The following is a 67,962-nucleotide window of genomic DNA, read 5'->3' as shown; positions in this document are numbered from 1 at the left end:
CATGCTTTTTCACCCTTCTTTCTGTCTCCTTCTATATACATAAAGCACTGTAGCACTGTTGTCTCGTTCATCGATTTGCTCGAGCAGGCACCAGTAACGTCTCCACTGTGAGACTTGTTGTTACTGTTTTTGGCTTATCGAATAGCCACGGGTAGCTTGCCAGGCTCTGCCGTGCAGGCGCGATACTCTCAGTAGCTTGCTGGGCTCTCTGAGAGGGATGGAGGAATCAAACCTGGGTCAGCCATGTGCAAGGCAAACGCCCTCCCCGCTGGACTCTTGCTCCACCCCGCTCTGTCTCTTTGCTTAGTCCTCAAGGTATCCCTGCTTAAGGCACGTCCACCCGGGGCTGGTCCCGGGCATTGGCCTGGGAGTTCGCAGCTTCGAGATCAGGGGCTTGAGAGACAGTGCAGGGGGTAATGTGCACACCCCCAATTTGATTCCCAGCACCACATGCATTCCTGGGCGTCGCTGGGGTTACCTTGATGAAGCAGCACCCCATCTTTTAGGCTCTAGCTCCAAACCTCTGGGCTGGTCACTGCCAGTGGCCCCTGGGTTTCCTGAACCCTGCTCGGGTGCCCACCCAATCAAGAGAAATAAAAGTTGCGGGTCATGAGGTCGAGGAGGGGGCTGGGGTGATAGTGCAGTGGGGAGGGTGCTTGCCTTGCATATGGCCAATTCGGGTTCAATCTCTGGCACCCTACAGGGTCCCCCTGAGCCCCACCAGGAGTGATTCCTGAGCACAGAGCTGGGAGCAAACCCTGAGCACCATCTGGTAGGGGCCAAGAAATAAAAAAGCGGCCGGGAAGATGGTTCAGAGGGCTGGAATTTATTCTTTTTTTTTTTCTTTTTTTGATCACACCGGACAATGTTCAGGGGTTACTCCTGGCTCATGCACTCAGGAATCACTCCTGGGGGTGCTTGGAGGACCCTATGGGATGCTGGGAATCGAACCCGGGTCGGCCGCGTGCAAGGCAAAAGCCCTACCCGCTGTGCTATTGCTCCAGCCCCTGGAATTCATTCTTGGTGGTCACAAGGTTCTGGGTTCAATGCTCGGCACCTCACTGGCCTCCCAACAATTGCTGAGCAGGGGCTGGAGTGATAGCACAGCGGGGAGGGCGTTTGCCTTGCACGGGGTTGACCCGGGTTCAATTCCCAGCATTTCATAGGGTCCCCCAAGCACCCCCAGGACTGATTCCTGAGTGCATGAGCCAGGAGTAACCCCTGTGCATTGCCAGGTGTGACTGAAAAAGAAGAAGGAAAAAAAAATAATTGCTGAGCACTGCAGAGCCTGGATAGCCCCCACCACCACAGTGGGGGGTGGGGAAGCCCCCCTCTAAAAAGAGACTAGAATAATAGTACAACAGGGAAGGCGTTTGCCTTGCATTCCTGTGTTCAGTCCCTGCACTCACATATGGCCCCAAAACAAACAACAACGACAACAACAACAAAAAAGATATGGAGTTCAGCCCCCGCTCAAGCCAGGAACTAGTTTCATGTCGATGAGTCTTTCCATCCTTTGTGCCTCGGTTTCTCATTCTGTGAAAGGGAGCAGGGAGCTGTCATTCTCGCCCAAACTGCTGGCCCAGCCCTGGGCTTAAGATGTGCAGAGAAGGGGCTGGTGGGGGGGGGAGTAGAGGAGGGTCTTAAGAGGGGGGTCCAGGGAGACGGGCCAGAGGGATAGGACAGTGGATAAGGCACTTGCCTGGCAGGCAGCCGACCCGGGTTTGATCCTTGAATGATTCCTAGAGCCCCGCCAGGAGTAATTCCTGACTACAGGGATTAGAGAGAGATAGACGTGAGCCCTGAGCACCATCAGGCCAAACCCCCGTGCAAAAAAAGAAGGCAGGTCAGAGAGACAGGACAAGCAGGTAACCCTGGTTTGATCTCCGGCATCCCAAACGGTTCTCCACCAGGAGTGACTCCTGAGCACTGCTGAATGTGGCCTAATTTCCCTTTCCCTCCAAAAAGAAAAGGATCCTACCTGGACTTGTTGCAGGTTCTGCCAGACCTGCCCGGCTTTGAAGGGACCCTGTAGGCCTCTCTTCACCCCCATCTCCCCCCTTGAGCCCTCTCCTTCCTTCTTCGAGCTCTGCTGGGGTATTCCCAGCCCACTTCCTGGATGAAAACACAACACCGAGACCTCCCGGCCGGGACAGCAGGAAGCTGGGTCTCTCTGAGTCTATCTAGCTGGATCTATCCCACACCTGCTGCGTCTATCCGGGCTGGGGCGATCATACAGCAGGTAGGGCATCTGCCTTGCACAGGGCCGACCTGGCTCAATCCCAGCACCCCCCTAGGGTCCCCCGAGCCCCTGAGCACAGAGGCAGGAGCAAGCCCTGAGCACTACCAGGTGTGGCCCCCAAACCCAAACAAAACAAAGCATCTTCCCTGCAGACATGGATGCTTGGTCCAGGACCCAGGAGAGAAATCAAAGGCTCCCTCCCACCCCCTGCTCCCCCGCCCCCCACAGACATGCACACAGCCACTTGTGGAAACAGACACAGCACGGGCCCAGACCTACGGAGAAACGCCGTTCAGATCCTGGGGTGCAAGGACCGCCAGGGTCCAGCTGTATATCAGCCCTGGCCACTTGGTGGTTTTTGCTCAGTAAGAATCTGGTATACTGGAGCCGGAGTGATAGCCCAGTGGGGAGGGCACTGGCCTTGCACGCAGTTGGCTCTGGGTTCGATCCCTGGCACCCCCGCGGGTCCCCTGAACCCCTTCAGGAGCGATCCCTGAACGCAAAGCCAGGACAAAGCATTGTCGGGTGCACCTCCCCCCCCAAAAAAAAAATCCAATCTGGTGGGCAGGCTGTGAGCTACGCAGATAGGACGAAATGTCTGAGTGACATGGGCCATCCCAAAGGGAAGCCACATCCTGGGGCTGCGCGGGGGTCCAGCCCCTTCTGCCCTCACAGGCCTGACAGCTGCCCCATGACCCATTGCAGGATTGCTGCCCAGCGTGTACCAATGCTCCTGGTGACAATAATCCACCCAAACATCAGGACTTCGACAGGTGTGTACACCTGTGAGTGTTCGTGTGTGTGTGTGTGCATGTGTGTGTGTCTGTCTGTGTGTGTGTATGTGTACGACGATTCCCATTTGCTGCCCCTCCCATCTCTGAGCATCTGTAGGCGTCGCGTCCAGCGAAGGGTCATCAGCTGGGAGCTTCTTTCAAAGGTAAACCCCCACCCCTCACCCACTCGGCCAGGGCCAGAGTGACCAGACTGAGCTTTTGGGGCCAGGGGCGTGGAGAGTGTGGGCAGTGGGTGCGGTTGGCCAGGCTACCGGAGGGACGGTGTTAGCTGGGCGGGTGTGTGACAGTCAACACAGTGGTGTGGGAGGTATCCACGAGGACCCCCCCCCAGATGGGTGTGATGGCGATCAGAGGGCCCCAGCCGGTTGGCGGGGAGTGGGGTTGGGGGGGGCAATTGCTGAGCTGAGTGCGTACCCAAGGCTCCCCGCTCCGTCGTCTGAGTGGGTGCACAGGTGGCCGTGTGGCTGGCTCTGCTGGAATGACCACGGGCCGGTGTGCGGGCAGAAAGAATCGTGGCCTGGTACGGGGAAGGTGTGCGACCCTCCCCCCCGAGTATGGCCCCCACGGCGTGGATGCGATGGCCGGTGAATGAGAGGGTGGGGTGGGCGGGGAAAGAAATCAGCGCGGGTGGACCCCTCTACCCGGCTCTGGCGGGAAGCGCCCCCTCCCTCACGGCCGCGCGGAACAAAGCGAGCGCCAGCGGCGAGGCGGGGCGCGGGGCGCGGGGCTTCCAGCGCGGGCGGCCGGCCCGCACAGCCCCCTCCGGGGGCTCTCGGGACCCGCCCCCGGCCCGCTCCAGTAAGGAGCCTGGACAGGGACCCCCGATCCCCTCCAGGGCCGCGCGCGCACACACACACAGCGCGGGCGCACGCGAGGCGCCCCCCGCGCGCAGCGCCCGAGCTCGGCCAGCCGCGCGGTTCAGGACCCTGGACAGCGAGCGGCTCGTGCGGGCAGCAAAAGGGGGTGGACACCGTCGGTCCCCGGGGTCGGGGGCGGGGATGGCGGGCGCGACGCTTACCTCGCGCGGCCGCCGCTCCGGCTCCTCCTGGGCGCGTTGCGCTCTGGCTCCGGCCGTCGCCGCCACCCGAGCGGCCTCGGCTGCCTCCGGCCGGGCTGGCGAGCGCACCCGCGACTCGGCGCCGCCGTCCCCCGCGCCGGCTCCGCGCTCCCGCCCCGCGCCCCGCCCCGGGCATGCGCGCTGGCGCGATCCCGGGTTCCCAGCGAGGAGGGGGCGGGGTCTAACAAAGACCACGCCCTCTCCTGACTCCGCCCTTTTATGGCTCCGCCCCCAAAGCCCGCCCAACCCTTCAGTCCCGGATTGCTGGACCCTCAATCCGCCTCCACCGCATTTCCTTTATTAATTATTATTATTATTACTATTATCATCATCATCATCATCATCAACAACAACAATAATAATAATAATAATTTTTGTTTGCTTTTGGATAGCACCCAGCGATGCTCAGGGCTTACTCTTGCCCCACGCTCAGGGATCACTCCTGGCGGGGTTCGAGTGACCCTATGGGGTGCCGCGTACCAAACCAGAGTCGACGGTGTATCCGTTGTACTATAGTTTTGGCCCTTCCTCTCCTTCTCCCAGGGAGGAATCTGTGGCTCCAGGACAGAAGCAACCTGTGTGAGCACAGAGGGCACAGGCTGGACACCCAGCAGGGGACGTGGACTCTGAGCTCTGTCCCCCCTGGCGACAGCCCCAAAAGGGAAACTTCTGGCCTCCAGTCTGCAGTCTCCCGCAGGCCCTCCCTCACCTCGCTGGCCTCGCCCCCGCAACCCCCCCCCCCCGCCAACAGGCCCCGCCCCATCTTTTCTATAGGTCCCGCCTTTCCCTCAGGCCCCGCCCCACGCCTGCAGATCCCGCCCCCCCTGAACAGTGCCACCCCTCCATTCGACCCTGCCCCCCTCTGCAGGCCCCAGCCCCCATCCCTGCCTTGTCTCCTCCTCACTGTCGGTGCTCTATCCCCTCCCCAGACGGATCTTCTTTCTGATCCTCATTTTGGTATCTGTAAAATGGGACTAACAGGGCCTAGGGCGGTAGTATAGCGTGAAGGGCGTTAGCTTTGCAGGCTGCCAGGCCAGATCTGATTCCTGACACCGCATATGGTCCCTGGAGCCCCTCCAGGAGAGATTCCCTGAGTCCAGAGGCAGGGGAAAACCCTGAGTACCGCCGGATGTGGCTCCCAATGCAACAAACACATAAATAAAATTGGATTAATATGAATCATACACATACCAACACCGCCCCCACTGTGGTCTTAGAGGGTAAACGTGGGAGGTGTCCAGGGGCCCCCAATGGTACTGGAATTGCCCAGACTAAAAGACTCGCTGTTTTTGCCCCACAGCAGACCTAGAGTTCCCTTCCCAGGGTGGAGCTATCAGCGGGTAGGATTCTTGTCTTGAGTGTACTTGTCCCGGTTTCAATTCCCACCATCCCATATGCTTCCCCAAGCATTTCCAGGGGTAATTCCTGAACGCAGAGCCTGAAATAATCCTGAGCATCATTGGATGTGACCCAAAAACTAAAAGGAAAAAATGGAGTCCCCTCCCCTTTGAATTTCCAGAATAGAAAATAAAAACTCACCTTGTGAGAGGGTTTAAAATCTCACCTGTACTTGTGAAAGCACAGACTAAAACTGGGAACGGATCGTATATTTTGGGGAGAACATCATGCTCAGTGTGTGCTCACAGGTGTCATCTGATTTCTCATTTCCAATCACTCAGGAGCAAATTAACAGCATTATATTGTATTTTCATTGTTCAGATAAGGAAGTTGAGCTACAGAAATCACATCTACCGGATCTGTAGTCATGGTTAATGGTGGAGCTAGGTCCTGAAAGTCTAGGCTTTAATGCTTACCGCTGTGAAATTATTTGTTTGTTTGTTTGGAGTTAAAACCCCCAGTGGTGCTGGTGGCTAGCCCCGGTGCAGAGCTCAGAGGTCACTCCAGGCAAATGCAAAACTTGAACCTCAGATGGAACATTCCAGCCCTCTGAACTATCTCCTAGACCTCAGCCCTTCTTAACTCTTTAAAGTTAAAGCAGTAGTATGGAGAGATAGTACAGTGAGTAAGGCTCTTGTCTTGCACAGGGCTGACCCAGGTTTGATGCCTGATGCTTCTGTGGTCCCCTGAGCATCTCCAGTAGTGATTCCTGAGAGAAGTCAGGAGTAAGCCCCAAGCACAGCTGAGTGGGACCCAAAACATTAAATAAAACAAGCGACGGAAAATCCAAGATAATTCAGAGGCAGAGCACAGGTCCTGAGGTGGATCCTCATCACGGCCCCACATACCATGGCATTGCCAATTTGTGACCTGCTGTAACATAACCAGTACGGTGCACAAGTATCAAAGTGGTTGAAATCTACAATAATCACAACGACAATAACAAGGTCTGGAGGAAGGGGGGAATAAAAACCGAGATGACAAGTGAAATTCAATCACACAGGGGTCTTCAATGTCCCAAGAAAAGAGAAGCCAGGCAGGGCACCGGACCTATTTTCAGCACCGCGGACAGCACACCCGCGCTTCCGGCTTCCGGGACTGAGAATTATTCCTTCACCACCCACCAGGGTGCTTCAGCGCCCGGTTCACAAACACTTCTCTACATCTGCCTTTTCTTTTGCTTGTCTTGGTTTTGCGTGGGGGATACATCTGGAGATGCTTGGGGACTACTCCAGGCTCGGTGCTCAGGGTAGTGCTCGTCGAATCACAGTACCAGGAATCAAGTCCAAGGCTCTTGAATGCAAAGCCTGTGCTCCAGCCCACTGAGTTATCTTTTTTGGGGACGGGGGTATTTTTTATTTTTTTATTTTTTTTGCTTTTTGGGTCACACCTGGCGATGCACAGGGGTTACTCCTGGCTCTGCACTCAGGAATTACCCCTGGCCATGCTCAGGGAACCATATGGGATGCTGGGATTTGAACCCGGGTCGGCCGCGTGCAAGGCAAACGCCCTACCCGCTGTGCTATCTCTCCAGCCCCCGGGGGGTATTTTTTAGGCCATGCCCTGTGGTGCTCAGACTAACTCCTGGCTCTGAGTTCAGAGATCACTCCTGGAGGGCTTGGGAAACCATTCAGGGTGCCAGAGATTGAATCCAGGTTGGCTGCGTGCATGGCAAGCACCTTACCGGCTGTACTATCGCTTCAGTCCTACTGGCTTTCTCATTTTATGGGACTTCCCCCTACAGTTCTTCAAGGATAACATGGAGAGCTTCGATAATACAGACGAAGAGAGCAAAGTCCAAGAGCTGAAGAGGTAGTGCAGTAGGTAGGGTGCTTGCCTTACTCGTAACTGACCCAGGTTCAATCCCTGACACCCCATACAGACACTCCAAGACACTCCACACAGGAGTGATCTGGAGCTCTGGGGACTGCTGGGTCTTCTTCCCACCCAAGAGAGATAGAGAAAGAGGGAGACAAGAAAATGGAAGGAGAGGAGGGAGGAGGGTAAAAAAGGCATTGAGGGGCTGGAGCTATAATACAGCAGGTAGGGCACTTGTCTTGTATGCAGCTAAACTGAGTTCAATCCGCAGCTCCCATATGAACCCCAAAGCTCTTTAGAAGCAATTTCTGAGTCAGGAATAACCCCTGAGCTCCTCCAGGTGTGGCTCAAAAACCTTAACAAAAACAGGAAGGTTGGAGTATTAGCACAGTAGGTGTGGCACTTGCCTTGCACACAGCCAACCTAGGTTTGATCCTTGGCATCCTATATTGTTCTCCAAATTGCATCAGGAGTAATTTATGAACTCAGAGCCAGGAGTATTGCCTGAGAAATGCTGGGTGTGCCTCCCCCCCCAAAAAAGGTCTTGACCATGGGGTGAATGTAGATTTGGAGCAAAGACTCAATTTCCTCCCTGGAGTTCTTTCCTGGGGTGCCTGTTGGGTGAATTAAGGACAGACACCTGATATGCTAGGGACAGACGGGGCCTGAAATCTCTGAGTTCAAAACTGAGTTCAAAACCCCTGAGTGGACCAGGCTGAGGACAGACCAGGGCTGGGTATCAGATAAGGGGTATCTGCATCTGGAGGCAGGTAAAGACTGAATATGGTGAGACAGGGGTCCCAGGTTCACCTTGGGGAACTGGAGGAAAGGAGGAACCAGAAGGAACCAAGGAGAATGTGGTTTTTCAGAAGGCCCAGTGAGAGAATGTTCCAGAAGAAGGGCAAAGTGCAATGGGAAGAACAGATACATAGGGTCTGACTTAGAGGTGTCCTCTGGACTTATAAAGGAGGTGATGGAGGAGGCTGGAGTGATAGCACAGCGGGTAGGGTGTTTGTCTTGCACGAGGCCAACCCGGGTTCGATTCCCAGCATCCCATATGGTCCCCTGAGCACCGCCAGGGGTAACTCCTGAGTGCAGAGCCAGGAGAAATCCCTGTGCATCGCCGGGTGTGACCCAAAAAGAAAAGAAAAGGAGGTGATGGAGAGTTGATGAAAGTGTGATTAATGGAGAAAGTGAAAGTTGAATGTGGGGATGAAAGAGTCCATCAGAGTGAGGACGCAGGAAGCTGTTCGTTAGACAACTCTACCAGTTGGAACTCGGGGGAAGAAAGGTCTGATTGTGTCTTCCTCACGTAGAAGATTCAGGTGTCTCTGGGGACTCTACCATTGACTAGAAAGACCTTCTTTTGGGGCCACAGTGATTGTACAACAGGTACATATGGTACAGCTTTTGTCTTGCATGTGGCTCACCTGAGTTCAATCCCCGGCATTTTCATAAGATCCCCCTGAGACCCCCGCCAGGAGTGATCCATGAGTGCAGAGCCAAGAGTAACCCCTGAGCATCATTGGGTATGGCCTAAAAATAACCAAAAAAAGAGACCAAAGCGATAGTACAGCGGGTAGGGCATTTGCCTTGCATGCCGCTGACCCAGGTTCGATCCCAACATCCCTTAGGGTCCCCCACACACCGCCAGGAGTAATCCCTGACTGCAGAGCCAGGAGTAACCCCTGAGCATTGTGGGTGTGACCCAAAAAGCAAAAGAAAAAAATAACAAGAAAGAAAGAAAGAAAAAGAAAGAAAGAAAGAAAGAAAGAAAGAAAGAAAGAAAGAAAGAAAGAGAGAGAAAGGAAGAAAGAAAGAAAGAAAGAAAGAAAGAAAGAAAGAAAGAAAGAAAGAAAGAAAGAAAGAAAGAAAGAAAGAAAGAAAGAAAGAAAGAAAGAGAGAAAAGAAAGAAAGAAAAGAAAGAGAGAAAGAAAGAAAGAAAGAAAGAAAGAAAGAAAGAAAGAAAGAAAGAAAGAAAGAAAGAAAGAAAGAAAGAAAGAAAGAAAGAAAGGAAAGAAAGAAGGAAAGAAAGAAAAGAAACACCTTCTTCTGGGGGGGGTCTCTGCTATCTGGGACTAGTGTCTAAGTTTCCGGGAGTATGAGCAACTGCAGCTAAAGTGTTGGACCCCACATCAAGCACCACAGCGAAGCTTGTGCAGAACATCAGCAAAATGGAGCGAGGGAATTTTAGAAAAGGGAGTATTCCAGGAGGTTGCTCAAAGGGCTAGAGTTTGTATATTGAGTTTGTATCTTGGAAGCCTGGGTACCATCCCCATCACTGCAGGCCCCTCTAAATACATGCAACACACACACACACACACACACACACACCATCAAAACAGAAGCACCAAACCAGAAGTAGTACCTAGCTCCTACCTCTGGTGATGGGAGGGGCTGTGACAGGGGAAGGTGGAAGACTCCATGGAGAAAGGTCTTGGGGCGTGACAGACCCTGAGATGAAGATGGGGTGCTTTCAGGAGGTCTGGGGGTCTTCCAGTGAGTGGGAGGTGATCCAGGCAACCAAAACGATATTTATTCAAACTTATTTATTGCTTGGTTTCTCTTGGCTCTATGCTCAGGAATCATTCTTGGTGGTGCTTGGGGGACCCCCTGGGTTGCAGGGGGTAGAATCTGGGGTGACTGTGTGCAAAGAAAGTGCCTTTATTGCTGTCTTCTCTCTCAAGCCCTTCCGAAAGGTATGCTTTATTTTATTCCATTTTCAGTGAATTTTATTGTTTGATTTCGGGGTCATGTTCAGCAGTGCGCAGGCCCCCAGCTTTGGGCTCAGGAATCACTCCTGGTGGGCTTGAGGGACCCCTATGGGATGCAAAGCGAACATCCTACCCGCTGTATTATTGACCCCACCCCCAATAAAACACTCTTAAACATGAAAAGGACCAGACAAGGAAGCTAAGACCCTTGTTGGGGGAGAGTCAGGGTACAGGGTCAGGGCTGGTCATTGTGGATTCTGATCCTGGTTGTGTCGGTTCATAGCTGTGGGGCCTGGACAGGGGACCCCTTGAGTTTCGTCAGATGTCACTCAGCAGGCAGGGCCAGAAAGAAAGGGTGTGTGAATTTTAGGGGGCCCGGAAACCCACAGCAATCACTCGCCATAGTGCCACAATGCATGGGAGACACAATAAGGACCTGCCAGCCCAGTTTCTGTACACATACTTTATAAAAATTATATATTTGGTTCAGGGGCTGCACCCGGAAGTGCTCAGGGTTTACTCCTGACTCTGCACTTAGGAATCACTCCTGGAAGTGCTCAGGGGACCAGATGGGGTGCCACAGATTGATCCAAACTGGACACGAACAAGGCAAGGGCCCTCCCTGCTGTATTATTGCTCCAGCCCCTGTACACCCCTATTTAGGGTCATATCCTGGGCGCGGTGCACCCAGGACCTCGCTCCCAGCGGCAATCTGGTAACACAATCAGCGCTGCCAGGGATCAAATGTAGGTCCGCTGTGTGACCCTGTCCTGTCCCTCAGGCTCTACACACCCCTCACTGACCGCAGCACCTCTGTTTGCCTCCGGGAATAACACCCTCTCTCCATTCCAGGGGATAGGACGCCCTGAGCCCCACTGCTGGCTTTAGGGGTGAGCAGTATCCTTCAAAGGGCCCATCACAGGGGCTGGAGCAATAGCACAGTGGGTAGGACGTTTGTCTTGCACGCGGCCAACCCAGGTTCAATTCCCAGCATCCCATATGGTCACCACCCTGAGCACCACCAGGTGTAATTCCTGAGCACAGAGTCAGCAGTAATCCCTGTGCATCGCCGGGTGTGACCCCAAAAGCAAAAAAATTAAAAAAAAAAAAAAAAAAAAAAAAGGGCCCATCACAGCACAGGGATGAGTTTCTGGAGGTCAAGTCAGGAGCTTTCCCGGAGAGTTTTTTTCTTTTTTCCCTGGAGTGGAGCGGTTGGCTGAATTTGTGACCCTCTTTTCCACCACCTCCGCAGCTGCTGGGGCTTCATCTCAGAAGGAAGGGTCTGTCTGGGCTAGGGGTTGGGGGCTCGCCCTGGGGTTGAGGCGGCTCTGGTGGCCGGCAGGGCCACTTGCATCAGTCTGCGCGCGCGCGGGTCCAGCCTTACACACTCGTACGCACCAGAAGATAAACAAGCGCCTGCGTTTCCTTGGCTGACGCCCAGGCCGGGGGTGGAATAAACAAGCCCAGTGACTTTCGGTTAAGCAAGCGTGTGTGGCAACTGGCACCATGGAGACAAGCTGACGGTACCCGGGCTGGAGCGGTGACAGCGGCCACCCCGGGCCGACGCCTGCGCACACCGGTTGCGCACTCCGGCTCACGCATGCGCACCGGCGCCTCCCGGGCGCGCTCTGATTGATTTCATGCTCCTGTCGGCTCCAACCAACAGAAATCCGCTTGCACGTCCGGGCCCAGGGACCCTTGGGGTCAAGCCGATGACCCACATTCTAGCTTTGCTGGAGGGCCACGCCTTTTGAAAAGGGCTGATTGCCAGCCTCTTTTGTCTCGAACGTATTTTTTTCTGCAAATCTCAGCCTCTGGAGATGGTGCTGTGTGTGTGTGTCTGTCTGTGTGAGAAGGAAAGGGAGAAAGGAGAGTGGGACCATTTGGCAGGCAGTACCATATACACCTCACTTTCTGGAGAATTCTTTTGTTTGCTCCAGAGGTGCGCATAAATGCCTGCGTCTGCAAGGAACATCTGAGCCAAGGAAGGTACTTCAAAGGGCTTGGGGCACATGATTTGCCTGGCAGGACCCCGTAGTTCCATCCCTGGCACCATGTGGTTCCTGGAATTAGACCCTGATCTCCACCAGGTATGACCCCCAGATTAAAACACACGCACACACGCACACACACACACACAATCGAGTAATAGGCTTGAGCGATAGCAATAGTACAGCTGGGAGGGCATTTGCCTTGCACGTGGCTGACGCGGTTTGATCCCATATGGTCCCCTGAGCACTGTCAGGAGTCATTCCTGAGTGCAGAGCCAGGAGTAACCCCTGAGTATCGATGGGTGTGACCCAAAAAAGCAAGAAAAAAAAAGGAAAAAAAAAGATGCCTCTCTCATGAAGTGTCGTGTTCGATCCCTGGCATCCCAAGACACAAACATACAAGCCTCTAAAACCAACCTAATGAAAGCTGGGAGGCAACTCTAGCCCTTCTTCACTTCTCAGATGGATGCTTTTTACGCACACACAAAGAGAGACACACACAGGCACACACAGTCTTGCTTCTGTATCTGATATTTAGAGGGCCGCCTTCTGGAGCCAAAGTGTCAGTAGCGCCGAGAGGGCAGTTGCCTGGCCCACACTCAGTCCACGTTCAATCCCAGGCACTCCACAGGGTTCCCTGGGGCCCTCTAGGAGTGGTCCCTGAGCACAGAGCACAGAGTCAGGAGTAAGCACTTAGCACTGCCGTGTGTGGAGCCCAAACCAAACAAATCAATAAATCAGTAATCCCCCGGGGCTGGAACAATAGCACAGCGCATAGGGCGTTTGCCTTGCACGCGCCCGACCTGGGTTCGATTCCCAGCATCCCATAGGGTCCCCTGAGCACCTCCAGGAGTAATTCCTGAATGCAGAGCCAGGAGTAACCCCTGTGCATTGCTGGGTATGACCCAAAAAGAAAAAAAAAATCAGTAATCCCCTTCTCCATCCCTCACTCCTGAAGTCCCGCCTTACTCACTGGCTCCAGGGCCCTCATGGGGCAGCCCTGAGATTCACAAGAGCCCCTGACCCGGGTGTTCAGGCACAGAGCCTGCAGCCCTCACAAGCCCCCGCTGCCCCCCCTCCCCAGATCTCCCCAGCATCTGCAGGCCCCCCAGCCCAGCTGGGGGCGGTCTGGGAGTTAGATGGGTGAGTCAGGCTGAATCAGCGCCCAGCTGCTCCTTAGTCCGCACCCCCTCTCTTCCCAGAGAGCCTATTTTGGAGGCAGAGGTGGACCCTGGGGTGGGGGAGGGGGAGCCCCAAGGTTGGAGGGGGTGTGCTTCAGAAGGAGGAGTCAGAATAGGTTGGGACTTCCGTTCTGTCGGGGAAGGGGGTGCTAGTGACCAGATGGGGGGTTTTCTAGTCCCATGGCCCATTGGCGTGCCCTGGGACCTCAGGAATTGTTAAAAAAAAAAGAACCACAGGGGGCCGGAGCGATAGCACAGCAGGTAGGGCGTTTGCCTTGCACGCGGCCAACCCAGGTTCGATCCCGGGCATCCCATATGGTCCCCCAAGCACCGCCAGGAGTAATTCCTGAGTGCAAAGCCAGGAGTAACCCCTGAGCATCGCTGGGTGTGACCCAAAAAGCAAAAAAAAAAAAAAAAGAACCACATAAAAAAGGGGGAGGGCTGCAGTGATAGTACAGCGGGTAGGGTATTTGCCTTGCCCGTGGCCAACCCAGTTCGATCCCCGGCATCCTATATGGTCCCCCAGCACTGCCAGGAGTAATTCCTGAGTTCAGAGCCAGGAGTAACCCCTGAGCATCGCTGGGTGTGACCCAAAAAGAAAAAAAAAACAGATCAACTCTTTTTCCTCTATTTGTGTTTTGACCACATCCAGCTGCATTCAGGGCTTATGCCTGGCTCTGAGCTCAGGGATCACTCCTGGCAGTACTGTGGGACTCTACACAGAGCCAGGCTCAAACCCACATCAGCTACTTGCAAGGCAAGTGCCTTTCTCGCTGTACTTCAGAGCAGCTGTTTTGAGGGTTTCCCGGCCTGGCTTTCCAAGCCCTTTCTGGGGACAGTAAAAGGGAGCTTTGCCTGGGAGGCCCTGGATCCCATCCCAGCCACTAGACAAAAACACTCGAATCATTTTCTTGAATACCATCTTTCGTTCTCTTTCCTTTTTTTTTTGCTATCTGTTTGTTTGGGGAGACATACCAGGTGGTGCTCAGGGCTTACTCCTAAGCTCTTGGTTCCGGGATCATTCAGTGATGTTCACAGGATCCTGGGGAGTACTGGCCATTGAACCCAGGTTGGTTGCGTGCAAGACAAACACCCTACCAGCTGTCTTTTTGCTTTGGCACCTGATTTTTTTTCCAGGGGGTGGGGCGCGGGGAGGGTCAGGCCATTCCTAGCAGTGCTCAGGGCTCTACCTGACTCTATGCTCGGGAGTAATAGAGTAATAGGCTCTCAGGTGACCATGGTTTTTTTTATTTTTATTTTATTTTATTTTGCTTTTTGGGTCACACCTGGCAATGCACAGAGGTTACTCCTGGCTCTGCACTCAGGAATCACCCCTGGCGGTGCTCAGGGGACCCTATGGGATGCTGAGAATCGAACCTGGGTCGGCCGTGTGCAAGGCAAACGTCCTGCCCACTGTACTATTGCTCCAGCCCTCAGGTGACCATGTTTTGCCAGGGATCAGACAGGGATCAGTCACATGGAAGGCAAGCACCTTATGTCCTGTACTATCTTTCTGCTCCCTCTCTCCAGTCTCGTTCTAGTCTTGGGAGGGTTGGGTGAAAATTAACATCCCCATTTCTGGCCAGAGGAAACTGGGGCCCAGAAGGGGAATGAGCTAAAGTCCCAGAGTTGACAAAAATGACAGAACCAGGAAGCAACTTCAGAGTTTTGGGTCCAATCTGAGAAGATAAGGCCGGGGGAGGAGGGGCGCAGAGTTGAACCACCTTTGGGCATGGAGGAGCAGAGAGCATGAGTATGGCACAGGGTGGGTGTGACTCAGAGGCTGATTGCAGCTTTTTTTTTTTTTTTTTTTACTTTTTGGGTCACACCAGGCAATGCAGAGGTCACTCCTGGCTCTGTACTCAGGAATCACTCCCGGCGGTGCTCAGGGGACAATATGGGATGCTGGGAATCAAACCTGAGTCGGCCGTGTGCAAGGCAAATGCCCTACCCGCTGTGCTATCGCTCCAGCCCCTGATTGCAGCTTTGTGGGGTGCCATGATGGTTTGTTTTTGGTTTTTTGGGGGGGGGCGTTTCTTTGTGTGGCACCAATCTCAGGAGTTACTCCTGGCTCTGCACTCAGGAATCATTCCTGGAGGTGCACGAGGGACCATATGGGATGCTGGGAACTGAACACATACAAGGCAAACTGTTTTCCCTGCCATTCTAACTCTTCCACCCTCGTGGGGCCATGAATGGACTATCAAAACCCTTTCGCAGAGGGTGTAGGAGAAGCATGACCTGGGGGTGTGTTGCTAGAAGGATCTTGCAGAGACATTTCTCTTTCCCCTAGGTACAGGGGCTTGCGAGAGCCCCTTTAAATGAGCTTTTCAGGGCTCAGGGAGATAGCCCAGGGGATAAGGAGCTTGCCTTGCACACAGCCAATCCCAGTTTGATTCTCAGCACCACACAGGGTCCTCAGACCCCAACGGGAGTGCTTCCCTGAGCACAGAGCCAGGAGCAAGCCCTGAGTACTGCCAGGTGTATCCCCCTACCAATCAATTCATAAATAGATAAATGAGCTTTTCAGGGCCCAGGCATGTCAGGGGCCAGGGATATGGCTGGAGCAGGGGGTGGCGAGATAGCATAGGGTGAAAGCACTTGTCCTCCAGGTGACAAAACCCCAGCACCCCCTACGGGGTGTTTCCATAAGCCCCACCAGGAGTGATCCCTTGAGCACTGCTGGGTGCACCCTCCCAAAACCAAAACAAGAAACAAACGAGGTGGGGGAGAAAAAGGTTAAAGGAGCTTTTCAGGCTGTGACCCTAGCTTCCGGAAATGCCAGTTTCCTCCTCTGAGTAACTAGGGGTCTAGTCTGGTTTGGGGGTTCAGGGAGACTGGGCTTTTAAAGGGATCTGGCAGGAGTGAGACAAGGTCCTTTTAGTTATTTTTCTTTGTTTAGGGGCCACATCCAGCGATGCTCAGGGGTTACTCCTGGCTCTACATTCAGGGATCACTCCTGGTGGTGCTTGGACGACCCCATGGGACGGCTGGGCATCGAACCCGGGCCAGGCGTGCCGCAAAGCAAGCGCCTTCCCTGCTGTACTATTGCTACGGGGCCCCAAACCAGGTCGTTTTCCAGGCTGAGGGGGACAGATTTCAGCCAGGCTGTTGTTTTGTCTTGTAAAGATCCCCAGTGAGCACTGGGCACAGGCTGGCGGTGGGCGTCTGGGAGCGGGGGAGGGGGCGACAGCTGTTTCTCTCCCAGCCACGGCTGGGCCTGGCCTTCATCCATCCTCAGCCCGGAGCTGGTTTCTAGGCAACGGGATGGATGCAGGGATGGTTCGGAGGGAAGAGAGCTATAAATAGGGGAGGAAGAAAACAAAAATAAAGTTCCCGAGAGATCAGTAGAACCACAGTACCAGGGGCTGGGTGCAGGGAGGCCAGGAGGGAGGCGGGCAGAAAGTGGGGGCACGGGGAGAGCCCTGGGGGGCTTTCATGAGGGTGAGAAGCCAGTGTCCAGCCTGAAGAACCTCAGCGTGGAGATCCGGTGGAGAGAGAAGACAGCGCTCACCTCGCATTAGGCCAGCCCCGTTTTGAATCTCCCGCACCGCACAGGGGCCCCGGGAGGACCACCAGGGGTCGCTCACGAGCACAGAGTCGGCGTTCTGGGTCCTCCGCTTTCCTCCCACTGATAGTCAATGTGGAGCTGGAGCAATAGCGCAGCGGGTAGGGTGTTTGCCTTGCACGCAGCCGACCTGGGGTTCGATTCCCAGCATCCCATATGGTCCCCCAAGCACCGCCAGGAGTAATTCCCCCGAGTACCGCCAGGAGTAATTCCTGAGTGCAGAGCCAGGAGGAACCCCCGAGCATCGCCGGGTGTGACCCCAAAAAGTTTAAAAAAAAAAAAACAATGTACTGGGGCCAGAAGTACTGGACAGCAGGTAAGACACTTCCCTTGCTGTGGCTGGCCTGGGTTCAGTCCCGGGCATTCCATAGGGTCCCCTGAGCCTCATTAGGACTGATCCCTGCATCCAGCGCCAGGAGGAACCCCTGAGTAATGTGGATGGGGCCAGGAGGAGAAATCTGGGGACGACCTTTAGGGCTCAGACTCGCTCACACCCAAGTGATGCTCAGGGGCTACTCCTGACTCCGCACCCAGGAATTACTCCTGGTGGTGCTCCGGTACAATAGACTGAGCCTAGATCAGCCAATCGCAAGGCAAACACCCTCCCCACTGTACTATCCCTCTGGCCCCCAAGACTTCTTCTTTTTCTTCTTCTTTTCAAAAAAATGTTTGGGTCAGACCCAGCAGTGCCCTGGAGTTACTCCTGGCTCTGCACTCAGAGATAAGTGGCTGATGGGCCCAGGGGACTATATGGAATGCCAGGGATTAAACCCGGACAAGTTCCTTCCCCGCTGTACTATCATTCCTCATTGTGTATCCTTGCCACTGCACCTTCCTGCCAGTTCCAGCGGGAGGCTGACCAGTGATGGCCTTGCTTCTAAGAACAGAGAATGATCAAACAACACACAGCAGGGACACCAGGTCCAGGCCTGAAATGAACCCTGTGACACCCCCCCCATCACACACACATAGCTCCCCCCCCCCCGCCCAATGATACACCCACTCTCTCTTGCCCCCTGTGAACTTGGGCCACCAGCTCTTGTGGTTTCTGCTCCACAACCTCAGCAGTGGAGAATTCCGAAAGTTTGTTCAGAAAAATTCTGTGGGTTGGGGAGGGAGTGAGGAGGGTAAAGGGGCCACGGGTATGTCCCAGCAACATAACTGAGTGCAGATAAATGGGGACCACCCCCCAAATAACCGTGGAGGGTGGCTGCTTGTGAAATTGATGGAGCTTGTGATGGAAGGATGCAGGCAAAACTAGTACGGCTATGTTGGAGGATAGAAGAGGGCTGGAGTGATAGCACAGGGGGGAGGGCATTTGCCTTGCACACCGCCGATCTGGGTTCGATCCCTAGCATCCCCGATGGTCCCCCAGCACCCCAGAAATAATTCCTGTGTGCATGAGCCAGTAACCTCTGTGTTTCGCTGGATGTGACCCAAACAAACAAACAAACAAAAAATACCCAGATCACCCCCAAACCTTGTAGGTGGACCAGAAACATCTTTCTAAGTCAAATTCAACTGGAGACCAACAGTTTGAAAACGCCTGTGGGTTGTAAATAATGTCTTCTTTTTTAGAGGAGGGGGGGCACACCTGGTGATGCTCCTGGTGGGGTTTCAGGGAACCTTATGGGGTATCGGGGATCTAACCCAGGTCGGCGGAGTGTAAGGCAAGCCCTCCCCGCTGTACTCTCTCTCCAGCCCCTGTAAACAGTGTTTTATTTTTAGCCCGCAAGGACTTGAAGCTCCTAGTACTTGGAGTCAGAGAGATTCAAGTCCACCAGCTTGCTCTCCCTACGCCAGACGTTGGCCAGTTGCCTCTTATTTTCGAAAAGAAAGCCCCCCCTCCTCCCCCCCCCGACACTATATTGCAAGCCAAGATGACCGGAGCAGACCGATGACCGCAGCGTTCAAGGTCTCCGGGGTTGGGGGGGGGGATCTGGCACCCCCTTCCTCCCTCTCGCCTGGCCCAAGGCTCAGGAAAGGCGGGAAGACGAGACCCGACTGCAGTTGGAACGGAGGTCCGGCGCAGGAGGGGAAACGGAGCCGGAGTTTGCGCAGGCGAAATTAGGTGGGGAGCGCCCGCACCCCCCACCCACCCAGTCCCGTACCCCCACCTCACGCCTGCGGCAAAGGGTTTACGCAAGGCGAGGGGCGGGGTCACTGCGGCAAAAGGCCGCAGCGGGAACCGGGCGGGGGCCTAGCGGGTGGGGGCGTGGCCTCAGGGCGCCACTCTAGAAACCAATCAGAGCAGCGCTTTCGCCGGACGGAGGCGGGGCCTCTGTGTAGAGCCGCGCTGACTCCGCCCCCTCCTTCCCCGCTGCGTGGCGGTGTTGGGGGCCCTCTAGTGCCAATCCAGACCCGCTGAGCGCTCCTGGCAGGCGCCTGAAGAGCGTCCTCGTCTAGCCCGTAAACTTGTGATCTAAGGTGCGTCTTGGAGAAAGGCAGAGCATCGGTGACCAGACACTGCCCCCTCCCGCTGCCCATTTCCTTGGGTGGGTTTCTCTACCTTGGGCAGGTGTGCAAACGTCCCGGAGTGGAAGAGTTCAGTGCCCGGCTGCCCGCGCCTTTCGGTTGCTTCCCGCACCTGGTCTTGGAGGGGGTTTCTCCGCGGTGCACAAAACTGTGCGCACGCGCGCGGGTCTTGCGGGTTGGACACCCCGCGTACACGCTCTCGCCCGAACGCGCCGCCGTGCCAGCAGGGGCGCGCATGCAAGACCCCCCGTGTGCCTGGTCTGCTAGCCCCTCATTCCCCGGCCACCCACTTTCCAATTTCACCCTGCACCCCCGGCAGGCATCTTATTATCCAGTAGGTGGCGCCACCTTACTGCCTCCAAGCCAACTGGGTGTCATAGCATAGCGGAGGGGCGAGATGGGGCAGAGGGTGGGGACCACTTACCCCTACCCCCGTGTCATCGGATCGGGAGGAGAGGATGTGGAGACGAGACCCAAGCTAGTCTTTTTGGGGGGCTGAGTGTGCTAGGTCCCAAAGAGGAGATAGAGACTGCTGGGCTCACCCGCCCCCACCCGGCCCCCACCCCAGCTCTGCCCGTGCAGCGCCAGCTACAGACAGATTGGCTTTATTCATGGACACGCGGGGGGCGGCCGGGCCCGCCCACCCGGGACACGCTCACACAACGGGATGGGGGGGGACTCTCCATGCCACAATCACGACACACAACGCCCGCGCTTGGACCCGGCCGGCTGGGGGAGGGGGCGTGGCACAGCCTGTCTCCGGGTTTTGGTGGTAAAGGGGCGGGGGAGGGTGGGGGGAGGAAAGAGGGTTCTTGGGGTCGAAGTGGTGGGACTGGAATGGGGGGTGGGTGGGAGAGGAGCTCTGGGGCTGCTCCGGGAGCCCCTCGGAGTCTCCGTCGAGGGTGGGCCATGGGAAGCTGTCGCTTATCCGATCTTGGTTTAAAAACACAGAGAACATGCTACATCCGCGCAGACGCTGGACGCGAGGGGCGGGCGGGGGCTACGTCGAGATTGAGGGGGATGCCGCGGCTACAGCCCCGGCCCTGGCCGCGCCCCACGGCTGGACACGGGCTTGGGAGGACAGACGGATGTACAGACACAAACACAGGCTCCGAGGGGGCCGCCCCGGAGCAAAGGAAGATCTCGAGAGTGAGTGAGAGAGAGTGTATGTATAGTGTATGTGTGCGTGTGTGCGCGCGCATGTGTGCGTGTGCGTGTGTGCGCGCGCATGTGTGCGTGTGCGTGTGCGTGTGTGTGTGTGTGTGGTTGAAGGACAGCCCTGGCTTTTGGGTTTTGGGGGGCGGGGTAGGGGACCGGGGAAGGATTGTGCTGCTGGTGGGGGCGCCGTCCTGGGCCCTTACGCCTCTGGCTCATACTCCTGATACTCCTCCTGCATCAGAGGGATGGGGAGGTAGGGAGGTGGGGAAGAGCAAAAAAAAAAGGGGGGAGGGATTGTAGACCAATCAGGATAGCTTCTGGCCCTGAGACCCCGCCCCTTCCCTCCGGGGACCGCACAAGCTCCCAATTGGACGGCGTCTGACGCCGAGACCCTTTCCCCCGAAGAAGCACCCAATCGCACAGCTTCTGGTCCTGAGACCCCACCCCTTCCCCCCACCCGATGCTCCCGGACAGGGATGCCAAGCCAGTCTATCTTCTCTCCCAGATGCCAGCTCTTGGGGCCTGGATTCTAGATAAGGGGGGAGTGGGGTGTAAAGCTCCCAGGGCCAGCTATTCTGCCAGGGGAGAGGTGCCAGCCTCCCACCAGCGGGAGAGGCTCTTTATGCTGGGGGGGGGGATGCCCCAAGCCCCACCCAGCCCTAAAGTCTCTCACCTGGGGCGCCTCGTCATAGCTCTCCCCTTCTGGCTCCATCATGGGCTCAATCAGAGGCTCCTCGCCAGCTTCCTGGGCCACCTCCTCAGGCTGTGGGCAGAGAAGGGCCAGGGACAGTTAGGACAGTGGGGGAGAAACACCCTCCTCCCCACCCTAGGAGCCCTCCTCCCTGTCGCCTGACCCTGGAAAGATTTGGGCTGACTCCGGGGATGACTCAGATCTGTCGGCAATCTGTCGACCAGAATCTTAAATTACAGGCCGGCACCATAGAGGTGCAGCAGGTGGGACCCTTGCCTTGCAGGCGGCCCACCAGGATTCAATCCCACAGGGTTTCCCCCGCACCCCGCCGGAAGTGATCTCTGAGTGCAGAGCCAGGGAGAAGCCCTGATTATCACTGAATGTGACCCCAAAAATAGGGAAAAAGGGGGGCTGGAGGGATAGCACAGCGGGTAGGGTGTTTGCCTTGCACGCGGCCAACCCGGGTTCGATTCCCAGCATCCCATAGGGTCCCCTGGGCACCGCCAGGAGTAATTCCTGAGTGCATGAGCCAGGAGTGACCCCTGTGCATCGCCGGGTGTGACCCAAAAACAAACAAACAAACAAAAACCCAAAAAATAGGGGAAAATTTTTTTTTTCAATTTGAAGTGCTTTGGGGCTGGAGCAATAGCACAGCGGGTGGGGCATTTGCCTTGCACGGGACCAACCCGGGTTCGATTCCCAGCATCCCATAGGGTCTTCTGAGCACTGCCAGGGTTGATTCCTGAGTGCATCGCCAGGTGTGACCCAAAAAGCAAAAAAAAAAAAAAAAAAAACCAATTTGAAGTGCTTTGATGTGGGAAGAAGGTATGAGGGGTGAAATCTACATCCCTCTTTCACTGCAGGAAGCAAGGTGGTGGTGGTGGTGGTGTTGGAGAGTCCCATTTTGCTGTCCTCGGGGCCGGAGGGAGCATGCTGTCACCTCTCTCTCCTTAGTGGCAGACCCAGGCGGGCCCCAGAGACAGCCAGGGAGGCTGCTCGGGGCTGCAGAGAGGTGGGGCGTGGGGCCAGCGCGCGCCTCCCCGGGACTGTGCGCCATTCCCCAGCCACCTTCCACCCGTTCCTCCCCTAGGGCCCTGCCTGGCCTGGTTTCTTCAGCTGTTGCTATTTTCAGCTAAGCTGGAAGCAACGGCGGCGCAGGGTGCAGCTTGGATGTGTGAGCTAAGACTCTCCCCTCCCCCTTACATCTGCTACTGGGGCGGCATGAGAGCGAGGCGGGGGTGGGGGTGGGGGCTGCCGGACACATGGCCAGCCACCTGCAGGCCAGCGCATGCGTGTGCCCACACCGGGGTCAAGCTGGCACCCACCTAGTCAAGGGCAGAGAGCTGGTCATGTGCCTGGATCTTTATTATTTCTTGGCGGGGAGAGGGCACACCCGTTGGTGCTCAGGGCTTACTCCTGCCTCTGCAGTCAAGAATCACTCCTGGTAGGGCTCAAGGGGACCATCTGGGGTGCTGGGGGTTGGAACCTGGGCCAGCTGTGTGCAAGGCAAGTGGGGCGGAGGGCACAATCCGGCTGTGCTCAGGGATGACTCTTGGCTCTGTGCTCAGGGCTGACTCCTGGCTCTGTGCTCAGGGCTGACCCCTGGCTCTGTGCTCAGGGCTGACCCCTGGCTCTGTGCTCAGGGCTGACTCCTGGCTCTAAGGTTCAATTCCGAGGACTGACCCTGGGGTGGCCACATACAAGGCAAACACTTTACCTGCTGTTCTATCTCTCCACTCACTCCTGTATCTTATAGGGGACCCACCACTTTCTCCCATCTCCACCCATATCCCCTGTCCCTAATGCACAGAGGAAGGAGTCCTGGGTGGCTGGGAGACTGGCCTGGGGACCAGCTGGTGCCATAGTGACCCCAGCTTGAGGCCAGGCAGATTCAGCTCCCTTTTTTTCTTTTTTATTAAATTTTATTTTTGGGTTACACCTGGCGATGCTCAGGGGTTACTCCTGGCTCATGCACTCAGGAATTACTCCTGGCAGTGCTCAGGGGACCACATGGGATGCTGGAAATCGAACCCGGGTTGGCAGCATGCAAGGCAAACGCCCTCCCCGCTGTGCTATCACTCCAGCCCCAGATTCAGCTCTTTTTTGCTGTGCAGGAAGCATCGGAGCTGCCAGATCCTTCCCGGGCTCCGCCGAAGCAGGAGGTGGGGAGATGTTCATTCTGGGGACAAGCCACCCAGCTCCTGCGCCCAGAATCCGTTAGCACCGAGAGTTCCAGGTCCAGCTCGGGACCAGGAGAAGACCTCAACACTTCAGGGCCACAGTGATAGGACAGCAGGGAGTGTGTGTTTGCCTTGCACGTGGCTGACCTGGGCTCGATCCCCGCCATCCCATAGGGCCCCTGGGCACTTCCAGGAGCAATTCCTTAGTGCAGAGCCAGGAGTCACCCTGCACATCATTGGGTGTGGTTCCCAAAGGAAAAAAATAAATAAATAAAAATAAACAAATTGGACCTCCCATGTGCATTTTTAAAAAATGGGGGGGGGCGGGCTACAACATGTTGGGGTGTAGAATTTGCAGGCAGGAGTCCCGGTTCTTTGGTTTTGTTTTTGGGGCCACACCCAGCTGTGCTCAGGGCTCACTCCGGGCTCTACACTCAGGGATCACTCCTGGTGTGCTCGGGGGAATCCCGTGTAGAGCCAGGGATTGAAGCCAAGTGGAATGCATGCAAGGCAAGCACCTAATCCGTGGTGCTAACTCTCCAGTCCAAGACTCTTGGGTTCGATCCCTGGTCCTTCACGGCCCTTTGAGCACCACCAGGAACAACTTCTGAGCACTGTGCCCAGAGTGGCCCCTGAGCACTGCCAAGAAATCAGAAAAAAAAAATAAAACATTAAAAAAAAATCTCAGCTCGGGACCGGAGAGATAGTACAGTGGGTAGAGCGCTAGCCTTATTCACGGTTGACCCAGGCTCAGCTCCCAATATCCCATATGGTTCCCTGAGCACCTGATTACTGAGCACAGAGCCTGAGGTACCCCTGAGGACCACCAGGTGTGGCCCAAAGGAGAAAAAAAACCAGAATCAGAGCCAAGCTAGGACCTGCTCACAGTCAAATAGAGTCTTGAAGGGTTCCGAGGGCGCATCTCTTCATCCCGAAGTGTGCCTGAATAGAGCTGTCTGGTTTGGGGCACAAAAGCATGGCCAAACGACACCCCCTTCTTGGGGGAGCAGGCCTGTACAACCTACTTGCCCCCCTGTCCCACCTCTGCTCACGCCTGCCTCAGGGCCTTTACACCTGCTGCTCCTTCTGCCTGGAACTGACATCACACTTGGTCAGCCTTATCTGGGGGTGTCAGCTCCAGTGGCACCTCCTAAGACACCCTCCCTGCTAAAATCACTCCACTCTCCCCACTCCTCCTCCTCATAGCACCCCTGGCAAGGCAACCAATCATCTTGCTTGCTTGGCTCTTTCCTATTTTCCGCTTCCATTGTCAGTTCCAGGAACCGAGACACCTGGATTCCCCACCCCCACCCAATCCCCGGGCCCCCCCAGAACCAGTCTTCCCTGGCCGAAATGATTGTGGAATGAAAGGTGTGGATGGTCAATGACATACGCAGCTATGACAAGGAAAAGTCAAGGGGTGCCGCCAAGTCACGTTCTGGGGGTGCTCCCAGCCCCCATGCCCCTTCGTACACACCTGCTCTGAGCTGAGTCTAGCGCGACCCCGAGTCCCATTGGCACGTGCCACAGACCCGAGTGTGGGGAGGAAGCAAGCGGGAAGTGTGTGGGTGGGCCGAAGGCACGCGCATGCATGCCCATCTGTGCTTGCGCGTGCGTGTGCAAGTGTACATGTGTGTGCATGCAGCCAGACACCCGCTCACCTTCAGATCGGTCGGGAATTCCTCCTTCTTCACCAGGCCTGTGGCTGCCGCGATGTTGCCCGCCCCGGAAAACACGGCTCCCCCCAGATGTGACGCCTGCTCCTTGGTTTTCTCAGCCACTGGGGCAGGAAGAAGGTGGGGGGCCAGGGTGAAGCAGGCAGAGGGGCCACCTTCCCCGGGGAGCACCTCCTCCCTATAGCCAAGCCCCTCCCCCTAGGAAGAATATGGGGTGTCCTCTTCCAGCTCTTCGGGCACCCTCGGGATACCCAGTGGGAGGCGGGGAAGGAAAGGGGCGGGGCTAATACCTGAGGCCACGCCCTGTACCACGCCCTCTCTGGTCTTGCTTCCTGTAGAGAGAAGGAAGGAAGGAGTGAGGGGTGGGAACTGTGGGTAAGGCGCTTTGGCCTTTTTTTTGTTTGTTTTTTGGGTCACACCCGGCGATGCACAGGGGTTACTCCTGGCTCATGCACTCAGGAATGACTCCTGGTGGTGCTCGGGGGACCTTTTGGGATGCTGGGAACCGAACCCGGGTCAGCCACGTGCAAGGCAAATGCCCTACCCGCTGTGCTATCGCTCCAGCCCCCAGGCTGCCCCCAGCTCCATACCGGCATACCATATGATCCCCCCACCCACCCACCCCGAGCACAAAGACCCCATACCTACTTCCTTGGGGTTCCAATGCCCTCATCAAGCCCAGAGGCACGCTGTACTTGTAAATGGCTCTTGCAGCCCGTCGTATCCTGGGCTCGGGGTGCCGCAGGACAGACAGACACAGAACCACAATCAGGCCTCTCCCAGCTCCTAAGTGGCTTAACTGGCATCCAAGTTTGAAGTTTTCTTTTTTTTTTTTTTTTTGCTTTTTGGGTCACACCCAGCAATGCACAAGGGTCACTCCTGGCTCATGCACTCAGGCATCACCCCTGGCGGTGCTCAGGGGACCCTATGGGATGCTGGTATTTGAACCCGGGTCGGCTGCGTGCAAGGCAAATACCCTACCCGCTGTGCTATCGCTCCAGCCCCCCCAAGTTTGAAGTTTTCTGATCCCATCACCCGCATCTCAAAGGGAAGAGTGGCTGACACCTATGGTTTCCGGGGCGGGGGGAAGGGCGACGAAGAGGTTGCAACTTGGTCTCTTGGTCTCATGAATATGGGGGCGGCGGGGGGGGGGGGAGAAGGGAAGCTGATCTTAGGTGGTGGGGAAGGGGCTGTGGTGGTAGAGGTGCTCAAAAAAAAAGTGGGATCCTCGGGCCAGAACGATAGTACAGCGGGGATGGCGTTTGCCTTGCACCCGGCCCACCCAGGTTCGATCCCCGGCACCCCATAGGGTCCCCTGAGCACCGCCAGGAGTAATTCCTGAGTGCAGAGCCAGGAGTAACCCCTGGGCATCGCTCGGTGTGACCCAAAAAGCAATAACTAAATAAATAAATAAAAGGTGGGATCCTAAGATCTTGCAAACTTACCCCACAGCAGAGGGAGCTGGAAATGGGGAATCTGGGTAGGCAGAGGGCGGGGAGGAGGCGGGGATGCATGAAAGAGAGGGGATTCTCAGGGCCAAGGTCCGCCAGGTCAGGAGACGGGGAGGAGAGGCTGGAGATGCCCCCACTCATTCTCATGCCCCCCGCCCCCCGGATGTTTGCTGCAACTTCTCTATACCAAATTTTGGGTGCTACCGTGTGTGACATCTGATGGGGGGAGGGAGGGGCAGGGTCCAGGCTGGGAACCTCAAATCCTAGGGTGAGGGATTTCCAGCCTCTAGGCCAGACAGGAGGGAGGTGGGGGCGCCACCTGGGGGGGGAGGGTGTTAGAGTGGCGTTTGGGGTCAACATTGAAAATCCAGACAAAACAGAAAGAGACGCCCCGTTAGAGCCCCAGCTGAAGCACAGGACCAAGCCACAAGCACTTCAAATCCTCAGGAACTGGGGTTGGAGAGAGTCCAAAATCCCGCCAACCTGGGTTCGATTCCGGACAGCGCATAGGGTCCCCCAAGCGCCGCCAGGAATGACCCCTGAGCCCAGAGCCAGGAGGAAGTCCTGAGCACGCGGCCAGCCCTGGACAAAGCATTGAGGAACGGTGAAGTCATTGGGGAGGCAGGGGAGAAGCTGGAGGTGTCAATCAAAGGGGAAGGGCGGTGCCAGTCTGTTAACCGGTACTGACCGTCCATAGGACCAAGGGGTCAGCAGAGCAAAAGAAATGGGAGGGAGAAACCCTTCCCCGACCAAAAAAAAAAAAAAGATTTTGGGGCCGGAGCAATAGTACAGCAGGGAGGGCATTTGCCTTGCACACGGCCGACCTGGGTCCGATCCCCAGCATCCCATATGGTCCCCCGAGCACCGCCAGGAGGAACTCCTGAGCATCGCTGGGTGTGACCCCAAAAAGCCCTCCACCCAAAAAAAAACATGAAAAAAAATGGGAGGGAGGACAGAGCTGGGTGGGGGTGAGGTGGGGGTGGGAGAGTAAAGATGGTTCCATCTTTTCCTGGTTACCCCTCTGTCCTCTGTCCATCTGGGAGCTCTGGCTTCCTGTGATCTGTTCTGTCCGCAGAGCCCCGGGAACCTTTCTACTACGAAATCAGTTCCTTGCACTATAAGAATGCCTTGTCCAGGCCAGAGCAATAGTATAGCACATACGGTGCTTGCCTTGCACGGGGCAGACCCGGGTTCGAGCCTGGCATTCCACAGTATCTCCCTAGCACTGCCAGGAATAACTCCTGAGTGCAGAGCCAGGAGTAACCCCTGAGCATTGCCAGGTGTGACCACAAAACAAAACAAAACAAAACAAAACAAAAATAAGAATGCTTTGTCAGGGGTCTGGAGGGATGACATAGCACAAACCTTGCAAAGTGCCAGACCTGGGTTCAAGGCCCCACCTGAGCAGAGAGGAGGCCTTGAGCACCGATGGGTGTGGCCCCCCAAGACAAACAAACAAAAAGCTTTGAGCATCTGCTCATCTTTCCCGGATCATCTTCCCCTCCTTGGCACCTGTCTTTTCTGCCTTCCTCACCCCCTATGTGGCTCTTTAATCAAATGCCAGACACCCTCAAAGGGCAAAGATGGAAGGGGAGGGGTGTCGGGGCTAGAATGGTAATACAGCAGGAGGGCATTTGTTTTGCACACAGTCAACCTGGATTTCATCCCTGGCAGCCCATATGGTCCCCCGAGTCTGCCAGGAGTCATTCCTGAGAGCAGAGCCGTAAGCACCACTGAGTGTGACCACCCAAAAAAAAAAAAAACTCAAAAAGGATGGGGGTGTCCCCCAGGCAACTCCCAAGTGGTCTTGGGGGTGTCCCCTTGCAACGCCTAAGTGGTCTAGGAATATATTTCACAAGATCACAAACCTGCTAGACTCAAGTCTCTCATCCCATTTCAGTCTGCAGAGGGGATAAGTCAACTCCACGTGTTCAAAAAGATCCTGAATTACCACTTGTCACTTAGAGGTGCCAGGTTTGTGGGGGCAGAGAGGAGCTTTTCTGCTGTCTGCCCCCCCATTTTTTTTTTTTTTTGCTTTTTGGGCCACACCCGGCGATGCACAGGGGTTACTCCTGGCTCTGCACTCAGGAATTACCCCTGGCGGTGCTCAGGGGACCATATGGGATGCTGGGAATCGAACCCGGGTCGGCCGCGTGCAAGGTAAACGCCCTACCCGCTGTGCTATTGCTCCAGCCCCCCCCCCCGTCCCCCCATTTTTGGGGTTTTGTTTTTGGGCCACATCGGGCAGTGCTCCGGCTTCCTCCCAGCTCTGTGCTCAGGGATCACTCCTGACGAAGTGCTCTCCTGGGGAGGGCGGCGATGTCTCTCTCCTTGGGAGACCATTCAGGATGCAGGGTCTCTGTGTCCCAGGTAAAAATCCTGCCACTAGACTATTGCTCAAGTGCCAGCTGCCTCCCTTTTCTTGTTTGTTTGTCTTGGGTCACACCTGGCTATTCCCTGCCCTCTCTGCCTCCACCTTCCCCTGCCTTTTTTTTTGGGGGGGTGGCACAAACCCGGCAATATTCAGGGGCCACTCATGGTTTTGTACTCCTGCAAAGGCTCAGGAACCATATGGGGTACCGGGTTTTGAACCCGGGTCAGCCATGTGTAAGGCAAAACACCTTATCAGCGGTAGTATTGCTTCCCAGCCTCACTGTAGCACTGTCGTCCCATTGCTCATCGATTTGCTCGAGCGGGCACCAGTAACGTCTCCATGGTGAGACTTCTTGTTACTGTTTTTGGCATATTGAACATGCCATGGGGAGCTTGCCAGGCTCTGACGTGCGGGCGGGATACTCCCGGGAGCTTGCCGGGCTCTCCGAGAGGGACAACCCCGTCCCCTATTTTTGAGTAGTGGTTGTTCAGTGGGGCTCAGGAGTTTCAAGGATGGAACCCAGGACCCCTGCATGCAAAGCCTGTACTCTGCCCTTTTGAATTCCCTCTCCCCCCAGCTATCTCCCTTTATGCAAATTTATGCAAATATTAATTGGGCCCCCTTCTCCTTTCCACTTAGGGTGACAAAATTTTTTGTTGTTGGTTCGGGGGCCACACCCAGTCATGCTCAGGTTCTTTGCGCAGGGATCCTGGAGGGGCTCAGGGGACCCTATGGGATTCTGGGGATCAAACCCGGGTCAGCCGCTCTGTCCTGTCTATCACTGGGTCCCTTCAAGAGAGCAATTCTCACAGCTGGGGTCATCTCTGATGCCAGCTGGCAGCTTCTTCTAAGCCGGTGGACCCAGAGGAGGAAGAACAGTGGTGGAGCCCAGGTCTTGGGGAGGCCAGCAAACAGAAAGAACAACCAAAGTGGAGGCAGCTGGAGAGGAGGGCTAAGAGGGCACCCAGATAATAACACGGAAGAGGGGTTCAGTACTCCGGGCTGCAGGCGGCCTTTCGGAGTGACTCATGCTGGGCCCCAGCTCCAGCCTCAGATTGCACCCGCTGTGTGACCTTGGCCAAGAAGACTCTCTCCTGACTCCGGGAACCCCGTTTTGCCCCAGTGTGTGGAAAGATTGGGGTGAGCAGACCCTGGCATTACTCCCAGAGGACACGCTCACGACCAGGGCCCAGGCGATGAAGGAGACGCAGAAAAAGGACAGCTGTCTGCTTCCATCACGACAGTGGACCTCAGCCTTCTGGTGGAGGCCCCCTTCTCCCCTTTTTCCTGTTGCCCACTATCTCCTCGGCTGATCTCGGGGACCCAGGCTCTCTGGCTAACCCCCAAGGGCCATGGTCTAACCCCGCCTGGTCTGCTGACTCACAGCTCTCGTGCCCTGACCCCCCCACCTCCCTGCACCCTCTTTGGAGACCCGCGGCTGGGTCCCCCGCAACCCCACCGAGGGTGGAAGCCCTGGCCCTCTCACAAGCCCCGCCCCTCGCACAAAGCCCCGCCCCTGACCGCATTCGCCCCGCCCCTCGACCGCAGCCCCGCCCCTCGCCCACCGACGTAGAGGACGCCCTCCTTGGTCTTCTCCGCTGCCTCGGTGACCCCCTGCTTGGTTTTCTCCGCGGCGGCCACGACGCCCTCCTTGGCCATGGACAGGCCCTTCATGAACACGTCCATCCTGGCGGTCTGCGGGAGGGATGCGAACACACGGGCGCCGCTGGTGCCGCACCCTCACTCCGCCCCGTCCCGCGACCCGGGTCGGGGCTGGTGGGCGGGGGGGAGACGGACTCCCCCTCCCCATCCTCTTGAGACACCCCTCCACATGCGGGCCACAGCTGCCGACTGCCTGATCTGTCTACCCCAGGCCCCCCCAACCCCCTGCGCCAGGCCACTGGGCCGCGCGGCCTGAGTCCTAGCGTCCTTGAAACCCGGGGACACGAAGGGGCCGCCCCCTCGGTTATCCGGCGCGCCGAACCGGAGTGCCCAGACAGACATCCGCGCGGGGCACACGGCCACGCTCGCCGACCCCCACCCTCACCCCACCCCCCGACGGACACGGTCCCGTGCACATACAGGACACTCAGGCTTTTGCAGACCCGGAACGACAGGTAGACACCGCGCGGGGTGCACGCTAACACGCACCCCTGGCGCCCTTCGTGGGGGCCCCCCCTTTCCCATTTCTAGCTTTTCCCCATCACCCCCTCCAGCCCTATCTCCGGACCCAGCTCCAGCCCGTTCCGTAACCCACTTAGGCCCTCACCTTCGCCGGTCCCTTGCACACCCCACCTAGCAGCCAGCCCCTCTCCCCGGCTCCCGGCGCTCGGCCACCTCACCTGGATTCGGGGCCGGGCTGGTGGGATGGAGGAAGCGGCTGCGGCAGCGGCTGCAGCGGGTACACCCTGGGGGGCTTGGCTCGGCCCGGCTGGGGTGGGTTAGGGGAGCGATGGGGGATGCAGGCGCTCAGGTGGGTCTGCAGCAGGCGGGGGCGCCGGCCCTGAGCCGGGGCGCAGCAAAGCCCTGGCCTGGGGTGCGTCGCCAGCCACACCGCTCGCGCCTTGCGCCCTGCCCGCTCGCGCGCTCCGGCTCCGGCGCTGCGGCAGCTCTGAGCTCAGCGCCCCCCCCTGGCGGCCGCGCCGCCCCCTCGGCCTGACTGACAGGGGGCGGGGAGGGTGACATCTCCGCGGATCCCGCGAGCCTCCCGGGGCGCGCTGGGGACGCGCCACTGGGAACCCCGAGGCGTCACACTTGCGCCCTGCTCCCCGCCCCACCCTCCAGCGCCTCGGCTTGGGGGGAGGGGGCAGTGCGGCGCGCCCGAGTCGGAAAGAGTGCTCGGGCCCTGGCTTGGCTTTGGCTTGGGGGTTCTTTGGGGGGTGGGGGGCGAAGGGCGGTGCTTTTTAATGAAGGGGGTGGGGACGAACCTTAGGACTCGCGTTTGCGCTACCGTCAAACGCGGAGAGTTCGCTTAGCCGCGGGCCTCGCAGGTTAGAAGCTGGAAATAGTAAAAAGAAAAGGAAGTAAAAGAAAAGGCAACTGTCTTTTACCCACGGTACCCAGGTTTTATCCAGGTTGTTTATAGTGTGCGTGTGTGTGTGAGTGTGTGTGTTGCGCGCGCGCGCACACATGAGCGCGCGCGCCTGCTGGCCAAGATGAGGTGCAAGGCAGAGAATAAAGAGGTTAACCCAGAAAACAGACAAGCCTTGTGGGAAGTGTTCAGGAAGGTAATAAAGTGGCCGAGTGGGGTGTCACACAGAGACGACAGGAGGGAGCGGAGTCTAGGGCTTCAATGAATGAGGATGGACCCGATTCACCCTGTGAGAATGTGAGTGAGAAATGGACCCCCTAGAGAGCTCCAAGGACAAAGGGGTGAGGGCCAGGTTTGTGGAGAAGAAGCTGCCATGCAAAGGTCCTGGGCCTGGACTGTGCTCGGGATCAACTTAAAGGCAGGACAACTATGGGGCCGGAGCGATAGCACAGTGGGTAGGGCATTTGCCTTGCACGCGGCCGACCCGGGTTCGATCCCCGGCATCCCATAGGGTCCCCCAAGCACTGCCAGGAGTAATTCCTGAGTGCAAAGCCAGGAGTAACCCCTGAGCATCGCTGGGTGTGACCCAAAAAGCAAAAAAAAAAAAAAAAAAAGGCAGGACAACTGGAGAGTCAGAAGGAAGGGATCCCCCAAGATCATCGTGGAGGCGGGGTGAGTTGGTGAGGAGACAGTGACAGTATGATCTCTCAGACTCTCAACATCTCCCAATGGGGCCTGAAGTGATGGTACAGCAGGTAGGCACTTGCCTTGCCTTTGCCAACCCAGGTTCAATCCTGGGCATCCCATAGGATCCCGGTAGCACCCTGGGAATGATCCTTGAGCCCAGACCCAGGAGAAAGCCCCTAACACTGCTGGCTGTGGCCCCCTCCAAAAAGATAATAAAACTGGCAGGGTGCTTGCTTGGCACACTACCGACTAGGTTTGATGCCCAGCATCGTCTATTGTCACCTGAGCCCCATTAGGAGTGAGCTCAGAGCCAGGAGTGCTCCCTGAGCACCACCAGATGCTGCACAAAGCAGAACAAAGCAAAGCAGGTGACTTTAGGCCAGAAATGTGACTGGGGCGGAGTGATAGCACAGCGGGTAGGGCGTTTGCTTTGCACGCGGCCGACCTGAGTTCAATCCCCGGCATCCCATATGGTTCTCCAAGCACCGCTAGGAGTCATTCCTGAGTGCAGAGCCAGGAGTAACCCCTGAGCATCGATGGGTGTGACCCAAAAAATGCAAAACAATATAATATTAAGACCCAAGTTTGACTCCTCCACCCCTCTCAGAGAGCCCGGCAAGCTACCAAGAGTATTGAGCCGGTGTGGCAGAGCCTGGCAAGCTACCCGTGCCTATTGGATATGCCAAAAACAGTAACAATAAGTCTCTTAATGAGGGATGTTACTGGTGCCCGCTCGAACAAATCGATGAGCAATAATAATAATAATAATAATTAATAATAATAAAAAACAGAAATGTGACTCATTAGTAAAACCCATGTGTTGCATCCATGTGACCTGGTTTTGATCTCCAGCACCAAAAAAAAAAAAAAAAACAGACAAACAAAAACCCAACAACCAGAAAAAAGCAACACCAACAAATACATCTGGATGACCTGGCAGCTGGGCCTTGGGAGTCCCACGGGAAGTCAACTGGCAGACAAGCAGGAGGGGCGGTGTAGGCTCTGGGAAGAGCCTGAGCACTGTGGTTGGACAGGCTAGAGGTGTGACAGGTGATGAATGAGGGCTGGGGGTCAGGAGCCAGCAGGAGCAAGACCCGGGGGTGAAAAAAAAATGCTCTCAGGCTACTGGCACAACTACAAATTGGCGCCTGCATTTTGGAAGGCAAGTTGGCTGTGTTTACACAAAACACGAAATGTATGCGCCCATTGAGCCAACGGCTCCCCTTCCAGGAATTTATCCCTTGGATCTCTCCTCGAACAGGCGGCGGGAAAACTTTTTTTTTTTTTTTTGCTTTTTGGGTCACACCCAGCGATGCTCAGGGGTTACTCCTGGCTTTGCACTCAGGAATTACTCCTGACGGGTGTCTGGGGACTTATGGGGTCCCAGGGATCGAACACAGGTCACAGGCCTGGAAGGCAAATGTCTTTTACCCACTGTACTATCTCCTGCTCCCAATTTCAGCACATTTTAATTCTATTAAAAGCTACATGCGGGGCCGGAGCGATAGCACAGTGGGTAGGGCGTTTGCCTTGCACTCGGCTGACCCGGGTTCGATCCCCGGCATCCCATATGGTCCCCCGAGCACCGCCAGGAGTAATTCCTGAGTGCAAAGCCAGGAGTAACCCCTGAGCATCGCTGGGTGTGACCCAAAAAGCAAAAAAAAAAAAAAAAAAAAAAGCTACATGCCAGGGCCTGGAGCAATAGCACAGAGGGTAGGGCGTTTGCCTTGCACGGGGCCAACACGGGTTCGATTCCCAGCATCCCATAGGGTCCCCCGAGCACCGCCAGGAGTAATTCCTGAGTGCAAAGTCAGGAGTAACCCCTGAGCATCGCTGGGTGTGACCCAAAAAGCACACACACACACACACACACACACACACACACACACAAAAGGCTACATGCCAGGGGCCGGGAGGGATAGCAAAGAGAGTAGTAGGGCATTTGCCTTGCACGCACCTGACCTGGGTTCGATCCCTGGAACCCTATAGGGTTCCCCAAGCCTGCCTGGAGTAAGCCCTGAGCACTGCGGGGTGTGGCCCTAAAACATAAGCAAAAAACAAGGCTGGAGAAAGGTTAGGCTAGCAAATTAGGATGCATAAGAAATTACAAGAAGGAAATGCACAATCCTGCACCTGGTTGTCGAATAGGATACATATTGAGATCCCTAGTATACAGACTCTCTGCAACTACTTCCTAGAACCTGTTAACACTAATTGCTTCTGGCTGACAGGGGCAGGGACTCAGGGAGCAGGATCTGTGGCTTCCGCCTGTGTTGTATGCCGGCTGGCACAGCCAGCAATATTGTGGATTCTGTTTCATACCTCTGGGACTCTTGACTCTGAGGGGTTGCCCGTTCATAGAGAATTTACATTTCTTCTTCTTTGTTTGTTAGTGTCTATTTTGGCCACATACAGCGGTGTTCATGGATCACTCCTGGCTCTGCGCTCAGGGATTACTCCTGGCGGTGCTCAGGGGACCCTATGAAATGTTAGGGATTGAACTGGGGTTGGCTGCTTGCAAGGCAAGTGCCCAAACTGTTGGACTATTGCTAAGGTCCAACAGTTTGGGCTGGTATCGCCAGCCCCAATACCCACCCATCACCCCCAAATCCTTTGGAGATTCTCTTAGTAATTTAGTGACCTGGCATTTCGTAATTTAGTAATTCTCTTGGTTAATTTAGTAGAGATTCTAAATTAACCAAGGACCCGCTGGTTAATTTCAAACCCATCCACCTTCTCACTGGTAGCCAGAAGGTGCTAGCTAGTCCCCGGTTCCTGGGAATCTGTCAAGATCTAGATCCTACTTAACAGGTGTGATTCTTTTTTGTTTTTTCTTTTTGAGTCACACCTGGCTCTGCACTCAGGAATGACTCCTGGCGGTGCTTGGGGGACCCTATGGGATGCTGGGGATCGAACTCGGGTCGGCCGCGTGCCAGGCAAACGCCCTACCCGTTGTGCCGCAGGTGTGATTCTTCTTAACCTGGAGCCAGGCTTCAAGGCTGGTGGGGGTGGCGGGGGTGGGGGCAGAAGAGCTTTATTGCCTGAGTACCACCTGGTCCCTGCTTAACCTCCCATTTTACAGATGAGGCACATGCAGTAGAGGCTGATTGTTCCTTAGTCAGGTGGCAGGGGTCAGGGCAGGCGGGATTGGCTGAACGCTTCTGCAGAGGGGCTTCCCTCTCTCATGAGTGGGCGGACTCCGGGTTAAAAGGCTGCAGCTGGGGCCTCCTCCAGCCGGTGGGTCCCGTGACGCCCAGTAGGATGGCGGCTGCCGACCCTGTATGTTCCCCTCTGGAACCCTTGCAGAGGGCCGCGGACTTGGTTGCGGGGGAGTCACATCCTCACTTCTGACTCCTTCCTTTTGCCAGACCACAGGGGCTGACAGTGCCACCCAGGACTGGGAGAAGGAGGCGGAGAAAGAGGAAAAGAAAACAAAGGAAGCTGCAGGAGCGTCTGTGGGGAGGGGCACAGGGACCCCCAAATCTCCCAGGGCTCCGCTGGGCCTGAGAAGGAAAGGCTGGGAGGAAAGTGCTCCGGGACTCAAGATTCTACTGCACCCACTCCTGACCAGGTAAGGCGACCCCTACTCAGCGGCCAGGGCAATCCCTTCCGGTCCCCAAAAGGCCAGAGTGGGCTAAGACTTGAGCCTGGTAGGGTCCCTTGGCCTTCTTAGCCTAGAACCCTGGATTGTTTTGTTTGTTTGGGGACCACACCTGGCGTCCTCAGATCTTGCTCCCGACTCTGCACTCAGGGGTCACTCACTCTTGGAGGTATTTGGGGGACCCTATAGGATGCTGGGGATCGAACCCGGGTCAGCCGCATGCAAGGCAAGTGCTGTCCTATGGCTCCGGTCCCAGAACCCTGAAATTCCTGGTTGAAACACTTCCCCGCAAACCCACTTCCTAAAGACACCCGAGTCCAGTTGCTGAGAGATTTGGGGGAGCCCCAGGGGCCCTCTGCTCTCTCCGAGTCACCCCCTTCCCAGGTGGGCTCTGTGGTTCTCCAAAAATGACAGAAGCCGAGCCTGGCGTGATAGTCTGCAGCTCATCACCAAGTTTGACACGGTGGAGGATTTCTGGGCGTGAGTGCTGGCTTGCCCCGAGGTGGTGGGAGGGGGAGGGGCCAGGGGGAAGCTCTCTCTGGTGGGGACCCCTGGACAGTTGGACCCTTGTTGGGAAGCAGTTTCTTCCTCATCCTGCCCAGCCCTTCCCTGGTGCTTTCAGCATTTGCTGAGGGCAGGGGCTCCCCTTCTGTCTCGGTGTGGGAGGGGGTTTCACGGGACCTGGGGCATCCCACTGACCCTCAACCTTTTTGGGGCTTAGCGCAGGGGGAAGCAATCTGTTACCATTTTTTTTTTTTTTTTTTTTTTTTTTTTGCTTTTTGGGTCACACCCAGCAATGCTCAAGGGTTACTCCTGGCTTTGCACTCAGGAATTGTTCCTGGCAATGCTTGGGGGACCATATGGGATGCCGGGGATCGAACCCGGGTCGGATGTGTGCAAGGCAAATGCCCTACCGGCTGTGCTATCGCTCCGGCCCCGCAAACTGTTATCATTGATGTAACTGTTCCACTGCTCTGTGACCTTGGTCAAAACCCTTGCCCTCTCTGAATCACTCTCAGCCACCCAGTAAGGATTCAGTCGTTTCGGTGTCCACAGGTGATCAAGAAGTGTGTTGACAAGCATGGCAACAGCCTCCAGGTTCTAGAAACAAGTCCTCACATCACCCCCCCACCTCCCGCCCCCAAGTAGGGGTTTGGGTGCTCAGGGAACGCTCTGGAAAGGAGATGGGCGTTGAGGGCTTCTGGAGGGAGGGAATGCCAGGAAGGGGGAGCCAGCCCAAGGCTGCAGGCTGGAAGGTGGGTGGAGGGCAGGGAGGCCTGGCAAGACGTCAAGGGGGCAGAGCCAGCCGGAAGTAAGGCAGGGGTGGACTAAAGAGTCGTAAACGGTCCTCGTTCGTTTTTTGTACGTTTATGTGTGTCTGTGAGCTGGAGCGATAGCACAGCGGGTAGGGCGTTTGCCTTGCACGCGGCCGCCCCGGGTTCGATTTTTCCGTCCCTCTCGGAGAGCCCGGCAAGCTACCGAGAGTATCCCGCCCGCATGGCAGAGCCTGGCAAGCTCCCCGTGGCGTATTCGATATGCCAAAAACAGTAGCAACAAGTCTCACAAGGGGGACGTTACTGGTGCCCGCTCGAGCAAATGGATGAGCAAATGGATGAGCAAAGGGATGACAGTGACAGTGATATGTGTCTGTGGGTTCTCTCCAGAGTGTACAGCAACATCAAGCTGGCCAGTAGGCTGTCCACGGGCTGTGACTACGCCCTGTTCAGGGTAAGCTTGGCCTCCCTGCCTCCCTCCCAGAACGCAGGAGACATTGTGGATTCCTGGCTTCTGCAACACCCTTAGGTGTCCCCAAGTCCTGAGTGCCTGTCCTGGGCCCGGCCCCTCCCCTCCGAGCGATGACCCCGCCCACCAAGCAGTGGCCCCTCCCATAGCACTCGTTGGCTCCGCCCCACGTGTGTCTGTTACTAGCCTTGAGTGCATCTGGTCCAGGGGAAATCTCCTCAATAAAGCAGACACGCTGGTGCTGGGCTCTGACAGGTGACACATGTTGCGGCTCCCTGATCGTCTCCACACCAGAGCTCAGAGGAAAGCGGGGTGCTGAGCGGCTGGGGGAACCCCCTTTGTCCATAGAGGCTGGAGGCAGAAGCAGGGCTGGGGAGAGTTTCCGGAGCCCCCATTCCCCTTTAAGCAAAGAGAGGCTGGTGGTTTCTGCCCTCAGGATGGCATTGAACCCATGTGGGAAGACAGCATGAACAAGAAGGGTGGACGCTGGCTGGTTTGCCTGGCCAGGCAACAGCGACACACGGATCTGGACCGCCTGTGGCTGGAGACGGTGAGTGTGTGTGTGTGTGTGGGGGGGGCGAAGGGGCTCCCCAGGAAAGGGACTGGACTGGCTGCTGTGATGTCAGGGGCCGCAAGACTGGTTTTACTGGAATTCTCATTTACACATCCAGTCCCCCCTACCCCCCCGCCACTCACCCCTCCACCCCGCTTTTTTGTTGTTGTTGTTTTGTGTCCAGCTGCTGTGTCTGATTGGGGAGAACTTTGCAGAGCATGGACCGGAAGTGTGTGGAGCTGTTATCAACATCCGCACCAAGAGGGACAAGATTGCTGTGTGGACCAGGGAGGCAGAGAACCAGGAGGGTGTCCTGCATATTGGGTGAGGGGCACCTCTGGGAGCACGTGGGGTGCTGGGTCCCTTCGAGGGCTGAAGGTGAGAGGATGGTGGTTTGTTCCCCCGCATAAATCCCTGAAATTCCTCCAAGTCCAGTCTTTCCTTACCTGAGCGAAGGATGTGGAATCTGGTGCCTAATTTCTAGAACGATTTTGCATTAAAGAGCCCTCTATGTCTGGGGCTGGAGAGACGGTACAGAGTGGGGGGGGGGTGATGCTTGCCTTGCATGCAGCTGACCTGGGTTTGATTCCCAGCACCCAAGAGTGTCCCCTTGAGCCTGCCCGGAGTGATCCCTGCCTGAGAGCAGAGCCAGGAGTAAGCCCTGAGCACTGCCCGGTGGCTCCAAAACAAAAAAAACAGCCAAGAACAAACATCTTACTTCTGGGTTTTAGCTGGGTTAGACACAAAACAGGTACTGTAGCTGGTACCAGGTAAGGGCTCTGAGCAGATGACCAGGTTATCTAGCTGTCTTGCTAACTAGCTGTCTCACTATTACATACTTCTTCATTCTGCAGGCGTATCTACAAGGAACGTCTGAGGCTCTCCTCCACGGCCATCATTGGGTACCAGGCTCATGTAGACACAGCTGTGAAGAGCAGCTTCTTACCCAAGAACAAATTCATGGTGTGAGGGATCCGGAGGGTGCTGGTTGCACCACCATCTTTGGGCAGAACTCATTCTTTCCTCTCCCGAGGTGAAACACAAAACTTCTGTTATTGTTGGACTCTGCAACACCCAGCAGAGCTCAGGGGCTATTCCCAGCTCTTAGGCTCAAGAGCATCCCTGGTGGGAATCACTTGATGGTGCCAGGGAAACTAACCAGGGTTGGCCACATGCAAGGCAAGTGCCTTACTTGGTACTCTATAGATCCACAAACTGGAGTTAGTGCTCAGCAAGAGGGCAGAAAACCACGTTCCTTGTGTGGTGGGGGATAAGGGATCAGTGGATCTTTCTAGGATCCAGCACTGTTCTCTGTGCAGGTCCTGGTGGGAAGAAAGTCAGGTCTGGGATCCACATTCTTCCATATTGGGGGGTGGGGTGAGGAATGGGGTTCAAGGTCACGAACAGGAACCAAGTCTTTGGAGACAGGGATGGGGGTTTCTTCACCACTCTGGTCCCTTTGCTTCCAAACCTTTGTGGGTTGTTTGATTCTAAGTGGAGTGTTGGAGTCCACCCCATTTCCAGTCCCCTTGACTAAGTGAGGGTCACTGCACCTCCCAAGGGATGGAAGATTACTTGTGGAACACCATCCTGCAGAGATGTGGGGGACTGAGACAACCTTGTGACTAGGGGTATCTGGGTCTTACCTGCCACGGTGCCCAGATGAAGCAGAAGTTGGGTGGATGGGAAGACGGTGGTCTTATGGCATTGGATTAGGAATTGGAGGATGGTGGTGCAGCTGGTCGGGAATTAGGATGGACTAAGGAGTAGCTGAGCTGGAAGCTTGAATCCTTTTAGGATCCTGTTCTAAATAAATACTTTGGAATGCATTGGGATGATTTCTGGTTTTGATTTTTGGCCACACCCAGTTATGATCAGGGTTTACTCCTGGATCTGCACTCAGAGATCACCCCTGGCAGGGCTCAGGTGGACCATATGGGGTGCTGAGGGTCAAACCCGGGTTGGTCACATACAAGACAAACGTCTTACCTGCTATACTATCTCTGCAGCCCCCCCCCAGCCCTTGTCTTAGGACATAGAAAGCAAACTACCGCTGAGCTGCATCCCTGAAGAAACTGGAGTGATTTTATATACACGGGCTTTAAAATTGGATGGATAAGATTCACCTCTCCTGTTTGGCTCGCGTCCTGCTTTGAAGGGGCTTCCAGGTGCCAAGGGACCCATCAGGGTCCACGCTGGTGTGGGAGGGAGAAGTATGACTGCAGGGCTTCAATCACCCAAAGGGCTGAGTCAGAGATGGGCTAAGATGTCCCCCGGCAGCAGGAAAGGCGCTCACAGACCCAGGCGGCAGCATCTGCTCTGGGTTTGAGTCAGGAAACAGAGCTGAATCTCTGGTGAATCATGCATCGGATTCCACTCGCTGTAGCAAAACATTCTGTGACTTATCTTAAAAACACGACTGTTCTCCCCCGTCGCAGCCGCCAGCCAGTTCCCTCCCTAGGGGTGGGTTTCCGCAGCAAGGACGGAACTAGGATGGCGCTAGTACTGCTGCTGGGAGGGGTAGCTGGAGGCGGAGGGGGAGAAAACGTCGCCCCTAAACCAAGCAGCGCCATTGGCGAGCATCCCTAGTGCAACTGAAGGACGCGCTGGGGAAGCTTGCAAAGGCGGCTGCGCGAGAGGCGGAGCCTGGGCTGGGGGCGGGGCCTACGCAACCCTTACTCAGGGGCGGGGCCCTGGGGAGGGGAGACTCAACCTATTGGATTCGACTTGGGGGGCGGAGCTCAGAGTGGGGCGGAGTAAAAGCTAGAGACCGAGTAGCTCATAGGATAATACGACGCAGAGGCGGGGCCAGTTAAGGGGCGTGGTCCAGCGTGTAGGCGGAGCCCCGAGTGGGGGCGGGGCCCAGACCGGAGGCGCGGGTGTTCGGTGCAGACCCGACAGGAGCAAGGCGTCGGGCGCGGGGCGGTCCCGGCGCCGGGGGCGGTCCCTGCAGGGCAGGCGGGGCCGACCGGTGCTCGGTGTGGCCGCGGCCATGAAGCCGCAGCCGCCGGGCTAGGCCCGCGGCGGCTCTAGCCCAGGGCGGCCCTCAAAGGGCTGAGCCCGGCCCCCCCACCCCCCTCCCGGCTCCCGGCTGCAGGCTGCTTCCCGGGGCCGGCCTCCCGCCGGCCACTCATCATGCCAGGCAAGCACCAGCATTTCCAGGAACCCGAGGTCGGCTGCTGCGGGAAATACTTCCTGTTTGGCTTCAACATTGTCTTCTGGGTGAGTGCGGGGAGAGTTCCGGGCCCTGCTCAGGGGGCAGCGGGCAAAGGAGGTCCAGCCCCGTAGCTGGGGGGATGGTGAAGCGTGGGGGGGGTTGGGGATGTCGAGACCAATCCTTTGTACTAGGGCTTGGAACTGTCCCCTCCTTCCGCTTGCCACTCCGGATCTGCTGGGAGAACTGCCGAGAGGCCGGGGTTGCAGGGGGGCGGGGCCCGGCGTGCAAGGGGCTGGGGAAGAAAGGGGGAAAGAGACCCTCCCAGTGTCTCCCCAAGACTCGGTACGGAAAAGTGGAGGTGTCGTATTGGAGTGCCCCGCCCCCCACATGCTCAGGGCGAACCGGGCCCTTCGCTGACCCCTTTGGAAGGAGAGCTTCTGGGTCCCCCACTCCGGCCCTCTCTCCGGCTCTAGTCTCCCGTGCTAGCGTTTTGCCCTTCAGCTCCTCCAAAGGGGGTGCGTCAGAGCCTCCTCCTAGGGGATTTGCTTTAAGGCAGGTAGATGGGAGAGGGGCGGTGGAAAGGGAGCTGGGGGGGTGGGCGCCGGTGTGGGGGAGCAGGATTCAGCATGCAGGCTCTGGCATAAAGGAAGCAGAGGGCTGGTTTCCCCACCGCGCCTGGACTCCGGAGTGCTGCTATGTCATCCTTCCCTCCCCCATCCCTCTCTCTTAGAGCATCCTCTGCAATGCCAGGAGCTCGGGACTCTGTCCAGGCAGGACCGGACAACTGCCCTCTGTACCCAGGGTGTGACTGTCTCGGGCTGGCACACACGCAGAAGGGCGGGGGTGGCGGGTATCATAGAAAGTGGCCTGTTTCCCTGCCTTGGGTCCAGTGAGGTCCTGAGGATTGCCCTTCTGGGTCACAAGGCTGCACGTCGTCGGAATCAAATTCTAATACGTGACAGAGAAGGCAACAGGCACAGAGAGATTAGTCATTTAACCTATAGTCACACAGCCTGGACGGACGTGCAAAAAGTCAAGGTGACTAGGCAAGTGGGGGGAAGTGAGGCCAAAGGCAAATGGGCCAGAGGGGGTCGGCATGAGAGACTCAGGCTTCTTGCAGGGGGCTCTGAGCTAGGAATCTGGAGGGGGCAGGACAGAAGAAGGTCTCTTTCTAGGGATTGCGGCGATCCAACAGTGCCTGCCTTGCACGCAGCCAACCTGGGTCCAGTCTCTGCCCAAACCCACCAGGAGTGATCCCTGAGCATGACTCCAAAACAAAGATTAAAAGCACCCCGAAGCTTCTAAGAAGAAATGAGGCTGAATCAGCAGGACTGGCCCCCGCGGAGGGCAGAGAGGGTTTTGTATGGATATGAAGTAGACCCCAGGTGACCTTCCACGGCTTCTCACTGGAACCCGAGAACGGGGCCACGTGCCTCCCCTGGACCCGTCACGCCATCATCTGGCGCTGCCACTCTTCTACCTTCCCTTTTGCCCTTCCTCTTTTTTTTTTTTAGGGCCACACCCAGCCGTGCTCAGGGCTTCCTTCCGGCGCTGCACTCAGGGATCACTTCTGGCAGGCTTGGGGGGCCACGATCTAACCTGGGTTAGCCACCACGTGCAAGGCAGACACCCTCCCCTCTGTACTGTTGCTCTAGCCACACCCCTCCTCCCCCCCCCCCCCCCCCCCCCGCCATTTACTTCTGGGCCACACCCCTCTGAACCATGTAGTGCTGGGGGTTTAACCCCGCCTGGCACCCACAAGGCAAGCACCGCTGTAACCTCTCGACTTATCTCTTGAGCCTGATTTTCTTTCCCCTTTTTTCTTTTTCCTGTTTTTCTGGGGACACACCCGGTTCAGGGCTTCCTCCTGGCTCAGCACTCAGGAATCACTCCTGATGATGCTTAGGGGACCCCATGGGATGCTGTGGTTTGACCCAGGTCACCCAGGCACGCCTTACCCGCCAGACTTCTCTGCCTCAGCAGTGACGTTTGGGGTGAAAGTCCAGCTTCAGGGAAAAAAAAAAACCCTCCTGTCCTGCTTCCCCACCCCTCCCGCCGGGTCTGGGATGCTGGCAGTGGGCGGGGCCTGGGAGTGGACGTGGTCTGTGTGGACTTGTGGCCGGGCTCCGTGCCCAATGGGAGGAGCTTGGAGAGGAAGGGCATCCTGGATGGAAATCAGGAGGGGGTGTCCTCATCCGGGTGGGTGGCATGGGGTCAGGCTAGCCGGCCTGACACCCAGAGGAGTGTTCAGGTAAGATACTAGGGCAGGCAGGAAGGTCCAGGCTAAGGCGGGAGGGGCCCCGGGAACTCAGGCAGGTGGTGGGGTGGTGATGATAGAGCCAGGCTGGGAGCCGCGCGCCCCAGCAAAGCGCGTGCCGCCCCAGCAAAGCGCGTGCCCTGATTGCCAGCGGGTCAGGCTGGTGCCGCTTGGCAAAAGCCTTCCAAGCCCGTGTTCCTGGAAGGCAGGATGGTCCTTCCACGGCAAGGTGGGAAGTAGCCCGCAATCCTGATGAAACGGGTCTTGCCTCCCCTCTCCCTTCTTCTTCTCCCCCTCCCTCCCCTTCCCCCCTCTCCCTCTTTCTCCTGCTCCTGGCTCTGTGCTCCTGGGTGGTGCCAGCTATAGGACGCCAGGGATGGTGGAACCCGGGTCTTCAGTGGTCACCCTCTGCTGCCTCTCTTGCAGGTGCTGGGTGCTTTGTTCCTGGCCATTGGCCTGTGGGCCTGGGGCGAGAAGGTAAGGCTTGGACTTAGGGCTGGGGAACAGGGCCAGCGCGGCTTGTGCTTCAGGATGGCGAGAGAGGGGCTGGTGAGATAGGACAGTGGGGAAGGCGCTTGCCTTGCATGCGGCCAACCCGGGCTTGATCTCCGGGATCACATAGGGTTCCCCGAGCACCACCAGGAATGATTCCAGAGCATCACTGGGTGTGACACCCCCCCCCCCGCACCAAAAAAAAAAAAAGATGGTGAGAAAGTCATTGCCCACCCCCAGTTCTCTCTCTCTCTTTCTCTCTCTCTCCCCCTCCCCCCTTCCAGGGCGTTCTCTCAAACATCTCAGCGCTGACCGATTTGGGAGGTCTTGACCCCGTGTGGCTGTTCGTCGTGGTTGGGGGCGTCATGTCAGTGCTGGGCTTTGCCGGTTGCATCGGGGCTCTTCGGGAAAACACCTTCTTGCTCAAGTTTGTGAGTGTGCCCCGTCTGGGTACACTGCCCAACCCCCACCCCGACTCCCCTCTATGTCCTGCTTGGTGTTGGGGTGGTTTGATTTTGTATTTTTTTGTTTTTATGCTTGTTGGATCGCACTGGCGATGCACAAGGGTTACTCCTGGCTCATGCACTCAGGAATTACTCCTGGCGGTGCTCGGGGGGCCATATGGGATGCTGGGAATGGAACCCAGTTCGGCCGTGTGCAAGGCAAACGCCCTTCCCGATGTGTTATTGCTCCAGCTCCCGTGGTTTGATTTTGGATGCTATTAAAACAGGAACGACCGGAGGCCAGAGCCATAGCAGAGCGGGGAGGGCACTTGCCTTGCACGCAATCAGCCGGGGTTGAATCCCCAGCACCCTGGAACCTCACAGGGTCTCCCGAGCACCACCAGGAGTAGTCCCTGAGTCTAGAGCCAGGAGACAGCGCAGCCGGGTATGGCCCCAACACCACCCCACACAATAAGTGAAATAAAAAAATAAAAATCAAGACCCACCAGCTTCTGTTATCTACATGAATTTATCTTGGAAGTGACTGAACCCATTGGGCCGAGCAACCGAGGTCATGCCAGCCGCTTGGCGTGGACTGTTAATTGGGATTGGTTCTTCTGCCCCTCTGGGTTGGTTCCTTTCCTCCTGGGGTGGAAGGATGCCCAGAAATCAGCGAGTGCTGGTTCATGCTACTGGTCCAGTCTCCCATCTCTGCGGCCAGTTATTTAATTACATCTCCTGGATCCTGATTGGCTGTTGCTCGACCAATCTCTCTGGCTGGAGGGTGGAGAGAGAAGGAGGCAGAGCCTTGATTGGTGGGTGCCTTGCGCATGCCCGGTTCATTGGGAGGTGGGGCCTGGGGTGCTGGCCTGTGACTTCTGTTTTGTTTTTTGGTATTTGAGGGGGCCAAAACCCCTGCAGAGCTCAGGGCCGACTCCTGCCTCTACACTCAGGAATTAACTCCTGGTGGGGCTTGCAGGACCCCTTCCGTGCCCCCCCCACCTTGGGATCCTGAGGATCGAACCCAGGTTGGTCGCCTGCAAGGCAAGTGCCTTACTCGCTGTACTATTTCTCCATTCCCTGGTGAGCCTCTTTTTATTTTTTTTATTTTTTTTTTTATTTTTTTTAATTTTTATTATATCACCATGTGGAAAGTTACAAAGTTTTCAGGTTTATGTCTCAGTTATACAATATTCAAACACCATCCCTTCACCAGTGCCCATATTCCACCACCAAAATCCCCAGTATACCCCCCGCCACAGCCCCCCCAACTGTATAACTGATGAATTTCACTTCATTTTCTCTCTACCTTGCTTACATTCCATATTGCAAAACAAAACTCACTATTGTTGTTGGAATTTCCCTCCAATGAAGACAGCCCTACTAAGGAAGCGTTTGATAATTGGTTTGTCATTAAAAGATTGTATGTTTTAGTTTTTAGAAAAGGTCGCGCGGCCGCATCAGCGGCCGCGCGGCTCGGATGTGTTCCAGTCCCGCAACCCGGAGCCGTGTTAGTTGCTTCTCAGTGTCGCCAGGGTTCCATCCGGAGAAGGTGTACCAGCTGTACCTCCTCCGTCTGGATCCCCGGTGTTGTTGGCCCGGATTCAGGTCCGGAGCATTTCTCCGGCCGCGTTGCTCACCAGACTGCCTGGCCTCTTCTCTGTTGAAGGTGGGAAGATGGCGCCGAGGGTGGGTCGAGGGCGGGGCTTCTGGCGGCCGGGACCATTTGGAGTTTGGGCAGGCGCTGCCCCACTCCAGTGCCCCCCCGCGATGTGAGCCTCTTTTTAAAGTTTTTCAGCTGAAAGTGCCCGGGCAGGGCGACTTCCTTAAGGAGATGGGGTGATTACTAGGGAATGGAAGGGGAGGTAAGGAAGCCTCTCACTGTCATCAAACACAAAATAAGGGGACTGGACCTGTAGTCCAGCAGAGAGGACGCTTGCCCAGCCCAGGTTGGATCCCCGGCACCACCTGCGGTCCCCTGAGCCCCGCCAGGAGTGATCCCTCAGCACTTGAGCCAACGGAAACCCTGAGTACCACCAGGTGTAACCCAGAATCCAAAACCCCAAACAGAATAAGGGTACGGGAATGAGAGTACGGCGAGGAGGGCACTTGCCTCACACGTGACCAAGCCCAGGTTCAAACCCGGGCATCCCATCAGGTCCCCCGAACACACCGCCAGGAGGAGTAATTTCTGAGTGCAGAGCCAGGAGTAACCCCTGAGCATCACCGGGTGTGACCCGTCTTGAGCCCCGCCCCCCAGAGCACCCCAGGTGTGAGTCCTCCGAATAACTGTAGCAAACAAACAAGAAGAGTCAATTCTAGGGGCAGGAGAGAGAGCACAGCGGGCAGGGCGCTGGCCTTGCACACGGTGGGCCCAGGTTCGATCCCCGGTATCCCATAGCGTCCCCCGAGCACCGCCAGGAGTGATTGCTGAGCTAGGAGTAGACCCTGAGCACCGCTGGGTGTGGGCCCCCAAAGCAAAAAAAAAAAAAAGATGAGAGCATTATAAGGCAGAACCCAAGACTGACTTGTGGGGGTGGATCTCACCCCAGTGCCTCTGACGACCCCCCTCCCCCTCCCCGCAGTTTTCCGTGTTTCTGGGCCTCATCTTCTTCTTGGAGCTGGCCACAGGGATTCTGGCCTTTGTCTTCAAGGACTGGATTCGGGATCAGCTGAACCTTTTCATCAACAACAACCTCAAGGCCTACCGTGACGACATTGACCTCCAGAACCTCATCGACTTTGCTCAGGAATACGTGAGTGCCACGCGCAGGTGCCCCCGGAGACCCCGGAGACCCCGGAGCCCCTCCCCGGGATCCCTCCCCCGGAGCTGGGGCCGGCCCCGGGGAAAGCGAGCCAGGAGCGCCCTCTGCTGGAATAAAGCCCGCTACTGCACGCACAAAGGCCAGAGAAGCCTTCCTGGCCGCTTCCTGGCTGCTGTTAACTCTTTTTTTTTTTTTCCCCCCTGCTTTTTGGGTCACACCCAGCACAGGGATTATTCCTGGCTCTGCACTTAGGAATTACTCCTGGCGGTGCTCAGGGGACCCTATGGGATGCTGGGAGTCAAACCCAGGTCAGCCACATGCAAGGCAAACGCCCTCCCTGCTGTGCTATTGCTCCAGCCCCGCTGCTGGTAACTCTTAAAGGAGCCGCTTTGGGCCAAGGCACTAGGACAGTGGAGCGATAGTCCAGCAGGAGGGAGCTTGCCTTGCACCTGACCGACCTGGCTTCGATCCCTGGCACCCCACCACCGGGAGTGATTCCTGAGCGCGCAGAGCCAGGAGTCAGCCCTGAGCATTGCTGAGTGTGGCCCCAGAACAAAACCAAAGGAGCTAGGGGCTGGAGCCATAGCACAGCGGGGAGGGCATTTGCCTTGCACGTGGCTGACCCGGGTGCAATTCCCAGCATCCCATAGGGTCCCCCGAGCACTGCCAGGAGTAATTCCTGAGTGCAGAGCCAGGTGTGACCCAAAAAGCAATAAATAAATAAATAAATAAATTTTTAAAAATAAAAAAATAAAAGTAGGGTTCAGTGCATTGCTGGGTGTAGCCCCAAAACCAAAACCAAAGGAGCTAGGGGCTGGAGTGATAGTACGGCGGGTAGGGCGTTTGCCTTGCATGCGGCCTACCGGGGTTCGATTCCCAGCATCCCATAGGGTCCCTTGAGCACTACCAGGAGTCATTCCTGAGTACAAAGCTTCTTCCCAGGGTACTGGCTTGAAATCTGCTCTTGTACCTCGTTTTACCACCTCGGGTTAGAGGGACTAGCCCTTGGGCCCCTTCTTCTGACCCCTGGACTCTCACTGGTGCATCACAAGCCTTGAGGTGCCCCCCCTCCTCAATTCAGGCCCAGCCCACCCTGTCAGGTAGAGGTATGGGGGGGGCGGGCCTCCCCCTGTGACCCCTGCTGCTGGGTCTTTCCATGAGAAGCTCATGCCATCTCTGCTTGGCTCACTTGGGGTCCCTTTTCCCCTCTCCCCCACTCCCAGTGGTCTTGCTGTGGTGCCCGAGGGCCCAACGACTGGAACCTAAACATCTACTTCAACTGCACTGACTTGAACCCCAGCCGGGAGCGCTGTGGGGTGCCCTTCTCCTGCTGCGTCAGGGACCCCGCGGTGAGTGGGGGTCTGGTGTGTGTGTGGGGGGGAGGGGCAGCATTTGCCATGAGCTCAGCCTGGGCTCCATGGCTCAGCCCCGCTCTGGGGTGGTCAGGGGTGTCGTGGGGAGGCTCGTGGACTTGGGGCGCCCCTCCTGGGTGGGGTGTGTGTCTGCTGGGGCCGCAGAGGGGCTGTTGGGGTGCAAGGTGAAGGATTCTTTTTTTCTATGTTTTTTCGGCCACACCTGGCGGTGCCCAGGGCTTACTCCTGGCTCTGCACTCGGGCATCACTCAGGATCTGATAAGACAGTGGGGAGGGTGTTTGCCTCGCACGCAGCCAACCTGGGTTTGATTCCCGGCATAGTGCCCCCGGGGTACTGCCAGGCGTAATTCCTGAATGCAGAGCCAGGAGTAACCCCTGAGCATTGCTGGACGTGACCCCAAAAAATAAAATTAAAAAAAAAAAGACAAAAAGGAGGGGCTGGAGTGATAGAACAGCGGGTAGGGTGTTTGCTTTGCACATGGCCGACCCGGGTTCGATTCCCAGCATTTCATATAGTCCCCTGAGCACCGCCAGGAGTGATTCCTGAGAGCATGAGCCAGGAGTGTGACCCAAAAAGCAAAAAAAAAAAAAAAAAAAAAATCGTTCCTGGTGGTGGTCAGGGGACCCAGTGAGATGCTGGGATCAAAACCTGGGTCAGGGTCTGGAGCAATAGCACAGCGGGTAGGGCGTTTGCCTTGCACGCGGCTGACCCGGGTTCGATTCCCAGCATCCCATATGGTCCCCTGAGCACCGCCAGGGGTGATTCCTGAGTGCAGAGCCAGAGTAACCCCTGTGCATCGCCGGGTGTGACCCAAAAAGCAAAAAAAATAAAATAAATAAAAATAAATAAAAAAGAACAAAACCTGGGTCAGCTGTGTGCAAGGCAAGCGCCCTCCCTGCTGTGCAATTACTCTAGTGCCCCGAGGATTCACCCTATAGAGTAGTTGGGTGTTGAGGTCCGGGACCCCATGGGTCAGGTTGGGATAAACTACAGGTAGGGCGTTTGCCTTACACGCGACTGACACGTGTTTGATCCCGGGCATCCCACAGGGGCCCCTGAGCACTGCCAGGAGTGATCCCTGAGCGCAGAGCCAGGAGTAACTTCTGAGCATCGCCGGGTATTTCCCCTCCTCCTTTGCAGAAAATAAAAAATAAAAATACGTAGCAGAGGGCAGGGAAGAGGGTGCGAAGTGCTGGAACGTGTGCTCAGCACCCCGAGTTTTATCCCTAGCACTGGTTGGTGCGGTCGGGGTGTCCCCCAGCACCCCAACCCCGGCAGAGCCGCTGTCCCAGGGCCCCGCACTGAAGCATCAGGCCCTGTTTACTGGATAAACAGGCCACGGTGGCCGCTGGAACCCTCCCCAGGGTCCCTGAGCACTGCTGGGGAGCATCCCCAGTTCCCTATTAAAACGAGCAAGGAGAGTTCTTTCGTGCTTTCCTTTTCTTTTTTCTTCAGGGGGTCACCCCGCAGTGCTCAGGGCTGACTCCTGGCTCTGTGCTCAGGAATCACTCCCGACGGGGCTCAGGAGACCCTGTGGGATGCCGGGAACCGAACCTGGGAAGGCCACATTCAAGCCGAGAGCCCGCCCAGCTGTACGATCGCCCTATCCTCCCGGCCCTTTTGTTTGTTTTTTGGTTATGGGGCCAACCCAGGCCTCCCTCCTGGCTCTGTGCTCAGGGATCACTCCTGGCGGGGCTCCGAGGACCATAGGGGGTACACAATTGCCCTGCTGTCCTATCGCTCCGGCTCTTGATTTTAATTTTTTGTTGTTTTTGCATGGGGGACTGAACCTAGGGTCTCCCACGCCCTGCCACCAGCCAGCCCTGGGTCGCTGTGGGCGTGGCCTGGGTGCTGTGGGCGTGGCCTGGCTGTCTGTGGGCGTGGCAGAAGCTTTGATCCACCTTATTCCCCCACCTTCAAGGAAGAGTCCAGGGGCGTGGAGCTGGGTGGGGTTTGGGGTGCAGCTCTGCGGGGCCTCCTTGAGAGTTTCTCACGGAGACGTCTGTTTGTCTGCAGGAGGATGTTCTCAACACCCAGTGTGGCTATGACATCCGGCTCAAACTGGTGAGCCCGGGGGCGGGGGACAGGACAGGACGGACTCCCTCCCCGCCCATGGGCCCAGAGATTCAGTAGAGGGGAGTGAGGGGGCTGAGGGCGAGTCCCTCAAATATCTTCCCAGATGTGCAGGGTTTGGTCCTGCCAAGCCGGGAGCGGGGGTAGAGATAATCCCCTTCCTGTGCCTTTGTCCATCCAACTTTTCATGGAGCATCCGTGGGGTGACCCAGAACACGGGGTTCTTGTGCCATCAGGGTGCTCCCTCCTTGTCCAGCGAAGGGTGGGGGAGGAATAAACTGAGGGTTGGTCATGGAATGGAAAGGAGCAGTCCGGAGCGATAGCACAGCGGGTAGGGCGTTTGCCTTGCACGCGGCCGACCTGGGTTCGATCCCCGGCATCCCATATGGTCCCCCAAGCACTGCCAGGAGTAGTTCCTGAGTGCAAAGCCAGGAGTAACCCCTGAGCATCGCTGGGTGTGACCCAAAAAGCAAAAAAAAAAAAAAAAAGAAAGAAAGGAGCAGAGTTGGGCAGTTAGGGAAGGCTTCTTGGAGGAGGGGGCGTATGGGCCCGGACAGAAAGACTTGGTTATTCAGAGCGGAAGCGATAGGACAGCCAGTGAGGCTTGCACGTGGCTGACCCGGGTTCCACCCCTGGCACCCCATATGTCCCCTGAGCATGGCCAGAAATGACCCTTGAGCGCAGAGCTAGGAATCTGGAGTGCCCCCAGCCCCTCAGGGAATGGGGGTGGGGAAAGCAGCCACCAAGGAGAGAGTCGGTTATGCAAAGGGAAAATGTGAGAACGGGGCTGGGCAGTCCCGGAGTACTCCTTGGAGGAGGGCAGCGCCTCTGGGCTGAGCCCAGAAAGGAGTTGATTGTGTCAAGGGGAAAGAGGGAGGGGATGGCTGGGATCAGGGCAAAGTGGTGGTCAGGGAGGGCTTCTTGGAGGAAGGGGCATGTGAGCCGAGCCAGGAGCGGGAGCTGGAGCCCTGGTGGGCAGCCCTGGGCGTGGAGGGTGGGGTGAGGGGCAGGTGGGGCCTCCCGCACCCCCATCCCTCGCCCAGCGCACCCCTGCCCGGGCCCCCCCAGGAGCTGGAGCAGCAGGGCTCCATCCACACCAAAGGCTGTGTGGGCCAGTTCGAGAAGTGGCTGCAGGACAACCTGGTCGTGGTGGCCGGTGTCTTCGTGGGCGTCGCGCTGCTCCAGATCTTCGGCATCTGCCTGGCCCAGAACCTCGTGAGCGACATCAAGGCAGTGAAGGCCAGCTGGTGAGCACCCCCCTGCCACACACATGCACGCGCACACACGCACACACACATGCACGCACACACACACGCACGCACACACACACATGCATGCACACACACAGCTACACACACGCACACACACGCACACATGCACGCACGCACACACATGCACGCACACACACATGCACACATGCATGCGCGCACACACACACATGGGTTAAGGAGGGGGTCTCCTCTGGCATATGGGCCCACAGAAGTCTCAGGGCGGGTGACAGTGCAGGATGGACAACCCCTCCCCTCCGAAAGAAAAAAAAAACAACAACAACACTATTAGTTCAGCCTTTTCAGGTTTTTTGTTGTTGTTGTTTCTGTTTGGGGGGTCATATCTGGCAGGGCTAACTCGAGGCTGACTCCTGGCTCTGCACTCAGGGATCACTCCTGGCGGTGCTCGGGGGACCCTATGGGATGCCGGGGATCGGACCTGGGTCGGCCGTGTGCAAGGCAAGCGCCCTCCCCGCTGTGTTATCACTCTGGCCCCATGGTTTGCTTTTTTTTTTTTTAAATCTTGTTTTTGTTTGTTTGTTTGTTGATGATTGGGGTGTCCGTCGTACAATGTTCCAACACCGTCCCTTCACCAGTGCACATTTCCCACCATGGTGTCCCCAGTGTCCCTCCCACCACACAGCGTTCTCTAGTGTGTCTTTACGGCAGACACTCTGTCTCCCTCTCTCCCCCTCTCCCTCTCTTCCTCTCTCCCTCACTCCCTCTCTCCCTCTCTTCCTCTCTCCATCTCCTTTCTCTGTCTCTCCCTCTCCGTTTCTCCTTCTCCCCCTTCTTTTTCTCTCCCCCTCTCCCTCTCTCCCTCTCCATCTCCTTTCTCTCTCTGTCTCTCCCTCTCTGTTTCTCCTTCTCCCCTCCCCCCTCTCCCTCTCTCCCCCTCCTCTCTTTCTCCTCCCTCTCTCTCCTTTTGGACAGTATGGTTTGCATTGCAGGTACAAACACAACAAAGTTTCTCCCCTTCCCTCCTCTCAGCATTCAGTTCTTTTTTTTTTTTTTTCTTTTTGGGTCACACCCAGCGATGCTCAGGGGTTACTCCTGGCTTTGCACTCAGGAATTACTCCTGGCGGTGCTTGGGGGACCATATGGGATGCCGGGGATCGAACCCAGGTCGGCCGCGTGCAAGGCAAACGCCCTACCCGCTGTGCTATCGCTCCGGCCCTCAGCATTCAGTTCTTGCCCAGCGTGATCATTTCCAACTCTCATTGTCATAGTGGCCCCTTCTCTATCCTAGCTGCCCTCCCCCCTGTGCCTCGTGGCCAGCTTCTGGCCATGGACCGGTCCTCCTGGCCCTCCTTTTTAACTGCCTTGTTTCGACTGTTGGGCCACACCTGGCAGTGCTCAGGGCTCTGGCTCCGGCTCTGCACTCCAGGACCACTCCTGGCGGTGCTCGGGGGGACCCTATGGGGTGCTGAGCATTGAACCCGGGTCAGTCACATGCGAGACAAACGCCCTCCCCACTGTGCTATTGCTCAGACCTCATAAGCTCAGCCTTTTTTGGGGTGCTGGGGCTTTCCTAGATGGGGTCTGCCCATGTCCCCTCCCCCTGCCTGGGTCACAGGTCCCTGGACAGGGCCGTGCGTCTCAGAGCTTCCAGGTTCTCGGACCCTGACCCTGTGACCTTGACCCTGCTTGGAGGAATCTCTGTGTGTGTGTGTGTGTGTGTGTGTGTGTGTGTGTTGGGGAGGGGTCTATGAAACGGGTTCTAGAACCTTCTCTCCCTTGCTTGCCCTGCAGGATCAAACAGGAAGACGGCTACAAGCTTCTCAAATAAAACCAAAGCTGACTTTGGCAAACCGCCGGGGGACAGCCGCGCCTCTGAGCATGGCCCGCGTGGCAGCGGCCACGGGACAGCAGCCGCGTGGCCACAGCCTAGCCCTGGCCGCCGCTGTGTCTCCAGGGACTCGTGCTTCCTGTCAGGATTCTGGGGGCCCCCCCACCCAACTCTTCTTCCCGTCACCCAAGTGCCCTGCCTGACGCCGCCGAGGCTGGGGGTTGGCCTCCCCCGCACCCCTCCACTTCTGCAGGGGTATTCCCCCCCCCCCGCCCCCCTCCAAAACCCAGCCTGGGAGCAGGGGTTCACCCCCCATGGGGGGCTGACAGTGCCCGGGAAAGTGGCTGAGGGGTAGGATCGAAGTCAGGAAGGGCTTGGGAAGCAGGGAGCGAGAGCTGTGCGGCGTGGCATCCCCAGGGGGGGTGGGCTGCGCCCAGTTTGGGGGGCCTGGGGGCAGCTGGTTACCCCGGCTCAGGTCGTAAGCGGCATCGTATAGACTGCAGGGCTGCCTCGCGGCCGGCAGAGGGCGCGCCAGCACAGCATTGGCTGCCTCGCTCCGCCTCTTCCCTGCTTCCCGCCGCTTGGGGGATTCGGGGACCCCGGAGCAGCAGGTTGAACAATATCCTGGGGTCCCTGACACGTGCCGGCAGGGGACTGGTTTATACTCGCTACAATAAAGTGGAGCTCACGATAATGGTGCGTGCCTTGGCCTTTGCTGATTACAGAGAAAAGGAGCGGGTTAGCCTGGTTGGCCCTGATGGCTGAGTCTCTGCTGGGGGCAGGGCTGAGGCTGTATATAGGTGAGGGTCACTGCCAGGTCCTGCCCTGCCCTGCCCTGCCCTGCCCTGCCCTGCCCTTCTCTCCTTGAGTCGCCTTCTGCGCCTGACAAAGTCAAACTCAGGGGCGGGAGGATAGTACAGTGAGGAGGGAGTTTACTTTGCACGCAGTCGTCCTGGGTTCGATCCCCGATATCCCATATGGTCTCCCGAGCACCGTCACGAGTAATTCCTGAGTGCAGAGCCAGGAGTAACCCCCTCCTTTTTTTTTTTCTTTTTTGGGTCACACCCGGAAATGCACAGGGGTTAACTCCTGGCTTTGCACACAGGAATTAACCCCTGGCTGTACTCAAGGGACCATCTGGGATGCTGGGAATCGAACCCGGGTCAGCTGCGTGCAAGGCAAACGCCCTCCCCGCTATACTGTTGCTCCAGGCCCCCAGGAGTAACCCTTGGGCATTGCCGGGTATGACCCCAAAAGCTTAAAGGAAAGAAAAAAGTAACAAGCAGTGACATTCAGAAACCAGGCGGAGCCTTGATAAAAATCAGCCTCATTTTTTTTTTTTTTGCTTTTTGGATCACACCTGGCAATGCACAGGGGTTACTCCTGGTTCATGCACTCAGGAATTACTCCTGGCGGTGCTCAGGGGACTATATGGAATGCTGGGAATCAAACCTGGGTCGGCCACGTGCAAGGCAAATGCCCTACCCACTGTGCTATCACTCCAGCCCCCAGCCTCATATTTTGTGGGTGCAACTTAGCGGTTTCCCCAAGAGACAAAGCATGAGACAAACCCTGGTATAGTCTGGAAGGGAAAATGGCAACTGCCCTTGGGAGGCATTAGGGCAGGGTAGGAACTGTGGCAAAGTGCAGAGCCCCCCTGACAGGGGTGGGTGACGTTCACTTGTGGCTGCTCGTGGAGCGGGGATGCAGATCTGCCATCAAGTCTGGACGAGACCGTGTTGCTCAGTGGTTAGCACTCACTCAGAGAAAAGCCAACTAGGTTTTATTTTTCCGGGGGTGGTGGGCACACCCAGCAGTGCTCAGGGTTTACTCCTGCTCCGTGCTCAGGGATCAGTACTGCTGGGGTTTGGGGGACGGCCAGTGGGGTGCTGGGGATTGATCCCTGGTTGGCCGCCACCAGTGTGCAGACTCTGTGAGGTGGATGAGTGTGTGGAGGGGTGAGTGGAGTGGGTCCCCAGCAGGGCGGCAAGGCTCAGCGGAGGCAAGGGCAGGATCCTGGCAGCTGTAGTGCACCCAGCGGCAGACAGATGAGCATGCGTGTCCGTCACATGCCGGGGAGAGAGCTCAACCAATGCATTGGCCTTGTACACGGCTGACCTGGGATCGATCCCCAGCATCCTTGAGCACCACAGGGGTGATTCCTGTGTGCAGTCTACCAAGTCATCCTCCGAAATTCCATCCTATGAATTACCCACCCCCCCATTGATCTATCCACTGATTCATTCACTCATTCATTCATTCATCCACTCACAGACCCACCCCCTCTCCTCCTCATCTACCCTACGCTAAGGGTCATCCACCCACGTTCACTCAGAGATCTACTCCACTCACCCATCCGCCCACCCGCCCATCCACACGTTCATCCACCCAGCCACCCACCACGTACTCACAGAGTCCGCACACGGGTGGTGACTGGGGTTGACAGGGAAGGGCAGTGTCTGTCTGACTTAGAGCTTCCTTCTGCACCTGACCCGAGCCTCAGGGCTTCTCAGCACCTCCCCCCAAGCCCTAGGGCGCCCTCTGATGATGTAAGATTACTCCAGTGAGAGAGTCATCAGAAAGAGACCTGGGAGGGCTGGAGCGATAGCACAGCGGGTAGAGTGTCATTTGCCTTGCATGTGGCCAACCCGGGTTTGATTCCCAGCATCCCATAGGGTCCCCCGAGCACCGCCAGGAGTAATTCCTGAGTGCAAAGCCGGGAGTAACCCCTATGCGTTGCCGGGTGTGACCCAAAAAGAAAAAAAAAAAAGGGAGAGATCTGGAGAGCCAGGACGCCTTTCTCCTTTTTTTTTCTCTTCTGGCCCACACCTGGCTCTGCACTCAGGAATTACTCCTGGTAGCAGTATTCGGAATTACTCAGGAATTACTCCTGGATCATATGGGATGCTGGGAATCGAATCCGGGTCCGCCGCGGGCCAAACCAGCGCCTTATGCCCCGTTGGTCTTTGGGCCTTGCGGTGAGGCTAAGGCGGCCCAGGTTCTGGACGGAAATTCTCCCGGTGACCACCAGGTGGCGGCAAAGTGCACCTTGTGCGGCCCCGGCGTCGTGCTCTGGGCAGGGAGGTGGCGGGCTAGGACTGAAGTCCCTTGGCAGCTCTAGCTAGACACTTTGTCTAGCCCGAATTGGGGGGCCATGTCTCAACCCCCACCCCTGGTCCATACAGCGGCTCCACAGACACATGGGAACACCACATGCAGCCCTACTCAGCGCCCGGGGGAATGCTACACATCTTACTTCCCAGGGGAAGCATCTCTCTGGATACAGCTCTCAAGATCTCCCTCCCCTGGGTGGGGGGGTGGGGAGGAGGTTCCACTAGACCCCCGGGAAATCTGCGTACCTGGCAGAAGGCACAGGTGGAATTCAGCCCACATGTCACATGTGCTGGTCCCTTTGTGTCTAAGGATCTTGCAGAAGCGCCAAGAATGGGTTTGGCTGGGCTGGAGCAATAGCACAGCGGGGAGGGCATTTGCCTTGCACGCGGCTGACTGACCGGGGTTCGATTTCCAGCATCCCATATAGTGGTTTTTTTTTTTTTTTTTTTTTTTGCTTTTTGGGTCACACCCGGCAATGTACAGGGGTTATCTCCTGGCTTTGCACTCAGGAGTTACTCCTGGCGGTGCTCAGGGGACCATATGGGATGCTGGGAATCGAACCCGGGTCGGCCACGTGTAAGGCAAACGCCCTACCCGCTGTGCTATGGCTCCAGCCCCAGAATCCCATATAGTTTTCCAAGCACTGGCAGGAGTAATTCACGGGTGCATGAGCCAGGAGTAACCCCTGTGCATCGCTGGGTGTGACCCCCAAAAAAAACAAAGAATGGGATTGGGTGTCGGGGGGTCCGACACACTTCCTGTCATCCTCAGGGGGGCTTCAAGTCTGGTGGGTGGGAAATACAGATCTTCTCATGCCAATATGATGGATTTTTTTTTGGAGGGGGTGTTGGACCACCCCCAGCTGAGCTCAGGGCTTCCTCCTGGCTCTGCACTCAGGGATCACTCCTGACAGGCTCAGGGGGCTTACATGGGGTGCTGGGAACTAAACCTGGCTCAGCCCCGTGCAAAGCAAATGCCCTTCCCGCTATGCTAGGGCTCACGCTCCAACCTCAATGGATTTATTGGCCTGTGTGCGCACGTGCAGTTCAACCCTGCAGATCATAGGACAGGGGTACCTTAGAGCCCCATCTTTGTCGCTCTGGGCTGGTCTCCGTCCCTTCCCCCAGGGAGGGCCGGTAGGTACACTCCCAAGGAGATGGCAAGGAACAATGCGAGCAGGCCCCGGGGGGCGGGGTGCCAGCATCTTTACTTCCCCGCTTCTGTCTGTATTTGTCGCCGGGAGATAATTACATCTCAGTCCTTGCCGATCATGCCGTCTTTTCAACAACAGCAAACCCATATTAATAGCGAGAACTTATACTTAATATGGGCTGAGTGCTTCTCTTAGCATTTTATTTATGGAAATGGATTTGCTGCCCACACACAGCTCAGAGAAGGCGCTCTGCAGACCTGAGAGGGTGGGGAAGTGTGTGAGTGTGTGTGTGTGTGTGTGTGTGTGTGTGAGAGAGAGAGAGAGAGAGAGAGAGACACACAGAGAGAGAGAGAGAGGTGGGGGCGAGCGAGAAATGGTCTCTCCTCGGCTTTCTTGATCTCTCCGATGAACACAGGTTTGCAGGCAAGGTTGAAGAGATAGTACAGGAGGAAAGGTGCTGGCCTTGCATGTGGCTGGCCCGGGTTCGACCCCCAGCACTCCATAGGGTCACTTGAGTCCCACCGGGAGTGGTTCCTGAGCTCAGATTCAGGAGTCAGCCCTGAGCATCATTGGGTGTGGCCCGAAGACCAAAACTAACTTTCTGGGGGTGGCTGGAGCAATAGCACAGCGGGGAGGGTGTTTGCCTTGCACGCGGCAGACCCGGGTTCGATTCCCGGCAACCCATATGATCCCCTGAGCACCGCCAGGAGTCATTCCTGAGTGCAGAGCCAGGAGTAACCGCTGTGCATCGCCAGGTGTGACCTAAAAAGCAAAAACAAAACAAAACAAAACTAACTTTCTGGGAAGTCCATGTACATGGTCACCTCTCCAAGCATCAAGGCTGGAGGCTGGCAACTGGCCAGCTGGGGAGACGGTTGGGAGGGCTGCAGTGTGTGCCCATAGATGCTCAATCTGTTTTTTTTTTCCCTTTTTGATCACACCCAGCGATGCTCAGGGGTTGCTCCTGGCTCAGCACTCAGGAATTACTCCTGTCGGTGCTCAGGGGACCACATCTGGGTTGCCGGGGATTGAACCTGGGTCGGCCCCGTGCAAGGCAAACGCCCTCCCTGCTGTGCTGTTGCTCCAGCCCCCAGATGCTCAATCTGTGTGTGCGAGTTCGATCCTTGGCACTGCTGGCTTCCTGCCCCACCTCCGCACCGCTGGGGAGGGACCCCTAAAGAATCAATCAACAAGAATGGTAAGAGAGGGGCTGGAGTGATAGCACAGCGGGTAGGGCGTTTGCCTTGTACGCGGCCGACCCGGGTTCGAATCCCAGCATCCCATATGGTCCCCTGAGCACTGCCAGGGGTAATTCCTGAGTGCATGAGCCAGGAATGACCCCTGTGCATTGCCAGGTGTGACCCAAAAAGAAAAAAAAAAGAATGGTAAGAGAGTTGCTGGGTTAAAGAGCATCAGCATTTTACTGTTGTTGTTTGGGGGTCACACCCAGCAAGATGCTCAGGGCTTACTCCGGACTCTGAGCTCAGGGTCCACTTCTGGAGGGGGTTGGGGGACCCTTTGGGATGTGGGGGATGGAACCGGGATTGGCCATGTGCCAGGCAAATGCCTTGCCTGCTGTACTATAGCTCTGACTCCAGCATAAGCACTTTTGGTGGGGGCTTGGGGCCCCATTCAGCAGTGCTCAGGGGCTCTTCTGAGTCCAGTGCTCACGGGGTGGGGCGGTCATTCCCAGCAGTACTTGGGGGAACCCTGTAGTAGGAGAGATCAAAGTGGGGTCTCCCAGGATCAGAGCAATAATACAGCGGGGAGGGTACTTGCCTTACACCTGGCAGGCCGGGGTTCAATCCTCAGCACCCAAAGGGTCTCCTGAGCACTGCAGCGAGTGATCCCTGAGCACAGAGCCTGGAGTCAGCTCTGAGCAACTACAGTTGCTCAGGTCTTAGGGCCTTTTTGGCAGAGAGGAAGGCCTGAGAAAGTCGGGGTGGCGTGCAAGGGAGGGGGTGCCTTAGTGGCCAGACTCAGCAATGCCACCCCACCCTCCGGGAGACCCCAGTCTGCAGCCAGGCCATTTCCTGGGCTCCCTCCGCCAGCTTGAGCTAAGTCTTGGTTCCTAGGGGTGATCGTGGCCTCCCAGGCCTTCGGGAGGCAGCGGCGTGGCCCCCCGAGCCCCGTCCCTCCCCCTCCACCACCTGCTGGCAAACCTACATCCTCATTAGCACGGTTCAGTGGCCAGCGCTGATAATTGATCTCCCTGCGGCCCAGCGTGGACAGCGGCTAATGGGAATGAATGGGTCGGGCACCACCGCCGAGGGACGCTCCCCAGAGGGCCCTGCGCGGAGAGGCGGCGGGAGAGAGAGTTGCAATGAGCAGTCCAGGTCTGACCCCAGACTCCAGCCCTGGGGCCGGGGTGCAGGGGAGTGGCGTGGGGTAGGGGCGGGGGACTCTGGAATTCAGCCTGTTGTGGGAACTGTCTCAGAAAGGCTCTGAGCACTGGAGGTTCAAGGAAGGATGGGGACAGTTCCTGATTGGTCATGAAAAGGGAGCAGAAGGGAGGGATGGGCACCCGGAGACCAATCAGAAACCAGGGTCCATCCCACTGCTAATATTTCATCCCCTGTCATTGGGTGCCAAGCCCTGGTCATTGCATGATGACCCAGACAATTAAGATCTTCTTCTTCTTTTTTATTTTATTTTTTTACGATTCTGGGAAGGAACTAGGGAAAGAAATACTAAAGTCATTGATTCATTTTGGGGGGACTAAGTTGGACTATTGGGTGGGAGTGCCTGGGAACTGCAGCAGAACCAGGCACAAAACACGCATGCGTGCTACACGGGCGACGTATGCGCACTACTGCTGAGCCGCCCCCCCATCATCCCAGCCCCACAGCCAGAAATAATCAAAAATGGGTAATAAGTGGTGAAAGATGCTTAGAGTGGCTCCTAGCAAAGGCTGGACATGTAAAGAAGGAGAAGGGGGCGAGTTGGGTTGGAGGGGAAGATGAGAAGAGAAATAGCTGCTTGCTTTGCATGCGACCGACCCGGGTTCGATCCCTGGCACCCCCGTAGGGACCCCTGAGCCGTCCAGGAGTGATCCCTGAGGTCACAGTCAGGCGGAAGCCCTGAACACCAACACCAGAACAAAGCGAAATTAGCAAGAAATCAAGGGCCCTGGTGTGTGTGGGGGGGATAGGGAGAGGGGCCAGGGTCAAAGCCAGTTGCCAGGACCCCTTTGCTGAGGTGGTGTTGGCCACACATGGACCCTAGACTAAGGTTCTGCCCAGGTCTGCTGGCTTTGGGGTGCTCCCCGCCAATACACACACATCCCGGGTCCTGGGGGTTGAGAGGGGGGGAGGTCTTGGGGGTATCTAAACCCTACCAGGAGTCACATAGGTCTCCTGGGTCACTCTGGTCCCTGCCGCAGTGTCGTGACATCCGGCTGGAGTTGGCAGCAGGCACCCTCACCCGCAGTCGGCCCTTGCACGGATGAGCACCCACTTACCCAGCTCTGGATACAGACGCGGCTGGGGACCCGCCGACGCGCAGTCGCAACGCAGCGCTCAAAAATTCTTAGAGTTTTAGACATAAAACCCACATATGTTTATTATGGGCAATTTAAGCAATTTCCAAGGAGCATCTCAACTGTTCTCTTGATTTTTTTTTTTTGCCCTATGCGCTGAATCCGATGTTAAATGCTCAATTTAGGGGATTGCAGGAGGGGGGTAGGGGGGGCGTTGGGGAGCAGGATTTGCAGATGAGCGGTGGGGTTCGGGAAGGATTGCTTAAGGTTGTCCCAGTCTCTGGAGGCAGGTTTGCACCTTTTTCTCTGTGCTCAGATTGTTTTTGGCTGTTTTGGGACACACCGAGGGCCATGCTCAGGGCTGACTCCTAGCTCTGCACTCAGGGATCATTTCTGGCAGTGCTCAGGGGCCCCTTGGGATGCCGGGGATTGAACCTGGGTCAGCCTGGTGCAAGGCAAATGCCCTCCCCGCTGGACTAGGGCTCTCCCTCGCTCCCAAACCCTCAGTGCCACCTTTGAATGGTACTAGCTCAATTTCTTCATGTTCTTAAAGGTCCTACCGGGATATTCCTTCTTTTCTTCTAACTGTCCCTGGCCCTCTCTTGGGCTTGCGTCTGGCCTCTATTGTAAAGTTCCAAGTGGGGGGACAAGAGTGATAAGAGCAGGGAAGGCATTTGCCTTAACCGTGACTGGCCCGGTTCAATTCCCGGCATCCCATAAGGTCCCCTGAGCCCTGCCAGGAGTGATTCCTGAATACAGAGCAAGAAGTAAGCTCTGAGCATCGCTGGGTATGATGTGATTCCACCCCCGAATCCCCCAAAAAAGTTCTAAGTGGCTGGCCCGGAGCGATGGTACAGCGAGGAGGGCACATGCTTTGCATGCATCCCACCTGAGTTGGATCTCCGGCATCCCATAGAGTCCCCTGAACACCACCAGGAGCATCGCTAAGCACAGCACCAGGAGTCAGCCAGCCCTGAGGATTGCCAGGTGTGGGTGTGGTTCCCCAATAACAAACTGAAAAAAAATAAATTTCTGTGTAGGATAATTTTTGGATGGCAGCACCTAGTAAAATATGTTTTTTTCTTTTTCTTATTTTTTGGGCCATACCCAGTGATGCTCAGGGATCACTCCTGGCTCTGCACTATGGAATCACTCATGGTGGTGCTAGTGTGTGTGTGTGTGTGTGTGTGTGTGTGTGTGTGTATAATCATATGGGATGCTAGGGATTGAACCAAGGGATTCAGCCACATACAAGGCAAGAGCCCTACCTGCTGTAGTATTGCTCAGGACCTGAGTCTAGTAAAATATAATCTAGAAAATCTAGGAAAAGCATTTAATAATTGTATGGTTTAAAAATTAACAACGTTAGGGGCTGGAGTGATAGCACAGTGGGTAGGGTGTTTGCCTTGCACGAGGCCAACCCGGGTTCGATTCCCAACATCCTATATGGTCCCCCAGCACCGCCAGGAGTGATTCCTGAGTGCAGACCCAGGAGTAACCCCTGTGCATCGCTGGGTGTGACCCAAAAAGCAAAAAAAAATAAATTAACAACATTAGCAACTGGAAATAAGGTGTTTTTTTTTTTCATTTTGTTTGGGAGTCACATTCAGCATTTCTCAGGGCTTACTCTGGCTCTGCACTCAGTAATTACCCCTGACAGGCTTGGGGGATCCTATGGGATTCCGGGCATCAAAGCCAGTTCTGTCACATAGAAGGCGAGTGCCCTGCCCATTGTACATTGCTCCAGCCCCAAGATGTGGGGTTTGCAAAATTTGATAAAGGACATTGAGACTAGGGACGTATAGAGCAAACTTGAGACCTTGTACAGAAACGTCAGCAGCAGCACAGAGATACTACTCATGTGACTCTTCAGCGCCCTTGTATAGTTTGAACCAATGCAATAACACACGAAGATAATTAAGAAATACAGAATAGGAAGGAAGAGAGAAGACCCAGTTCCACCTTTGTTTCCAGTGAAACAAATATTTAACTAGTGCTTAATAAATTGAATGGGAAAAATATCTAGTGTTGGGGAGATAGTATGGTAGAGAGGGCGCCTGCCTTGCATGCAGCTGACCCAGGTTGGAGCCCCTACGCCCGCAGGGTTCCTGAGCCCTGACGCCCTGACAGCAGTGATCCTTGAGTGTAGCAGAGCCACCGAGTCCTAAGCACTCCCGGGTATGGCCCCAAAACCAAACAAGCAAAAATTGAAGAAAAATTCACTGTATTCTCCAATATATTCTGGGGGGGAGTTACTGGGTGGTTTTGAGAGGGGGTCATGTGGTGTCAGGGATCATACCCAAGATTTCCATGTACAAAGCACACACACAATATATTGAGCTATTTCTCTGGCGAAGATTATTTTCCTTCTACCTCTCCCCTCCTCCTCTTCTCCTTCTTCTTCTTCCTCTTCTTTCCTCTTCCTCCTCCTCCTCTTCTCCTCCTTCTTCTTCCTCTTCTTTCCTCTTCCTCCTCCTCTTCTCCTCCTTCTTCTTCCTCTTCTTTGCTCTTCCTCCCCCTCCTCCTCCTCTTCTCCTCCTTCTTCCTCCTCCTCCTCATTCTTCCTCTTCTTCCTTCTTCTCCTCCTCCTTCTTCCTCTTCCTCCCTCTCTTCCACTTGGGGTCCATACAGTACTGGGGATCAAATTCAGGACCTTGAACATGCAAGACATATGCTGTACCCCTGGAGCTGCATTCCAGCCTCCCACTTTCTTTCTTTCTTTCTTTCTTTCTTTCTTTCTTTCTTTCTTTCTTTCTTTCTTTCTTTCTTTCTTTCTTTCTTTCTTTCTTTCTGGGTCACACCCAGTGATGCACAGGGGTCACTCCTGGCTCATGCACTCAGGAACTACTCCTGGTAGTGCTTGGGGGACCCTATGGGATGCTGGGAATCGAACCCAGGTCAGCCGCGTGCAAGGCAAACGCCCTAGCTGCTGTGCTATTGCTCCAACTCCCCACCTGCTTTCTTTATTCATTCACCCGTTAAAGGCATGTTTGGATTGCCTGTTGTGCTGAGATTGTGAATAAGCTCCTTTGATCTTTCCCGTATATGTCTTTGTGAAGACATACACTTTCATTTTCACGGCCAGTATTCTCTTACGGGTGAGTCAACTTCCTTGTCCATAGAGTTCTTACTATCATTCCTCAAAGCAAGGAGTGATAGTAAGCTCTTGCTCCTAGTGGCACTCAGCCCTCCCGGGGAGAAGGGATTCAGGGTTAGTTCCGTGCTGAGAAGCAGAGGGGAGAATCTTGCATCTGTCATTGTGCGTTTTCAGCTGGAAAATCATTTCAAGCCCTTGTCTCTCCAATCCCTCCCCTCTTCCTCCTCCTCCTCCTCCTTCTCTTCTTCTTCTTCTTTTTTTTTTTTTTTTTGCTTTTTGAGTCACACCCGGCGATGCACAGATTATTCTTGGCTCTGCACTCAGGAATTGCTCCTGGCGGTGCTCGGGGGACCCCATGGGATGCTGGGAATTGAACCTGGGCCGGCCGCGTGCAAGGCAAACACCCTACCTGCTGTGCTGTTGCTCCAGCCCCTCCCCTCTCCCTGGTGATGCTCAGGGCTTACTCCTGGATCTGCACTCAGGAATCACTTCTGATAGGATTCAAGGGGCCATTTGGGGGTGTCAGGGATCAAACTTGCATGGCTGTATGCAAGGTAGCACCTTCTTTTCTATACTATATCACTGAACTCCTCTCTCTCTCTCTCTTAAAATGGGAGTTGGGGGCTGGAGCAATAGCACAGCGAGTAGAGCGTTTGCTTTGCATGCGGCCGACCCAGGTCCGATTCCCAGTATCCCATATGGTCCCCTGAACACCGTCAGGGGTAACTAACATTAGTGCAGAGCCAGGAGTAACCCCTGTGCATCGCTGGGTGTGGTCCAAAAAGAAAAAAAAAGAGGGAGTTGGGTCAAACCAAATAGCACTCAGGGACTAATGAATCAGAGCTCAGGAATCACATCCAGCAGTGCTCAGGGGACCTTGTGATGCTGGGGATTAAACCCAGGCCTCTTGCATGCAAAGCCTGTGCTCAGCCCTTTGGATTATTCCAAGTTCATTCTCTCCAAGTATGACCCTCAAACCACAATAAATAAAGATGGGCAGTGTCTTAGGTGCTGTGCTCAAGGTTTACTCCTGGCTCTGTGCTCTGGCATCACTCCTAGAAATACTCAGGGGGCATATGGCGTGTTGGGGCTTGAACCCAGGTCAGCCAGAGTGCAAGGAAGGCTCCCTACCCAGTATACTACCTCTACTGATGTGCAACCCAGGGGAAGGCGCTGTCCGTGGTCCTGGAGCGAGTCAAGGCAGGCGCTGTCCAAGGTACTGGTGGAACTGGGCACTTTCCCCTGGGCACCTGCCCGAATTCGGAGACCCGCAAACAGGAGATGTCACCGTTAAACGAGACGCCAGAGTCAACCCCAATGTCCTTGAGGCCAATTCAGGGCATCAAACCTCCCCGCAGTGTATCCTCCGGACAGAAATTGACCTTGGCCGTGTTTGCAAAGAGTGAAAAATTCTGCAGAGGGTCCGAAATCTCTGTAAGGGGTCACAGGCTGCTGACTGTGGGACAGTACCCACCCGGGGAACAAGGTCCTCTGATGAATGGCCTGTCACATCAGCCCATGCTGGGGGACTGTATGAGGCTCAGGACTGGGGGATGGAGGAACACGGGAACAGAGAACTCACAGCTGCCCCAGATGGACACTTGAGAGAGGACCCACCCCCGCAGCCCCAGCCCCAAGCAGAGTGTCCGTGTGTCCATGTGTGATGCTCTGATACAGCCAGGTCCTCCCCCAGCGTGGGGACACAGGCGGTGAGGGGGGGCGGGGGGTCAGGAACAGGCACGTGGAATGAATGAAACATGAAACCCGGTTCTCTGGCAGCCGTGAGTCGATCTCACACAGTTCCCTCCCCCTCCCCCCTGCCTTCTGTAATTCAGAATTCATTGTGGATCAATGCACGGATGACTGAGATGGGGAGACAGTGACAGCGACAGAGACAGACAGAGATCTTTTTTTGTTTCTTTGTGGGCCACCCCTGGCAATGCTCAGGGCTCTGTATTCAGGGCTCACTCCTGCTGTTCCTTGGGGGGACCCGATGGGACACCAGAGATCGAACCCAGGTCAGCCACATGCAAGGCAAGCGCCCTCCCCGCTCTCCTATCGCTCAGGCCCCAAAGAGAGATTTGCCAAGTGGGACCCGGGTCCTGGGGATACCCAGGTGGGGCACTGAGGGGTGTCTCTGAAGGAGATGAAAAATGCTGACCACGGGCTGGGGCAATAGCACAGTGAGTAGGGTGCTCACCTTGCACGTGGCCGACCTGGGTTCGATTCCCAGCATCCCATAGGGTCCCCCCTGAGGGCACCGCCAGGAGTGATTCCTGAATGCAAGCCAGGAGTAACCCCTGAGCACTGTTGGGTGTCACCCAAAAAGCAAAAAAAAAAATTTAAAAAGCAAAAAAATGAAAAAGAATACTGACCGGAACAGGCACTGCAGGGCAGGACGCAGGCCCTTTGCTTGCTTGTTTGTTCATTTGTTTGGGGCCACACCCGGCAGTGCTCAGCGCTGACTCCCGACTCTGCTACACTCAGGGATCACTCCAGGGGGTGCTGGGATCAAACCCCGGTTGGCCACCTGCAAAGCAAGCACCTTCTCTGTTCCAGCAGCTACAAAAGCTCCAGCCCCCAAAGACCCATTAAAAAATCTGGGGGGCTGGAGCGATAGCACAGCGGGGAGGGCATTTGCCTTGCATGAGGCTGACCCGGGTTTGATTCCCAGCACCCCATAGGGTCCCCTGAGCATGGCCAGGAGTCATTCCTGAGTGCAGAGCCAGGAGGAACCCCTGTGCATCACCGGGTGTGACCCAAAAACCAAAAAAAAAAATCTGGGAACCTGCCTTGGGTCTGGGGGACTTAAGGGGAGCTGGCGGTTGGGCAGGCTGGTGGGTGAGCTGGGTTTGGGGGGGCAGGGGAGGGGGCAGGGAGGGGGTCGCAGGCTTCCTCTACAGGCTGCAGAGGACACGCCAAGGTTACCTTGGCCTGTGGCTTGGGGCTGGAACGCACGGCATTGCCAACAGCAAGCCCCAGTCTCTCTAAGTTATATTATCATTCAAATGAGGACGTGGAGAGGTATTTCATTTGATTGGTAGAATAATAGGGGCCATTTATCTACCTTCTCTCAACCTTTCATATCTGTTTCACTATTTTATGGGATCACATACATC

At 56.3% G+C, this 67,962-nt stretch overlaps 4 protein-coding genes across 8 annotated transcripts in view; 2 read left to right on the top strand and 2 right to left on the bottom strand.

Annotated features, from left to right (window-relative positions):
- The window catches only part of GPRIN1 (G protein regulated inducer of neurite outgrowth 1), an 18,898-nt gene extending 14,676 nt beyond the window's left edge, over positions 1-4,222 (bottom strand). Inside the window, exon 1 of the mRNA XM_055127054.1 lies at positions 4,055-4,222. The gene's annotated coding sequence lies outside the window, so the exon portion shown is untranslated. The remainder of the gene's footprint in view (positions 1-4,054) is intronic.
- Positions 4,223-19,827: 15,605 nt separating this feature from the next.
- Positions 19,828-31,432, bottom strand: SNCB (synuclein beta). The gene is made up of 6 exons (XM_004611437.2): positions 31,111-31,432; positions 30,334-30,463; positions 25,234-25,275; positions 24,929-25,047; positions 21,070-21,159; positions 19,828-20,628 (listed from the first exon to the last, which is right to left on the bottom strand). The coding sequence occupies exons 2-6, from the start codon at positions 30,452-30,454 to the stop codon at positions 20,596-20,598; spliced, it is 405 nt and encodes a 134-aa protein (XP_004611494.1). The 5' UTR covers positions 30,455-30,463; positions 31,111-31,432; the 3' UTR covers positions 19,828-20,595.
- EIF4E1B (eukaryotic translation initiation factor 4E family member 1B) lies at positions 30,600-39,718 on the top strand. Its single transcript, XM_055124749.1, has 8 exons — positions 30,600-30,641; positions 30,769-30,885; positions 35,855-36,057; positions 36,472-36,567; positions 37,752-37,815; positions 38,267-38,380; positions 38,568-38,707; positions 39,238-39,718. Exons 1-8 carry the CDS (start codon positions 30,600-30,602, stop codon positions 39,350-39,352), a joined length of 891 nt encoding a protein of 296 aa, XP_054980724.1. The 3' UTR covers positions 39,353-39,718.
- A 1,527-nt stretch (positions 39,719-41,245) lies between these two features.
- On the top strand, positions 41,246-54,705 carry TSPAN17 (tetraspanin 17). 5 transcript variants are annotated; one of them, XM_055128425.1, is made up of 9 exons: positions 41,246-41,605; positions 44,224-44,274; positions 44,574-44,720; positions 47,318-47,488; positions 48,721-48,846; positions 50,888-50,935; positions 52,013-52,191; positions 52,600-52,711; positions 53,965-54,705. In XM_055128425.1, the coding sequence occupies exons 1-9, from the start codon at positions 41,519-41,521 to the stop codon at positions 54,202-54,204; spliced, it is 1,161 nt and encodes a 386-aa protein (XP_054984400.1). In that variant the 5' UTR covers positions 41,246-41,518; the 3' UTR covers positions 54,205-54,705. The 5 variants fall into 5 exon arrangements, with proteins under 5 accessions (XP_054984400.1, XP_054984399.1, XP_054984402.1 ...); XM_055128424.1 differs by having other exon boundaries at positions 52,564-52,711; XM_055128427.1 differs by having other exon boundaries at positions 52,600-52,671; positions 53,965-54,136.
- Positions 54,706-67,962: the final 13,257 nt, after the last annotated feature.

The sequence above is a fragment of the Sorex araneus genome, chromosome 2, assembly GCF_027595985.1.
Source record: "Sorex araneus isolate mSorAra2 chromosome 2, mSorAra2.pri, whole genome shotgun sequence".
Lineage (NCBI taxonomy): Eukaryota > Metazoa > Chordata > Mammalia > Eulipotyphla > Soricidae > Sorex > Sorex araneus.
The sequence above is the reverse complement of the archived record's forward strand: the minus strand, read 5'-3'. Positions and strand labels throughout refer to the sequence as shown.

Coding starts and splice junctions, on each gene's coding strand:
- EIF4E1B (XM_055124749.1), top strand. CDS start 30,600: ATGCGGGCCACAGCTGCCGACTGCCTGATCTGTCTACCCCAG. Junction 30,642..30,768: donor GCCTGATCTGTCTACCCCAG/GCCCCCCCAACC, acceptor GTGCCCAGACAG/ACATCCGCGCGGGGCACACG. Junction 38,381..38,567: donor ACCGCCTGTGGCTGGAGACG/GTGAGTGTGTGT, acceptor TTTTGTGTCCAG/CTGCTGTGTCTGATTGGGGA.
- SNCB (XM_004611437.2), bottom strand. CDS start 30,454: ATGGACGTGTTCATGAAGGGCCTGTCCATGGCCAAGGAGGGCGTCGTG. Junction 25,276..30,333: donor GGAGGGCGTCCTCTACGTCG/GTGGGCGAGGGG, acceptor TTCTCTCTACAG/GAAGCAAGACCAGAGAGGGC. Junction 20,629..21,069: donor GCTATGACGAGGCGCCCCAG/GTGAGAGACTTT, acceptor CCTCTGATGCAG/GAGGAGTATCAGGAGTATGA.
- TSPAN17 (XM_055128424.1), top strand. CDS start 41,519: ATGCCAGGCAAGCACCAGCATTTCCAGGAACCCGAGGTCGGCTGCTGC. Junction 50,936..52,012: donor ATGACATCCGGCTCAAACTG/GTGAGCCCGGGG, acceptor GGGCCCCCCCAG/GAGCTGGAGCAGCAGGGCTC. Junction 52,192..52,563: donor AAGGCAGTGAAGGCCAGCTG/GTGAGCACCCCC, acceptor CATATCTGGCAG/GGCTAACTCGAGGCTGACTC.